This window comes from Pristiophorus japonicus, chromosome 19 (assembly GCF_044704955.1).
Source record: "Pristiophorus japonicus isolate sPriJap1 chromosome 19, sPriJap1.hap1, whole genome shotgun sequence".
NCBI lineage: Eukaryota > Metazoa > Chordata > Chondrichthyes > Pristiophoridae > Pristiophorus > Pristiophorus japonicus.
In genome coordinates, this window is record NC_091995.1 from 69,548,776 (window position 1) to 69,620,864 (window position 72,089).

Sequence of the window (72,089 nt, forward strand, 5' to 3'; positions counted from 1 at the left end):
AAAAGGTATTGGATACATCTGCTGTTACCACTCTTTGAGACATTACATTCCGGAAAAATAATGGGCCAAAAGTTCTGGTTGGAGGCTTCCGATGGGCGGGTGCCTCTGTCCTTAATTTTTTTACGGAATTACCTGATGGAACCGGAGGAACGAACAATTGTACTCCAAGGCCTAGATGCTCAGCACAGTGCAGGGGTCGAGGTATTCCAAAAGCAGCTGCATCCTGGGATCATATGGACCTAGGCCAAAAATCAGACTGTAGTATTCCCATTCATAGTAATGAGAGCTCCGAAGTTCTGTTACCATCTGTGATAAAATCCCTATAATCAGATAAAAAACAAACATAATTTAAAACCATTTCTAAGAAGTACTGCGTTAAATTCTGGGCAAACTGGATATCTGGGCTGTGGAAGTGATGCAGCACAGATTCACCTGAATGATACCAGAGCAAAACGCGTTAAATTATGAGGAGTGAATGCATTGATGAAGCTTTTATTCCACAGATTATCCTAAATTAAGGGGTTATCTAATTGAGGTGTCAAAGATGATCAAAAGAATTGGTATGATAGAAAGATTTAACATATTTCCTTTGGTGGAGTATAGATATGTGAAGAGGAAAAGATTAGTGAAAACACGTAGATCCCTTGCAGTCAGATTCAGGTGAATTTATAATGGGGAACAAAGAAATGGCGGACCAGTTAAACAAATACTTTGGTTCTGTTTTCACGAAGGAAGACACAAATAACATTCCGGAATTAGTAGGTGACCGAGGGTCGACTGAGAAGGAGGAACTGAAGGATATCCTTATAAAGCGGGAAATTGTGTTTGGGAAATTGATGGGATTGAAGCCCGATAAATCCCCGGGGCCTGATTGTCTGCATCCCAGAGTAGTTAAGGAAATGACCATAGAAATAGTGATGCATTGGTGATCATTTTACAACAGTCTACCGACTCTGGATCAGTTCCTATGGACTGGAGGGTAGCTAATGTAAAACAATTGTTTAAAAATGAGGGAGAAAGAAAACGGGTAATTATAGACTAGTTAGCCTGGCATCAGAAGTGGGGAAAATGTTGGAATCAATTATTAAAGATGAAATAGCAGCGCATTTGGAAAGCAGTGACAGGATCGGTCCAAGTCAGCACGGATTTATGAAAGATAAATCATGCTTGACAAACCTTCTGGAATTATTTGAGGATGTAACTAGTAGAGTGGACAAGGGAGAACCAGTGGATATGGTGTATTTGGACTTTCAAAATGCTTTTGACAAGGTCCCACACAAGACACTGTTGTGCAAAATCAAACACATGGTATTGTGGGTAATGTACTGACGTGGATAGAGAATTGGTTGGCAGACAGGAAGCAGAGAGTCGGGATAAACGGGTCCTTTTCAGAATGGCAGACAGTGACTAGTGGCGTGCCGCAGGGCTCAGTGATGGTACCCCAGCTCTTTACAATATACATTAATGATTTAGAAGTAGGAATTGAGTGTAATATCTCCAAGTTTACAGATGACACTAAAGTGGGTGGTGGTAAGAGCTGCGAGGAGGATGCTAAGAGGCTGCAGGGTGACTGGGACAAGTTAGCTGAGTGGGCAAATGCATGGCAGATGCACTATAATGTGGATAAATGTGAGGTTATCCACTTTGGTGGCAAAAACTCGAAGGCAGAATATTATCTGAATAGCGGCAGATTAAGAAAGGGGGAGGTGCAGCGAGATCTGGGTGTCATGGTTCATCAGTCATTGAAAGTTGGCATGCAGGTACAACAGGCGTTGAAGAAGGCAAATAGTATGTTGGCCTTCATAGCTAGGGGATTTGAGTATAGGAGCAGGAAGGTCTTACTGCAATTCTACAGGGCCTTGGTGAGGCCTCACCTGGAATATTGTGTTCTGTTTAATCTCCTAATTTGATTAAGGACGCTCTTGCTATTGAGGGAGCGCAGCGAAGGTTCACCAGATTGATTCCCGGGATGGCGACACTGACATATGAGGAGAGACTGGAGCAACTGCGCCTTTATACATTGGAGTTGAGAAGGATGTGAGGGGATCTCGTAGAAACGTAGATGATTCTGGTGTGACTGTACAGGTTAGATGTGGGAAGAATGTTCCCGATGATGGGGAAGTCCAGAACCATTGGACACAGTCTGAGGACAAGGGGTAGGCCATTTAGGACTGAGATGAGGAGAAACCTCTTCACTCAGAGAGTTGTTAACCTGTGGAATTCTCTACGGCAAAGAGTTGTTGGATGCCAGTTCATTGGATATATTCAAGAGCGAGCTCGATATGGCCCTTATGGCTGAAGAGATCAAGGGGTATGGAGAGAAAGCTGGAAATGGGTACTGAGGGAATAATTAGCCATGATTTTATTGAATGCTGATGCAGGCTCGAGTGGCCGAATGGCCTACTCCTGCACCTATTTTCTATGTTTCCATGTTTCTATGTTTATATCCAGAAAAACTGGGCATTGCCACAACCGCACAACTTGGCTATTCAGTGCTGATGTCAGAAAGGACTTCTTTTCACACCGTGTAGTGGAAATCTGGAACGCTCGCTCTCAAAAAGCTGTTGACACTCAGTCAAATGAAAATTACAAAACTGAGATTGATAGATTTTCTTAGCCAATGGGATTTAGGGTTATGGAACCAAGGCGGATCGGTAGAGTTAGGATACTGCTCAGCCATGATAGAATTGAATGGAGGAATACAATCGAGGGGATGTTTGGTCTTCTCACGGTCCTCTATTCGAATATTTCTATGCCTCTATTTGTAATGCCAATCGTTCTGTATATTTTACTGAATGCATTATAGTCCTGTCCAGTCATCTTCGAAGATTTCTGCATGCATAACCCAATTTGTTTCCTGTTCCTGCAACACTATTAAAATTGAATCACTTAGTATATATTGCATCATGTCACTCTTCCTTTCAAAATGCATCACTTCACCTTCTCTGCATTAAATTTCACCTGCCATGTGTCTGCCCATCTTCCCAGAGTGTCGATGTTCTCCAGAAATCTCCTGCTATCTGCTCACGGTTTACACCTTTTGCGAGTGTCATGTCATCTGCAAACATTGAAGTGATGTCCTGTGTATACATGTCTAGGACATTACTATTAAGCAATCAGAGCAGTGTTTCAACTACCGACCCCGAGGACACCACTGTATTCTTCCCTCCAGTGTGAAAAATATCGGTTTGCAACTATTTTCTGCTTTAGCTAATTTATTATCCACGCTGCCACTGTTCTTTTAATACGATTGGCTTCAATTGTGTTAACCTATCTATTATGAGGTATTTTATCATGTGCTTTCTGACAGTCCATACACGCAACAGCAACTGCACTGCATTTATCAACCTTCTCCTATTTCACAGATTAACTCAATCAAATCAGCCAGACCTGATTTGGCTTTAAAACAAATCAATTGTGCGTGTGGATAATTAACCCAAGTTCATCTAATTGACAATTAAATTGGGTTTGGATTTTTGTCAGGAGAAGTTTCCACAACACCGATGTTACGCCGAGTCGCCTGTAATTATTTGGTTCATCCATCTCCCCTTTTTGAACAGAGAAATAAAATGTGAAAACTTCCAACTCTGGCACCTCTCCCATCATCATCATGGGCAATCCCTCAAAATTGAGGAAGACTTGCTTCCACTCCAAAAGTCAGTTTGCACGTGACTGTACAGTCCAATATGGGAATTACAGTCTCTTTTGGAAATGGGACATACAGTCTTTGAAAGAAAGGGTGTGTAGGGAGTCTGGTTTGCCGCACGCTTCTTCCGCTACCTATGCTGGGTGTATGCATGCTCTCGGCGACGAGACTCGACGTGCTCAGAGCCCGCCCGGATGCTCTTCCTGCACTTCGGGCTGTCTTTGGCAAGAGATTTCCAGATGCCAGTGAGGAAGTTGCACTTTAATAAGGAAGGTTTGATTTTGCACTTGAAATGTTTCCTCTGCGCACCTGAGGTTCGCTTGCCATGTAGGATTTCTGAGTGGAGTGCTTGGGTTGGGATTCTCGTGTTGGGCATGCGAAAAATGTGTCCCGCCCAATGAAGCTGGTCGAGTGTTGCCAGTGCTTCGATGCTTGGGATGTTCGCCTGATGGAGCTTTGTCCAGCGTTTCGGCTGCCCCCAAAAGTTTGTCGCCATCCTCGGCCTTCTCCACGTCGACATGCAAGCAGTGATCATGAATAATGGATCCACCACAGTACCAATCCACATATGGACCGGATTCAAGCAGGGCTGCTTCATTGCGCCAACCCTCTTCTCGATCTTCCTCGCTGCAATTCTCCACCTCAAACTCAACAATCTCCCTGCTGGAGTTGAACTAATCTATAGAACCAGTGGGAACCTATTCAACCTGCGCCCTCTCCAGGCCAGATCCAAGACCATCCCATCTATTGTCGTCGAACTACAGCACGCAAACGATGCTTGTGTCTGCGCATATTCAGAATCTGATTCCAAATCAATGTCAACATCTTCACTGAGGTGTACGTAAACATGGGCCTCAAAGTAAACATCCGTAAGACAAAGGTCCTCCACCAACCTGATTCCACCACACAGCGCTACCCCCCCCCCCCCAGTCATCAAGATCCACGGCACGGCCCTGGACAACGTGGAGCACATTCCATATATCGGGAACCTATTATGAGCAAGGGTAGACATCGACGACGGGCTTCAGCACCGCCTCTAGTGCACCAGCACATCCTTCGGCCGCCAGAGGAAGAGAGTGTTCGAGAACTAGGGCCTCAAATCTGACACCAAGCTTATGGTCTACACAGCTGTAGTGATATCCGCCCCCTTGTATGGCTCAGAGACATGGACCATATCCAGTAGACTCTTCAAATCCCTGGTGAAATACCACCAGTGATGCCTCCGCAAGATTCTGAAAATCCCCTGGGAGTTCAGAAGCACCTCTCCCATATCCAAGCATTGGAAGGTTCTGGCAGAGCGGGTGAGTTTTCCACTTTCAGCGCTGCCAACCGTGTTAGTACATTGTCCTAATCTATTGATATGTTGTCTAATTTTTCTACCACCTCCTCCTTTCCGGTAATATTGGAAGCATTCTCTTCTTTAATAAATATAAATGCAAAATATTAATTAGTAACTCAGCCCTGAATCTGCTTCCACATGATAATTGCATTTTAGGTCCTCCAATGGCCCCACCTTTCCTTGAACTATTTTTACAAACTTTATATGTTTACAAATTAACGTAATGTTCCCTTTTCTGTTACCACTAATCATTTCTCATTCATTCTCCTCGTCCCTCTGTTGTTGCTATTGTGGGTATATTCTACCAATGGCAGTGTTAATGAAAGAGCAAAGTATTGCATTTTACAAAGTCTCAAACTGGTTATAAATTAACTGAACCGCTTTTACATTGCCACATTGGGAAAAGAAAAGGACGCTGACTGATACTTTGACAGGACACAAGTGCGTGGGCACACACACAGCGAGACAAGTTGTAAAACAGCCGTCAAAATTACCACTTGTATGTTCGTGGTGTTTTCTGTGATCCCATAATTAACAGCAGTAGTACTGATGTGGCAGGAGGGACTGGGTATAATGTTTATCAAGACAACACTCTCCTCATTTTATTATTTCCCACTAACCATCTTATTAAAATTATATTTATTACAGAACAACTCAATCTTGGATCACCTGTCACCACCATGCCTGAAGCTCCAACCGGGGGAGAAAATCTAACTTCTTTATAAAGAATTAGAATGGGCACAGGTTGGTTTACAAAATACTTAAAGTGCAATTTCTGTCCTGACAAAGGGACCACATCTCATGCAAGAACGTGGAGCTCACACAGGAAGAGGAGACGGGACAGTGGCTGACTAGAATGAAGGAAGTGAGTGACCATATGGAGGGGCACCGCAGTCACAGGTGGAGGGAATGAGTACTGGAACTGTCGAATAGATGCCTGGTATTGTGGACTCTAACGTAGATAGAGAGAGTGATACAGAGGAGTGCCTTCGTGAGCAACATTGTGACACCAGTGAGAAGGAGGCCACGACGAGTGGTGTGGGAGTCAGAGGCAGGTGGGGCACAGGAATAGGAGAGCAATAGTGGTGGGAGATTCGATAATCCGAGGAATAGGCAGCCTCTTCTGCAGCCCTTAGCAGGTCCCGAATGGTAAATTTCCCGCTTTGTGCCAGAGGGAAGAACATCTTGAAATATGTGTGACCATCTAGGGGAAGGAAAGGAGAGCAGAAAATCGCTCTGGTCCGAACAGTAACAGGGACAGAAATACCTTCATAAAGGGAACATTAAGAATGAGACACGAGACAAAAAAGAAAACAGTGCATCAAGGTGGATATCTCTGGAGTGTTTTGCACTGAACCGTTTATGGAGAAAGATATGAGGCAGGTCAATGTGCGGCTGCAGGCCCGGTACTCTAGGGACGTTTTCAAGTTCTTGGAGCACTAGAATGAGTTCAGGGAGAAGGGAAGGGACGGTCGTGATCTGAACCAATCTACACCAAACATTTTTCAGAATGGATGAATGGAGTACTACAAAGGCTATAACTGTAGGATGGGAAATATGCACAGCTGAAACTAGAGAGCACAATTAATAAGACGATTGAAACACGAATACTTAGGAAAGAATTTCCATGATATTGCCCAGCGATGATGAAGTAAAGGCAATATATGTTCCAAGTCAGTACGGTGTGTGATTGGAGTGGAAATGGGATACGATGGGGTTTCCATCGTATCCCATTCTCCTGGCTGCTGTGGTTTATTTACAATGAGACAGGTCTTGTCTTGAACGGGGATCAGTGCGAAGCGATCTTGATTCTAACATTTTGACGAGAATGGAAACATCGTTGCGCACTCTAGAATTACTGAAGTAGTCCATGTCTGCATTGACTGGGTGTTAACTGGAGTTATGTTATGCGAGAATCTGTAGGCATACTGTTATGAAATAGGAAGAAAAACAGCACATTTATTTCTCGGTGCGTTTTTCAGGCTACACGGAGATGAGAGAGAGTGCAATGCACTGTGTTGTGAGCAAACTCCTGGAATATGTATTTCGGGGTGGAGTTAGTGAACATTTACAGATACAGGGGATGATCAGGTGCGAATGTATCGATAAGCTAAAGACAAGTCGTGTTTGAGAAATTTGCTCACTGGTTATAAGAATTGACTGCATAGATTGATGGAATGTAGAACATGTGGGGTTTTTAGAGGGTTTTTTCTTAAAGTGGTATTTTGTGTTTACAGTTCCGAACTCTACCAGTGCTGGTCTCTTGACAACGTATGACGATTACCAACTGTTCCAGTTGACGAAATTCTATCGGGATAGACTGAAACAGGCGATTGAAGAGGGTGTGGAGGGGATTGGCCTTTTGTTAACAGGCGAGGGCCATTTCAGTGGACAAGAATACCACGTAAGTGGGACAGACACAGAATGACTTTAGGTTATTCAAACATCAAAGAGCTGAGAGAATACCCGAAAATCGCAACAAAGGAATTGACCCATGATTAAGACAGAGGTCTGCATAATTCACGTCTTTATAACCTGACAGTTGCATGCTACAATGATAATAGAGTTGTGGACTAAGCAATCTCTGTCAGTGAGTCTACAACAGCGGACACGATCTGAGGACAGCCCAGTGGTGGAGAGCTTTGGGAACCATAGGTCCAAAATCACCTGTTCGTCCCAAGCACGCTACACTTACCATATGTCACGTCTCCAATTACTCATATACTGCATCCCAAATTGTTATTTTCTGAAATAAATCTGCCCGGTTTGAATTTAAAGAATTAATACTAACTGCTTCACCATCTCCCTAGGGAACCGGTTCCCCAGATTGAGCACTTTCTGCGGGTTAATTTTGAATCAAGCACAGTTATTTTCCTCTGTTTGTAATATACTGGACAAAGTGAAACTGCGGGTATATCACCTCTCAACCTTCTCTTTTCCAGTCAGAACATGCTGAATGTACACAACAGCTTCTCCGAATCCACCCCTTCAATGCTTTCAATCATTTTATTTGCTCTCTGCAATAGCAGCGATAATCTTTTTGTACTAAGACAACGGGGACTGTACACATTGTTATAACTGCGGTCACAGCAATGATTTATAAAGTGGCGGGATTATCTCTCCCTGCCTGCTCAATTTCATCTTTTAGTACAACTCAAAATCTGATTAGCTTTCCTCACGACCAGTAATAATTGTTCCATTATCAAATATTGGAATCGTATAATGTTACAGAATAGAAAAAACAAAATTTCAAAGAAATGGCTAAATCGGCAAATAATATGCATCTGAAACAATGATACGAAGATGTGAAAAAAACCTGCGGATCCGTCAGTATCTGTACAAAGGACAGGGGGATGGTTTGGGTACAACTCTTGCGTGGACTGAAATGAAAGCGAAACGGTTTTAGTGGGACTGGAATGAGGAGTGACCAGAGGCAACAGACGGGGGTTTGAGGGCTTGCAGTGACCAGGAAATACTTGATCGTAAATTCGGGAGCTGTTAAATCAAAGACGAAAATTTCCCGTGGTTTAATAAAAAGACATTAAACAATTAGAAGAGCTATAATTATAAATTCAGTGGGACACAATACCAGACAACAAGCCAAAAAGGCTGCATGGGATGGAAATAACTGACTGTCACCCATCAATACTGTTCAATTGTTTGTATTCTCCTCCCTGGGTCACCTAGTCCAATCCCAACCTCCGTCTCACTATCCATTACCGTTAATATCCCACCAGTCTAATCCCAACCTGCTCACTGCGCATTAACGTTAATATTACACCCAGTCTAATCACAACATCAGTCTCACGACCTATTATCCTTAATATCCCACCAAGTCTAATTCCAACCTCCTGCTCACCACCCATTACCGCTAATATCCCACCCAGTCTAATCCCAACCTGCTGTTCACTGGCCATCGCCGTTAGTATCCCACCTAGTATATTCCCAACCTCCGTTTCACTGCCCATTACCGTTAGTATCCCACCTTGTCTAATCCCAACCCCCTGCTCACTGTTCATTACCATTAATATCCCACCCAGTCTAATCCCAACCTCCTGCTCACTGTCCATTACCATTAATATCCCACCGAGTCGAATCCCAACATCCAGCTCAATGCACATTACCGTTAATATCCCACCATGTCTAATCCCAACTTCCTAATCACTGTCTATTACCGTTAATATCCCACATAGTCTAATCCCAACCTCCACCTCACTGCACATTACCGTTAATATCCCACACCGTCTAATCCCAACCTCCAGCTCACTGCACATTATCGTTAATATTCCAGCAAGCCTAATCCCAACCTCCTCATGGTAATGATACCGTTAAGATCCCACCTTGTGAAATCCCAAGTTCCTGCTCATTCCATTAGCTCTAGCCTTTTTTTCTCTAAAACAATCGAATTATTTTTCATAAGGGTTGATCGACCTGTGTCCGCAGAATTTGCTGGGAGTTAATTATGCATTCTAATCACCGTGTACAGAACTAAATGTAACCACTCAGTTTTAATACTTCGAAATGCCTGCATTTGTGGCCTCTGACCCAAAAGTGGAAACAATCTGTGAAAAATTATTTCAACATAAACTTTCAGAAACTTGACCGTCTCCATCAATTTCTCACATAATGCGCACTATTTACGTAGCATGAGTTCTGAATTATCAATCCCCCTCTATAAGAGTAACTCCAGGGACATCCCAGTGAACCAGCTCAACAGTTTTTCAATTGCTTTTACTTTCTACCTACAAATGAGTTCACAAATCTGCGTAAATTAACTGACACTGTTTTCTTGGTGTGGAACGTTACTCTCCATTATCCTCCAGTTAAACATTGGGAAAACTAATGCCATCGTCTGCAACCCCCAGCACGAAGTCCGTCTCCTTAATTGATTTTATTCCCCTCGCCGCACACTGCCTGATACTAAGCCAGGCTGTCCACGTCCAACCTCGAGCTGAACTCACAATCTCGTGCACTCGCTTTCACACACATCCCTTACTTCAATATCTGTAGCATTGCCCGCCCCTGCCTCAGCCCACCTCCTACTGAAAACTCATCCTTGCCTTTGTTAGATCCACACCCGACTCTTCCAATGCTCTCCTGGCCTGCCTCCTACCTTGCATCTTCTGGAACCTTCAGCTACTCCAAATTCTGTTTCCTGCAACCTAGCCAGGTTTTAAAAGATATCACTCGTGTGCTCACTCACATTTAATAGTTCACGCTCGTCGAATGACTTCAATTTAAAATTCACTCAGAGGATTGTGACCATTTGGAATTCTCTTTTCCAATAAGTTAATGACCTCGACCTTTCCGATCTCTGTAACCTCTTCCAGCTCCACAGGTTCTCGTGTCGCTGAATTTCTTCGTTGCTCTGTAGCTCAACATTTGTACACCCTCTTCCTTCACACAGCCACTGGTGTTTGAGCTCGGTTCTCTTCGGCCCCACGGTCTGGAATTCACTCCATTAACCCCTCCGCCTTTCCACCTCCCTCTCCTCCTCAAATCTTGCCTTTCCTCTAGCTTCTGGCCACCGTTGCTAATTTATTCTGCTTTTTCAAGGATTAATTGTCTGAATCCATCTCTGAGGAACACGCTGGGTCGTTTTGCTACTTTAAAAGTCGTATATAAATACAAGTTATTGATGGAAAACGTGACTATCATTTGCTGTACACGTGCTGCTGTTTACCGAGGGTTCATACCGGCAGTGCGCATGCAAAGAATTGAGTGCCTGACATTTCAAGTATCGAGGACGCAAGGATTTGGGCATGGTGCTGGAGGACTGGAGTACTGTTAATGTCGTACCCTTTTTTACGAAGGGACAAAGGGATGGGCCATGTAATTACAGGCCCATCAGCCTAATTTCACTGGTAGGAAAATTATTGGAAAAAATCTTGAAAGAAAGGATAAATCTAGATTTAGAAAGGTAAGGTTTAATTAGCAACAGTCAACACGAATTTGTTAAGAGAATATCGTGTTTGACTAACCTGATTGAATTTTTCGAGGAAGTAACCACGACAGTCGAAGAGATTAATGCGTACGATGTAGTGTATATGAACTTTAGCAAAGCTTTTGGTAAGATCCCACATGGTCGACTGGTCACAACGGTAAAAGTCCATGGGATCTAGGGCAAAGTGGCAAGTTCGATCCAAAATTGTTTCAACAGCAGGAAGCAAAGTATAATGATTGACGGGTAGAAACATATAAATTTACAGCGCAGATGAACGCCATTTCGGCCCATCGTTTCCGTGCCGGCCGACAAACAGCCACACGGCCCTTGATCAGCTGCCCTAAAGGTTGCAAACAAACCTATGAACAATCGTGGAAAGGCAAAGAGCTCCCAGCCCAACCAGTCCGCCCCACACAACTGTGACACCCCTGAAACTGAAACATTCTACAATCCACCCCAACCGAAGCCATGTGATCTCCGGGGAGAGGCAAAAAAACAGCTCAAAACCCAGGCCAATTTAGGGAGAAAATATGTGGGAAAATTCCTCTGCGACCCATCCAGGAGACAGAAATTAGGCCAGGAGCTCACCCTGGTCGTATCCGATTCCCTGCAGTACTTAGCACTATATCTACGCCGTCCAACAAAAGGTCATCCAGTCTAATCCCAATTACAACCTCTAGGTCCATAATCCTGCAGGTTGCTGCACTTTAAGTGCCCATCCAACCATCTCTTAAAAGTGGTGAGGGTTTCTGCATCCGCCACTCTTCCAGGCAGCGAGTTCCCGATCCCCACAATCCTCTGCGTAAAGAAGACACCTCCGTGCTCAAATCCCCTTTAAGTCTTCCAACAACCACCTTAAAACTATGCCCCCTCTTAATAGACCTTCCACCCATGGCAATAGACCCTTACTCCCAATATGTCCAGTCTCCTCAATAAGTTGTACAACTCAATGACACTCAGCTCAATCTCCTCTGAGAACAAACTGAGCTTATCCAATCTGTCCTCATAACTAAGGTTCTACATTCCCGGCAGCATCCTTGTAAATATCCTCTGCAACCTGTCTAGTGCAATCACGTCCTTCCTATAAAACAGCAACGAGAACTGCACGCAGTACTCCAGCTGTGGCCTAACCAAAGCATTATACAATTTAAGCATAACCTCCCTGCTCTTATATTCTATGCCTCGGCCAATAAAGGCTAGCATTCCGTATACCTTTTTAACCAACTTATCCACCTGGCCTGCGACTTTCAATGATCTGTGGACAAGCACTCCAAGGTCCATTTCTGTACGGCTTAATGTTTATAATCTTTCCTTATTAGCCCTCCCAAAGTGCAGCACCTCACATTTCTCGGAATTAAATTCCATTTGTCGCTGCTCTGCCCACCTGACCAGTGGATTGATATCGTCCTGCAGCCCATGACTTTCCTCTTCATTATCAAGCTCACAGCAAATTTTAGTGTCGTCTGCAAAATTCTTAATGATACTCCCTTTATTCAAATCGAAATTGTTGATATATACCACAAATGCAAGCGACCCAGTACTGAGCTCTGTGGAACCCCACTGGAAACATCCTTCCAGTCACAAAAACATCCATCAATCATTACACTTTGCTTCCTACCTCTAAGCCAATATGAATCCAACTTGCAACTTTGCCCTGTATTGTTGGGCTTGCGAAATACTGAATAAAAAAGTTCTCTTGAATGCTTTACAAGAAGTCGGCACACCCTATACCCTTCACACTAAATTTGTCGCAATCAATATTTGGATAGTTAAATCTCCTACTATTACTAGCCTATGGTTTTTAAACTTCATAGCAATTTGCCTACATATTTGATTCTCTATCTCCCTCACTTTTTTGAGGTCTATAATACACGCCCAGCTGTGTGATCACCCCATTTTATTTTTCATTTCGACCCATATGGCAGCATTTATTGATCTAACTTAAATATCATCCCTCCTCACCGCTGTAATAGTTTATTTAATCAATGCCGCAACCCCCGCCGCTCCCCCCTCCTCTATCCTGTCTAAAAATCCTGTAGCCAGGAATATTGATCTGCCAAACATGCCCTCCTTTAGCCATGTTTCTGTAATGGCTATCATGTCATACTCCCAAGTGTCTACCTGCACTCTTAGCTCATCCACGTTAGTCGCTATACTCATTGCATTAAAATACATACCATTCTGCATAGACAGACCTCCTTGCTTACTACCTACTAAGCTCTGTTTCCTCTGTCTTACAGATTCATTTCTAGATTGTTGCTATCCAATTTCTGCTTTACATCCTTCTCTTTTGAATTCGTTCTCAGGTGCCCATTCCCCTGCCAAACTAGTTTAAACTCTAAACAACAGCACTAGCATAACTCTCCGCAAGTATATTGGTCCCAGCGCTTTTGAGGTGGAACCCGTCCGGTATGTATAGGTCCCATCTGCCCCAGAAGCGGTCCCAATGCATCAAGTATTTAAAGCCCTCCGTCCTGCACCAACTTTCTAGGCAGGATACATCCTCTCTAACCTTCTATGCTTATACTCATTAGCACGTGGTACCGGTGATAACTCGGAGATTACTACCTTTGAGGTCCTACCCTTATATTTCTTCCAAGCTCCCTCATTTCTTCCTGAGGACCATATCCCTCATTTTTCCTATGTTATTGGTCCCGATATGGACCACGACGTCTAGCTGTATACCCACACCCCGAACTCCCAGGATGACCTCCGTCCTTTCTGTGACATCCGTGACCTGGGCACCAGAGAGGCGCAAAACATTCTGCAGTCACGTCTACGGCCGCAGAAACGTCTGTCTGTTCCCCTAACTATAGAATCCTCGATCACGAGGGCTCTTTGGTTCTTCATCACTCCCAATTATGTCGCTGAACCACCTGTGGTGCCTTGGAATTGGCTCTGGCTGCACTGCCCAGAGGCACCATCGTTGTTACCGATAATCAGAAGTGAATATCGATTTGAAACCGAAATGGACTCACGGGGGGACTCCTGCGGTACCGGCCGAGCACACTTACTGTGTATGATGGTCACCCACTTCCCCTTTACCTGCACGCCTTTCAACTGCGGGGTAACCACCTCCTGAAACGTGCTATCTACAAAATTCTCAGCCTCACGGATGCATCGTATTGACTCCATCCGCTGCTCTAACTCCAAAACGCGGAACTCAAGCAGTTGAAGTTGGAGACACCTAGTGCACACATGCTTGTCTAGGCTGCGTGAAGCATCGAGGACTTCCCACATGGCGCAGGATGTGCACTCCACCAGACTGAGCTGCACTGCCATCCCTCTAGTTAGCCTTATAGAGTTTCAAACATACTTAAATAGAAATAGAGAAAAGAGCACTACTTACCAACTCACCTCACCGATCTCTGTGTCCTCCCGAACTCACCGATCTCTTGGGCTCCCGACCTCTCGGCCTCCAAACTCCCAGCCTCACAACTGCAGAGTCGCCGACCTCACAGGGGCTAACTACTCGCCGACCTCACAGGGATTACTAATTCGCCGTCATCACGTGGCCTACCGACTCGACGACCTCACTGGGCCTACAGATTCAGTGACCTCACAGGGCGGACCGACTCGTCGATCTCACAGGGCCGACCGAGTCGCCGACCTTAAAGGGCCTACCAAAGGCCGACCTCACAGGGCCTACTGACTTGCGGACTTCACAGTGCCTACTGACTCACCGACATTTGCAAAGTTTTTGTGACTGGACGGATATTTCCAGTGGGGTTCCGCCGGGCTCAGTACTGGGTCCCTTTCTTGTTGTGGTATATATGAATGATATAGATTGAATATATGTAGTCTGATTAAGAAGTTTGCAGATGACAGTAAAATTAGGAAAGCAAAGAGAGTATTAAAAAGTAAAAAGTATTAAACAATTTTGGAAAGTGAAATCAAAGAAAACCCCAAGATGCTATATGAATACATTAAGAGCAAGTGGAAAACTAAAGAAAGTGCAGGGCCTATTAAAGATCACAAAGAAATGGCAGACCAATTGATTAAATACATTGCTTCTGTCTTCATGAAGGAAGACACAAATAACCTATCGGATATACTCGGGGACCGAGGGTCTAGAGAGAAGGATTAACTGAAGGATATTCTTATTAGGCGGGAAATTATGTTGGGGAAATTGACGTGATTGAAGGCCGATAAATCCCCGAGGCCTGATTGTCTGCATCCCAGATTACTTAAGGAAGTGGGCCTAGAAATAGTGGATGCATTGGTGATCATTTTCCAACAGTCTATCAAATCGTGATCATTTTCCAACAGTCTATCAAATCGTGATCAGTGGAGGGTAGCTAATGTAACACCACTTTTTAAAAAAGGAGGGAGAGAAAAAAGGGGTATTTATCGAGCTGTTAGACTGACATCAGTAGTGGAATCAGTTATTAAGGATGAAGTAGCAGTGCATTTGGAAAGGAGTGGCAGGATCGGTCCAAGTCAGCATGGAATTATGAAGGGGAAATCATTTTGACATATCTTCTGGAATTTTTTGAGGATCTAACTAGTAGAGTGGACAAGGGAGAACCAGTGGATGTGGTGTATTTGGACTTTCAAAAGGCCTATGACAAGGTCCCACATCAGAGATTGGTGTGCAAAATCAAAGCACATTGTGTTGGGGGTAATGTACTGGCGTGGATAGAGAATTGGTTGGCAGACAAGAAACCGAGAGTTGGTATAAATGCGTCCTTTTCGGAATGGGAAGCAGTGACTAGTGGAGTGCCGCAAGTATCATTGCTGGGACCCCAGCTCTTTACAATCTACATTAATGATTTGGATAAAGCAATTGAATGTAATATCTCCAAATTTGCAGATGACACTAAACTGGGTGGCGGTGTGAGCTGTGAGGAGGATGCTAAGAGGCTGCAGGGTGATTTGGACAGGTTAGGTAAGTGGGCAAATGCATGGCAGATGCAGTATAATGTGGATAAATATGAGGTTATCCACTTTTAAGGCAATAACACGAGGGCAGAATATTATCTGAATGGCGGCAGATTGGGAAAAGGGGAGGTGCAACGAGACCTGGGTGTCATGATTCAGCAGTCATTGAAAGTTGGCATGCAGATACAGAAGGCGGTGAAGAAGGCAAGTAGCATGTTGGCCTTCATGGCTAGGGGATTTGAGTATAGGAGAAGGGTCGTCTTACTGCAGTTGTACAGGGCCTTGGTGAGGCCTCACCTGGAATATTGTCTTCAGTTTTGGTTTCTCAATCTGAGGAAGGACGTTCTTGCTATTGAGGGAGTGCAGCGTAGGTGCACCAGACTGATTCCAGGGATGACTGGACTGACGAATGAGGACAGACTGGTTCAACTGGGCCTTTATACACTGGAGTTTAGAAAGATGAGACGGGATCTCATAGAAACATGTAAGATTCTGACTGGACGGGACAGGTTAGATGCGGTAAGGATTTTCCCGATGTTGGGGAAGTCCAGAACCACGGGACACAATCTTAGCATAAGGGGTAGGCCATTTAGGACTGAGATGAGGAGAAACTTCTTCATTCAGAGAGTTGTTAACCTGTGGAATTCCCTGCTGCAGAGAGTTCTTGATGCCAGTTCATTGGATATATTCAAGAGGGAGTTAGATATGGCCCTTATGGCTAAAGGGATCGAGTGGTATGGAGAGAAAGCAATACAGGGGTACTGAGGTAAATGATCAGCCAGGGTCGTATTGAATGGTGGTGCAGGCTCAAAAGGCCGAATGTCCTACTCCTGCACCTATATTCTATGTTTCTATGTTTCTATAAAGGTAACATTTTTGTGGAGGCAGAAGACGTCGGTATGGCTTTAATTTAATACTTTGCATCTGTTTACACAAAAGACATTGCCATCGTGGAGAAAGAGTGTGAATTATTAGATGAAATAAATATAGTGAAAGGGGAAATATTAAGGGGTAAAACTGTTTTCAAAGTCGATAAATCACTAGACCCGGATGAAATGTACCCAGGCTGTCGGGAGGAGCAAAAGAGGAAATAGCAGCGGTTCTGATAATCATTTTGCAATCTTCTCTGGCTACACGTATGTTGCTGGAGGTCTGAAGGATTGCTAGCATGGTACCTTTGTTTAAAAAGGGAGAAAGGGTTGAACGAGTAAATATAAGCTGGTCAGCCTCACCTCGGTGGTGGGCAAATTACTGGAAACATTTCTTAACGAAAGGATAAATGTTCATTTTGAAAGACACGGATTAAAGAAGGTCAGTCAGCATGAATTTGTTATGGGCTGGTCGTGGCTGACTAACTTGATGGCATTTTGAGAGAAGGTAACTCGGAGTCTCGATGAGGGCAGTGCATTTGATGTAGTGTATATGCATTTTAGCAAGGCTTTTGATAAAATTCCACATGGAAGACTGGTCACGAAAGTAAAAGCCCATGTGATCCAGGGCAACGTTGATTCAGAGGCAGGAAGGACCCAGTAATGACTAATGGGTATTTTGTGACTGGAAGGCTGTATCCATTGGTGTTCCACAGGATTCAATGCTTGGTCCCTTGCCTTTTGTGGTATATATCAATGATTTAGACTTGAAATTATGGGGTATGATTACGAAGTTTGCAGATGACACTAAAATAGGCTGTGTGGTTGATAATTGAGAAGAAAGCTGTAGACAGAAGGAAGATATCAATGCACTGGTCAGGTTGGCAGCCCAGTGGCAAATGGAACGTAATCTGGGGATGTGTGAAATAATGCACTTGGGGTGGTCAAACAAGGCGAGGGAATACACATTAAATGATAGGACACTGAGACGTGTTGAGGAACAAAGGGATCTTGGAGTGCAGGTCCACAGATCCCTGAAGGTAGCAGTCCAGGTAGATAAGGTGGTTAAGAAGTCATATGGAAAACTTGCTTTATTAGCCGAGGCATAGAATACAAGGCAGGTTATACTTAAACTGTAGAAAAAGAACACTAGTTAGGCCACAGCTGCCGTACTGCGTGCAGTTCTGGTCACCACGTTACACGAAATATGTGATTGCACTGGAGAGGGTACAGAGCAGATTTAGTTCAATGAGATCATCTCTCATTTTTCTAAACTGCAGAGAGTATGGGCCGATTCTACACCATCTCTCATCATAAGACAGCCCTCTCTTCCAAGGAATCAATCTAAAGAACCTCCGTTGTACTGCCTCCAAGACAAGAATATCCTTCCTTAAGTAATGAGACTGTAGAATTGTAGCAATACTTCCTAACTCTTATACTTAACCCCCTTGCAATAAATGACAACATGCCATTTGCCTTCCTTATTTCTTGCTGGAACAGTCTGCTAGCTTTCTGTGTTACAGGCACAAAGACCCCCAAATCTCTCTGAACGCCAACATTTAAAAGTTTCTCACCATTTAAAAAAATATTCTCTTCTTTTATTCTTCCAACAAAGTGATTAACCACAGATTTCCCACATTATACTCCATGTGCCAGCTTATTGACCACTCACGTAATCTATCTATACCTTTTGCAGACGGTGTTATCCTCACAGCTTACTGTCCCACCTAGATATTCATTGTCAGCAAACTTGGTTTCATTATACTCGCTCCATTCATCTAGGTCATTAATATAGAGATTAAATGCCGGAGGCCCCAGCACTGAACTTTGTGGCACCCTACCAGTCACAGCCTGCCAACCTGAAAAAGACCAGCTTATCCCTACTCTGTTTTCTGTCCGTTAACCAATTCTTTATCCATGCTAATTATAGTATCACCGAAATTAACAGCATGGAAGGAGGCCATTTTGGCCCATTTCGTCCGTGCCGCCCGAACAAGAGCTATCCAGCCTAATCCTACTTTCCAGCTCTTGGTCCGTAGCCCTACAGGTTACAGCACTTTAAGTGCACATTCAAGGACTTCTTAAATGTGGTGAGGGATTCTGCCTCCACCATCATTTCAGGAAATGAGTTCCAGACCCCCACCAGCCTCTGGGTTAAGAAATGTCCTCTCATATCTCCTCTAAAACTTTCCCGATTACTTAAAGTCTATGCACCTTTGTTGTTGACCCCTCTGCCGAGGGAAACAGGTCCATCCTATCCACTCTATTCTGGCCCTTCATAATTTTATACACTTCAATCAGGTCTCTCCTCAGCCGCCTCTGTTCCAAAGAAAACAGACTTTGCTTCTCCAATCTTTACTCACAGCCAAAATCCTCCAGGATAGGCAACATTCTTGTAAATCTGCTCTGCACCCTTTCCAGTGCAATCACATCTTTCCTGTAATGTGGTGATCAGAACTACACACAGTACACCAGTGCGGCCTAAACAGTGTTTTATACAGTTGAAGCATAAACACCTTGCTCTTGCATTCCATGCCTCGACAAATCAAGGCAAGTATTTCGTATGCCTTCTGAACCACCATATCTATCAACCCTGATACCTTCGGGTATCAGTGCACATGGACTCCAATGTCCCTTTTATTCCTCTACACTATTCAGTGTTGTGCCATTTAATGCGTAATCCCTTGCCTTGTTACACCTCTCGAGAAGCATTATCTCACAATTATTGAATTCCATTTGCCGCTGTTGCGCACCTGTTCAGTACATTGATATCGTCCTGTAGTCCGCAGATGTTTTTCATTATTAACCACACACTCTATTTTAATGTCATCTGCAAACTTAATCATATCCCCAACATTCAAGTTCAAGTCACATATATATACCAAAAAAGCAAGCGACCCAGCACTGAGCCCAGTGGATCCCCATTGGATACAGCCATCGATTCACAAAACATCCATCAACTATTACCGTTCGCCTTATGCCTCTGAGCCAATTTTGGATTGAACTTTCCACCATGCCCTGGATCCCATGGGCTATTACATTCGTGAAAATGTGCCATGTGCGACCTCATCAGAAATGTTGCTAAAATCCATATGCACTACATCATAGGCGCTGCCATCTTCATCCCTCCTGTTACATCTTCGAATAATTCAATCAAGTTAGCCAGACACGATCTTCGCTTAACAAAGCCATATTGACTGACATTGATTAATCCATGTCTTTCCAAGTGAATATTTATCCTGCTCCTCAGGATGTTTTCCAGTATTTTTCCCACCACCAAGATTAGTCCGACTGGCCTGTAATTACTCGGTCTATCTCTTTCTCTCTTTTTAAACAAAGGTGCAGCATTAACGGTCCTCTGGCACCAAACTGAGCCTCTGCTATTTCCTCTTGTGATTCTTTTCACAACCTTTGATACATTGGATCCGGGCCTGGGGATTGATCCACTTTCAAAAATGCTAAGCCTCATAATACTTCCTCTCTCTCCATATTTAACTTGTCTAATATTTCACACATCTCCTCCCTCATTGCAAAGTCTGCATCGCCCCTCTCGTTGTGTAAACAAATGCAAAGTATTCATTAAGAATCATATTCACGTCTTCTGCCTCCACACAATGATATATTTTATGGTCTCTAATAGGCCCCACCCTTTTTCTAGTTTTCCTTTTGCTCTCAGGTTTTCCATGATTTCTCTTGCCAACATTATTTCATGCCCTTTCCTTGTTTCTCTGATATATCTTTGTATCCACCCCTGCATTCCTTATATACCTCTGCAGTATTGATTTATTGGTATTTGTCATAAGCTTCGCTTTTTTTCTATATATCCCTGTCTGTCCCAAAACATCCAGGGGGCTCTAGCTTGGTTAGAACCCCCACCTTTTAGTTAATCGAGCATACTTGCTGTGTACATCAGGATCTCCTCCTTGAATGCCTCCCACTGTGCCAACACTGAAATTGACTTTACCCCAATTGAGAACTTAATTTCCTTGTCCTTTACATAACTAACCTAAATTTTACTGAATTATGATCACTGGCACCAGAATTATTTCCCACTGATACCCCTTCCACTTGCCGCTCTTCAGCCCCCCAAACCAAGTCCAGAATTGCCCCCTCCCTTGTTGTGCTTGTTACATGCTGGCTACGGAAGTTCTCCTGAATGCATGTTAGGAATTCTGCACCCTCTGTATCAACTCAGGATTGCAGCCAGTACCACATGCTAGTCAGAGTAGGAATCATAGGATAGCTCAGTTGAATACGTGGCTTGAGGAGTGGTGCAGAAGGGAGGGATTCAAATTCCTGGGACATTGGAATCGGTTCTCGGGGAGGTGAGACCAGTACAAAGCAGACGGTCTGCACCTGGGCAGGACTGGAACCAATGTCCTTGGGGGAGTGTTAGCTGGTGCTGTTGGGGTGGAGTTAAACTAATATGGCAGGCGGAAAGGAACCTATGGAGGTAGACAGAGGGAAGTAGAATTTGGGCAGAAGCAAAAGATTGAAAGAAGAAAAGTAAAAGTGGAGGGCAGAGAAACCCACGGCAAAAAGCAAAAGGGCCACATTACAGCAAAATTCTAAAGGGGCAAAGTGTGCTACAAAGACAAGCCTGAAGGCTCTGTGCCTCAATACGAGGAGTATTCGGAATAAGTTGAATGAATTAACTGCGCAGATAGCAGTTAACGGATATGATGTAATTGGCAGCACGGAGACATGGCTCCAGGGTGACTAAGGCTGGAAACTCAATATCCAGGGGTATTCAACATTTGGGTAGAATAGACAGAAAGGAAAAGGAGGTGGGGTGCCGTTGCTGGTTATGGATTTTCTGGAGTGTATTCGGGATGGTTTTTTCGATCACTATTTCGATGAACCAACTGGGGGACTGGCCATCCTAGATGGGGTGATGTGTAATGAGAAATTACTAATTAACAATCTTGTTGTGCGAGGCCCCTTGGGGAAGAGTGACCATAATATGGTACAATTCTTTATTAAGATGGAGAGTGACACAGTTAATTCAGAGACTAGGGTCCTGAACTTGGGGCAAGGTAACTGCAATGGTATGAGATGTGACTTGACTAGAAAAGACTGGGGAGTGATATTAAAGGATTGACGGTGGATAGGCAATGGCAAACATTTAAAGATCACATGGATGAACATCAACAATTGTACATCCCTGTCTGGAGTAAAAATGAAACGGGGAAGTTGGCTCAACCGTGGCTAACAAGGGAAATTAAGGATAGTGTTAAATCCAAGGAAGAGACATATAAATTGACCAGAAAAAGCAGCAAACCTGAGGACTGGGAGAATTTTATAATACAGCAGAGGGGGACAATGGGTTTAATAGGAAGAGGAAAATAGAGTATGAGAGGAAGCTTGCTGTGAACATAAAAATTGACTGGAAAAACTTCTATAGATATGGGCAGAGAAAATGATTAGTGAAAACAAACGTAGGTGCCTTGCAGTCAGATTCAGGTGAATTTATAATGGGAAACAAAGAAATGGCAGACGAGTTAAACAAATACTTTTGTTCTGTCTTCACGAAGGAAGATACAAATTACCTTCCCATAATACTAGGGAACCGAGGGTCTCGTGAGAAGGAGGAACTGAAGGAAATTATGTTCGGGAAATTGATGGGATTGAAGGCCAATAAACCCCCGGGGCCTGATAGCCTGCATCCCAGAGTATGTACGGAAGTAGCCGTAGAACTAATAGATGTATTGGTGATCAATTTCCAACAGTCTATCGAATCTGGAACTGTTCCTATGGACTGGAAGGTAGCTATTGTAACACCACATTTAAGAAAAGGAGAGAGAGAGAAAACGGGTAATTATAGACCGGTTAGCCTGGCATCTGTAGTGGGGAAAAGGTTGGAATCAATTATTAAAGATGAAATAGCAGCACATTTGGAAAGCAGTGACGGGATCAGCCCAAGTCAGCTTGGATGTATGAAAGGGAAATCCTGCCTGACAAATCTTCTAGAATTTGTTGAGGATGTATCTAGTAGAGTGGGCAAGGGAGAACCAGTGGATCTTGTGTATTTGGACTTTCAAAAGGCTTTTTACAAGGTTCCACACAAGAGATTGGTGTGCAAAATTAAAGCACATGTTATTGGGGGTAATGCACTGATGTGGATAGAGAAATGGTTGGCAAACAGGAAGCAGAGATTCGGGATAAACGGGTCCTTTCAGAATGGCAGGCAGTGACTAGTGGGGTGACGCTGGGCTCTGTGCTAGGACCCCAGTTATGTACAATATACATTAATGATTTGGATGAGGGAATTAAGTTTAATATCTCCAAGTTTGCAGATGACAGTGTGAGCTGTGAGGAGGACGCTAAAAGGATTCAGGGTGACTTGGAACGTTTAGGTGAGAGGGCAAACGCGTGGCAGATACAGTATAATGTGGATGAATGTGAGGGTATCCACTTTGGTGGGAAAAACACGAACCAGAATATTATCTGAATGGCGGCAGATTAGGAAAAGTGGAGGTGCAGCGAGACCTGGGTGTCTTGATACATCATTCATTGAAAGTTGGCATGCAATTTCAGCAGGTTGTAAAGAAGGCAAATGGTATGTTAGCCTCCGTAGCTAGGAGATTTGCGTATAGGAGCAGGGCAGTCTTACTACAGTTGTACAGGGCCTTAGTGAGGCCTCACCTGAAATATTGTGTTCAGTTTTCGTCTGCTAATCTGAGAAAGGACGTTCTTGCTATTGAGGGAATGCAGAGAAGGTTCACCAGACTGATTCCCGAGATGGCAGGATTGACATATGAGACACTGGATCGAATGTGCTTGTATCTACTGGAGTCTAGAAGAATGAGAGAGGATCTCATAGACACATGTAAAATTCTGACGGGAATTGACGTTGGATGCAGCAAGAATGTTCCCGATGTTGGGGATGTCCAGAACCACGGGACATAGTCTAAGGATAAGGGGTAAGCCATTTAGGACTGAGATGAGGAGAAACTTCTTCACTCGGAGAGTTGTTAACCTGTGGAATCCCCTACCGCAGAGAGTTGTTGATGCCAGTTCATTGGATATATTCAAGAGGGAGTTAGATATGGCCCTTATGGCTAAAGGAATCAAGGGGTATGGAGAGAAAGCTGGAAAGGGTTGTTGAGGTGAATGATCAGCCATGATCTTATTGAATGTTGGTGCAGGCTCGAATTGCCGAATTGCCTACTCCTGCACCAATGTTCTATGTTTCTATGTTTCTATGTTTCATACTGCCCTTTTACAATTAATATTGGATAGTTGAAATCCCCTACTATTACAGCTTTATACGTTTTGCACTTCGCAGTAAATGCCCACATATTTGTTATTCTATCTCCTTTTGACTGTGTGGGCGTCTATAGTACATGTCTCATAGTGTGGTCGCCCCATTTTTGTACTTCAAAAACCCATATGATCTCATTTGATTATCACTTTGACATATCATATCCATCCTTACAGATGTAATTTTTTACTTGAATTAAAACGATAGCCACCGTCGATCCCATCTGAAAACCTTGTAACCGGGAATGTTGAGCTGTCATACATGCCCTTCTTTCAGTCGTCTTAGTAATATATATAATGTCCTACTCCCAATGTCTGTCTGTGCTCTCAGCTCTTCTGCCTTATTCCCTATAGCCCTAAAAATGAAGTATATACCATTTAGTTATGCCGAACTCCCCTGTTGTCTATTTTCTAGCCCTTTTTTCCTCTGTCTTCCAAATTAAATGCCTTCCTTTGTGCTGACCAATTCTAGCTTTGCTTCTCTCCCCACTGATTCAATTCTCCAGTTTCTATCCCACTGCCAAGCTACTTTAAACCCTCCCCATCAGCACTAGCAAAACCACCCGTGAGGATTCTGCACCCGGCTCTGTTGAAGTGCAACTTGTACGTGCCCCACCTCCCCCAGAATCGTTTCCAATGCCTCAGGAATCTTAAACCCTCCGACCTGCACTATCTCTCCAGCCACGCATTCTGCTTCTCTGTCCGCTTAAGTCTGTACTAACTAGCACGTCACATTATCAGTAATCCTGAGATTACTACCTTTGAGATCCTGCTTTTTAATCTCTCTCCTATCTCTCTCAAACATGCCTGAAGAACCGCACCCCTCTTTCTACCTCTGTCATTGGTACCGATATCGTCCACGACCTCTGGCTATTCACACTCTATTGCAGGTGATATCCTTGACCCTGGCACCAAGAAGGCAACATACCACCTTAGAGTCAAGTCTGAAGCCGCAGAAAGGCCTGTCTGCTCCCCTGACTATTGAATCCCCTACCATTATAGCTCTTGCATTCTTCTTCCTCCCCACCCTGTGCAGATGAGCCACTCTTGAAGCTGTAGACATGATTCTCGCTGCACTCCCCAGAGGCACCATCACCTTCACCAGTACTCAGAACAGAATATTGGATGGAGAGCGAGATGGACTCGGGGCACTCCTGCACTACCTGCCTCGTCCTCCTGTTCTGTCTGTTGTTCACCCCCTCTATCTCTGCCTACACGCTCTTTAACTGCGGGGTGACCATCTCTAGAAACCTGCAATCCACGAAATTCTCAGTCTCGTGGATGCACCGCAGTGATGCCAGCCGCGCTCAAGCTCCGAAATGCGGATCTCAAGTTGTTGCATTTGGTGATGCGTCCCACATACGTGGTCGTCCAGGCTACACGAAGCATGCAGGAGTTCCCAAATCGCACAGGATGTGCACTCCACGGGAATGAGCTGCCCTGTCATCCCTCTAGTTAATCGACTCGGAACTATCGAGCATAAATTAACTTTATAACATACTCAGCAGCTGTTGACCAATCTGTCCTTAGCCTCTATTTTATACGCTATGAAATATTTAGCAAAAAATAACGTAAAAACTTAAAACAATATATATGTATATTTTATTTCATTAATGAGGTTTTTTAGCTTAGAAGTATGACATCTCTATTTTTAATTTTAAATCACGGCTCTTAATTTACACCAACGCCCAAGGTTTAAAAAAATACATTACTTCCAATCCCAAGAGACCTTATCTTGTGTAATAACGTTTTATGTGGCATCTTATAGAATGCCTTTTCGAAATACAATTATACTACGTCCTGAAAAAACTTCAATAAATGTGTCAAGCACCATTTCCCTTTCATAAAAATATGTTGACTCTGCCCAATCTTGCTAAGTTTATCGAAGTGCCTAGATTCCAGAATTTGCCCGACGACTGAAGTCAGGTTAACTGGTCTGTAGTTCCCTGTTTTCTCTCTCCCTCCTTTCCTGAATATCAGTGATACATTGGTTACCTTCCAATCCACTTGCACATTTCTAGAATCTAGCGAATTGAGAAGGATGAAAACTAATGCATCCACTACCTCTGCAGCCACCTTTTTTTGAGAACCGTAGGATGTAAGCTCCAGGACCGAGGGATGTGTCGGCTTTTAGTCTCATGTTCAGGATGGATCAGCATCTGGGCTAGTGACTGCTTTCTGTTCTCAAAACAACTGGGAGATCCCATCATTGAGCAGATACTTTCTTTCTCATTCTCAGTGTTTGTCTTTCACTCCGCTCCTCAATATATTCATTATTATTCTTTACAGAATGTGACTGAGCTCGCGGAGAAGGGAAACCGGGCGGACAGTTCCGAACTTCTCCTCAATCTGGTCATGGAGAAAGGCTCTAAGGCCCGAAGGGTGATGTGGCAATCCTGCGTGAAAATGTGCCACTCGTTGCCGAAGTTTAACAAAATACTGAAAGAAATACAGGAACTAGGTACAGTAAAATCACACAGAGCAATAAATTTGAGATTCAAACACTGCAGATTTTAATATAATATCACACAGATCTGATTACAGGAATGTTAATTGATTTAAACAGGTCTTGATCCATCTGATTACATGAATTACGGACGAGGTTTATCCGAAGTACCCACTCACCTGGAAGGTAAGTGATGATGTCGAGATTTATTTCACCTGAGCATCCGAAAGTTTGATTCTAGCCATCTGTTTAGACGTTGCCTGCAGGTGGGAATCAGAAGTGCAACGGCTAGGAATCGAGGATTCAACCTCTTATCGATTCGTGATTAATACACTGTGAAACACCATAAACGCCTGGCAGGATCCTAATAAACTGTGAATCCCCATACACACCTGGCAGGATCCTGACACACTGTGAAATCCCATGCACATCTAGCAGGATCCTGATACATTGAGAAACCCCAGACACACCTGGTAGGATCTGATATACTTAAACCTGATACACACCTGGCAGCATCCTGATACACTCTGAAACCCAGTGTACAAGTGACAGGATCCTGATATACTTTGAAAACCCATACACAACTGGCAGGATCCTGATACATTGAAACCCCATACACACCTGGAAGGGTCCTGGTGCAGAGAAACCCCACACACACCGGGCAGGTCATAATACAATGAAACCCAATACATACTTGGCAGCATCCTGATACACTCTGAAACCCCAATACACAACTTGCAGAGTCCTTTACACTGAAAGCCCAGACACAACTGGCAGGATCCTTATACACTAAAACCTCATACATAACTGGCAAGATCCTGATACACTGGGAAACCCCATCGACACCTGGCACGATCCTGATGCACTGTGCAACCCCATGTACAACTGGAAGGATCCTGATACGCTTTGAAACCAAATACACACCTGGCACCATCCTGATACAATGTGAAACCCCATACACAACAGACAGGATCCTGATGCACTTTTAACTATCATACACACCTGGCAGGATCCTGATAAACAGAAACCTCATACACACCTGGTAGGGTCCTGATACAGAGAAACCCCATACACATCGGGCAGATCCTGATAAAATAAAACCCAATGCACAGCTGGCAGCATCCTGATACACTCTGAAACCCCATGCACCTCTGGCAGGGTCCTGATACACTGAAACCCCATACATATCTGGCGGGATCCTGATACACTGTGACACCCTATACACACCTAGCAGGAGCCTGTTACACTGTAAAATCCAACACACACCTGGCAGGATCATTGATACACAGTGAAACCCCATACACATCGGGCAGGTCCTCATAACATTAAACCCAATTCACAGCTGGCAGCATCCTGATACACTCTGAAACCCCATACACCTCTGGCAGGATCCTGATACACTGAAACCCCATACATATCTGGCGGGATCCTGATACACTGTGACACCCTATACACACCTAGCAGGAGCCTGTTACACTGTAAAACCCAACACACACCTGACAGGCTCATGATACACAGTGAAACCCGATACACACTTGGCAGGTTCCTGATACACTCAAACCCCATATACGCCTGGTAGGGTTCTGATACAGAGAAACCCCATAAACACCGGGCATGTCCTGATAAAATGAAACCCAATGCACACCTGGCAGCATCCTGATAAACTCTGAAACCCCATACACAACTGGCAGGATCCTGATACACTGAAACCCCATAGACACCTGACAGGCTCATGATACACTGTGAAATCCCATGCACACTTGGCAGGATCCTGATACACTTTCAAACCGCATACACACCTGTCAGGATGTTGAGATACTGTGAAACCCCGCACACATCTGGCAGAATCTTGATACGCTGTGAAACCCCATGCATACCTGGCAAGATCCTGATACACTATGAAATCCCATAGACACCTGGCAGGATCCTGATACACTGTAAAACCCCATACACACCTGGCAGGTTCCTGATACACTGAAACCCCATACGCACCTGATACGGTCCTGATACAGAGAAACTCAATACACACCTGGCAGATTCTTGATAGACTGTGCAAGCCCATCACACCTGGCAGAATCCTGATACACTGTCAAACCGAATACACACTTGGCAGAATCCTGATAATCTGTGAAACCCCAGACATATCTGGCAGGAGCCCTCTTCCAGGTCATCTATGTATATTGTAAACTGTTGTGGTCCCAGCACCGAATCCTGTGGCACACCAGTAACCACCGATTTTCAACCCGAAAAGGACCCATTTATCCCGACCCTCTGCTTTCTGTTAGCCAGCCAATTCTCGATCCATGCTAATCTATTTCCTCTGACTCCGCGTACCTTTATCTTCTGCAGTAACCTTTTGTGTGGCACCTTATCGAATGCTTTTTGGAAATCTAAATGCACCACATCCATCGGTACACCTCTTTCCACCATGTTCGTTATATTCTCAAAGAATTCCAGTAAATTAGTTAAACATGATTTCCCCTTCATGAATCCATGTTGCATCTGCTTGATTGTACTATTCCTATCGAGATGTCCCGCTATTTCTTCCTTAATGATAGATTCAAGCATTTTCCCCACTACAGATGTTAAACTAACCGGCCTATAGTTTCCTGCCTTTTGTCTGTCCCCTTTTTTAAACAGAGGCGTTACATTAGCTGCTTTCCAATCCGCTGGTACCACCCTAGAGTCCAGAAACCTTTGGTAGATTATGACGAATGCATCTGCTATAACTTCCGCCATCTCTTTTAATACGCTGGAATGCATTTCATAAGGACCGGGGGACTGGTCTACCTTGAGTCCCATTAGCCTCTCCAGCACTACCCCACTAGTGACAGTGATTATCTCAAGGACCTCCCTTCCCACATTCCCGTGACCAGAAATTTTTGGCATGGTTTTTGTGTCTTCCACTGTGAAGACCGAAGCAAAATAATTGTTTAAGGTCTCAGCCATTTCCACATTTCCCATTATTAAATCCCCCTTCTCATCTTCTAAGGGACCAACATTTACTTTAGTCACTCTTTTCCATTTTATGTATCGGTAAAAGCTTTTACTATCTTTTTCTATGTTTTGCGCAAATTTACTTTCATAATCTATCTTTTCTTTCTTTATTGCTTTCTTAGTCATTCTTTGCTGTCGTTTAAACTTTTCCCAATCTTCTAGTTTCCCACTAACCTTGTCCACCTTATAAGCATTGATTTTTAATTTGATACTCTCCTTTATTTCCTTGGTATCAATGGCTGGTTATCCCTTCTCTTACCACCCTTCTTTTTCACTGGAATATATTTTTGTTGAGCTCCTTAAAAGTCCTCTACTGTTCCTCAATTGTGCCACCGTTTAGTCTGTGTTCCCAGTCTACTTTAGCCAACTCTGCCCTCATCCCACTCTAGTCCCCTTTGTTTAAGCATAGTACGCTCACTTGAGACATTACTTCCTCACCCTCAATCTGTATTACAAATTCAACCATACTGTGATCACTCATTCCGAGAGGATGTTTTACTAGGAGATCGTTTATTATTCCTGTCTCATTACACAGGACCAGATCTAAGACAGCTTGCTCCCTTGTAGGTTCTGTAACATATTGTTCTAAGAAACAATCCCGTATGTACTCCAGGAATTCCTCCTCAAGGCTACCCCGTATGATTTGATTTGACCAATCGATATGTAGGTTAAAATCCCCCATGATTACTGCCGTTCCTTTTTCACATGCACCCATTATTCCCTTGATTATTGTCAGCCCCACCGTGAAGTTATTATTTGGGGGCCTATAAACTACGCCCACCAGTGACTTTTTTCCCTTACTATTTCTCATCTCCACCCACAATGTTTCGACATTTTGTTCATTTGAGCCAATATCCTCTCTCACAACTGCCCTGATATCATCCTTTATTAACAGAGCTACCCCACCTCCTTTCCCTTGTTGTCTATCTTTCCGAATTGTATATTTAATTCCCAGTCTTGGCTACCCTGCAACCACATTTCTGTAATGGCCAGTATATCATACCCATTTGTAATGATTTGTGCCGTCAACTCATTTACTTTGTTTCGAATGCTGCGTGCGTTTAGGTAGTGTGTTTTAATACTAGTTTTTCTACCATGATTTTTAGTTTTGACTCCTCCTGCAGCCCCTTTATATTCATGCATATTGTCCCTTCCTATCACATTGTGGTTTACACTTACTACAGTGTTACTCCGCTCTGTTGTCTCCTGCCTGTTGCATTCTTTTTTGGGGTACTGTTCATCTGAGCTCTCACAAACTCTAACGAGCTCAGAGCCCTCTCCTGGGTTCCGAATACTCCTCGCATTGAGGCACCGAGCTTTCAGGCTTGCCTTTTTATTACACTTTGACCGTTTAGAATTTTGCTGTACAGTGGCCCTTTTTGTTTTTTGCCTTGGGTTTCTCTGCCTTCCACTTTTACTCATCTCCTTCCTGTCTTTTCCTGATACAGAGAAAACTGATCCACACCAGGCAGGTCCTGATACAATCAAACCCAATACACACCTGTCAGCATCCTACTTGTCGGGGAAACCCCATACATACCTGGCAGGATTCTGATACACTGAAACCCCATACACACCTGGCAGGGTCCTGATACACTGATACCCCATACACACCTGGCAGGATCCTGTTACAATGTGAATCCCCATGCACACCTGGCAGCATCCTGATACACTGAAATCCGATACACAATGGCAGGATCCTTATACACTGAAACACCTTACACAGCTGGCAGAATCCTGATAAACTGTGAAACCCCATACACACCAGGTAGGATCCTGATACACTGTGAAACCTCATACACAGCAGGCAGGGTCCTGATACACTGTGAAACCACATACACACCTGGCAGGATCCTGATACACTGTGAAACCCTATACACACCTGGTAGGAGCATGATGCACTTAAACCTGATACACACCTGGCAGGATCCTTATACACTCTGAAACCCCATACACAGCTGACGGGATCCTGATACTCTGAAACCCCATACACACCTGGCAGGATCCTGATACATTGAAAGTCCATACAGACCTGCCAGGATCCTGATACACTGTGAAACCCCATACACACCTGGGAGAGTCCTGATACACTGAAACCCCATACACGCCTGGCTGGATCCTGATGCACTACGAAATTCCATATATACTTGGCTGGATCAGGACAAACTGAAACCCCATACACACCTGGCAGGATCCTGATACACTGTGAAACCCAATATACAACTGGCTGGATCCTGATACACTGAAACTCCATACACACCAGGCAGGTTTCTGATATCTGAAACCACATACACAGCAGGTAGGATCCTGATACCCTAAAGACCCATACACTCCTGGCAGGGTCCTGATATTCGGAAACCCTATGCTTAACTGGCAGGATCCTGATAGACTAGGAAACCCCATCTACACCTGGCAGTATCCTGATACACTGTGAAACCCCATGTACACCTGGTAGGACCCTGATACACTTTGAAACCCCATCCACAACAGACAGGATCCTGATACACTGTTGAACCCCATACACACCTGGCAGGATGCTGATAAACTGAAAGCCAACACACAACTGGCAGGGTCCTGATACACTGAAACCACATATACACCCGGCAGGATCCTGATGCACTGTGAAAGCCCATGAACACCTGGCAGGATCCTCATATACTATCAAATGCATACACACATGGCAGATTCCTGATATTCAGTGAAACCCCATACACATCTGGCAGGATCCTGATACACTGTGAAATCCCATACACATCTAGCAGGATCCTGATACACGGTGCAACCCCATACACACCTGGTAGGATCCTGCTGCAATTAAACCTGATACGCAGCTGACAGGATCCTGATACGCTCTGAAATTCCATACACAGCCGAAAGGATCCTGATACTCTGAAACCCCATACACGCCTGGCAGAGTCCTGATACACTGTGGAACCCAATATACACCTGGCTGGATCCTGATATGCTGAAGCCCATACACACCGGGCAGGTCCGAATGAAATGAAAACCAATGCATACATTGCAGCATCCTGATACACTCTGGAACCCCAATACACAACTGCCGGGTCCTGATACACTGACAACACAGACACAACTGGCAAGATCCTGCTACACTGAAACCCCATATATACCTGGCAGAGCCCTGATACACTCTGAAAGTCCATGCACACCTGACAGGATCCTGGCACACTGTGAAACCTCATACATAACAGGCAGGATCCTGATACACTGTTAAACCCCATACACTTGGTAGGATCCTGATACACTGAAATCGCATGCACACCTGGGAGGGTCCTGTTACCGACGAACCCCATACACACAGGGCAGTTCCTGATACGATGAAACCCAATACACACCTGGCAGCATCTTGATACACACTGATACACCATACACATCTGGAAGATTCCTGATACACTGAAAACCCATACACAACTGGCAGGATCCTGATGCACTGAAACCCCATAGATACCTGGCAGGATCCTGATACACTTTGAAAGCCAACGCACACCTGGCAGGATCCTAATATACTGTCTAACCGCATAAACAACTGGCAGAATCATGATAATCTGTGAAATCCTTTACACACCAGGCAGTAAACTTTTACACTGTGAAACCCAATACACAGCTGGAAGGATCCTGATATAATGTGAAACACTAAACACACCTGGCAGGAGACTGATACACTGAAACGCCATACACACCAGGCCGGATGCTGATACACTGAAGCACCAAACACACCTGGCCGGATGCTGATACGCTGAAACCCCATACACACCAGGCAGGATCCTGAAACACTGTGCAACATCATATACACCTGGCTGGATCCTGATACGCTGAAAACACATACACACCAGGCAGGCTCTTGCCACCCTGAAACCCCATATATACCTGGCTGGGTCCAGACGTACTGAAACAAAATACACACCTGGCAGGTTGCTGATACACTGAACTCCGATACACACCTGGCAGGATCCTTATAAACTGAAACCCCATAAACACCTGGCAAGATCCTGATACACTGTGAAACCCCATACACACCTGGCTGAGTCCTGATACACTGAAACCCCATACACACCTGGCCGGATGCTGATACACTGAAACCCCATACACGCCTGGCAGGTTCCTGATACACTGTGAAACACCATATACACCTGGCTAGATCTTGATACGCTGAAACCACATACACACCAGCAGGATCCTGATAAACTGAAACCACATACACACCAGGCAGGCGCCTGGCACCCTGAAACCCCATATACACCTGGCAGAATCCTGACATACTGAAACAAAATACACACCTGGCAGGTTGCTAATACACTGAAATCTGATACACACCTGGCAGGATCCTCACACACTTTGAAACCCCATACACATCTGACAGGTTCCTGATACACTGAAACCCCATAAACAGCTGGCAGGATCCTGATACACTGTGATACCCCATACACACCTGGAAGGTTCCTGATACACGGAAAGCCATTATATATACATGACAGGAATCTGATACACTGTGAAAGCCTATACACACCTGGCAGGAATCAGATACACTTTAAATCAAATGCCTTCAACCAAACGTTAAGTTTTACCTGCATCTCTTGAAATCTGTCTCACTGTAAATTATAGGGAATTAGGAGGTGCAATGCAAACCATTAAAATATCATCATTTCACAGCACGGTACAAGAAGTTAGAAAGTGTTCGATCGGATGGAGAAAGTGTACAGATGTTCATACAGTTGAACATTAATCCGTGGAGGTTTGTGAGGAAAAGGCAGTGTTCAGCGTGACTGGGAATTTATTGGCTAGCTTCCTAACGACAGTGAAATGAAGAACCGCATTCTACTCACAGAATAGTTATTTAATTCAGGAGTCCTTTTTAGACCCAATCTAATGACGAATGGAAACACAGTTGTAATTTCCCAAAGTTTCACCATAGGAATCTAAGACGACAATGAAAGATAGAACGGTTCAAATGAACGGTGCATGTTTTTGCTCTAACATTACATTGAGCGAAGTGGGAGTAGTTCTATTTCTGATTCTAATCGATGATATTTCAGGACTGTTATAAAAACACATTCAATGGGTGTATATGTAAAACTACGAAAAATTGTTCTCAAATTCTGAAACACAAATAGCTGGAGAATGATTATGGACAAGCAAAGGCCATTGGGCCCAAATAACACTTTCCCTGTTAGAAGTGAACTCTCCTACCGCTCCTATCAGTATATTCGCAGAACAATGTTCCATTCTCACTGGACCCCAGTAACATTGTCGCTTTAGTGTCCGTCCCGGGTCCGCCCACACTATAAATCTTTGGGTAGAAGCATTATTCTCACTTCCTTTCTTCTGACTTAAGTTTTTTCCCATTAATTAATTATTTTCCTTATTCTGAGCCTCCTTCCTGCATAAAAGTTGTGAAGTCCATTAAAACGTTTCAGTAGCGAAGTCTCTTGCACAAAGAAAATATATCAAATCCCCTCACCGTTCCCTCAATTTCAACTCCTGATACCTTAAATCATCTTTCTCTTTCCCCTTTGTACATCAGAATGACAGTAACCTTGACGAGTGATCATGTGACTACAGAAGTGCTGGTTCAATCCCAGAAAATCTGCCCCAGTCCTGTATCAGCAGCAATTTATCTCCTGTCTATTCACAATGTGATCCTATCTCAGTGCGCACAATACCACAGATAATCTGCACTAGTCCTGGAACAGTAGCCATTTATCTCCTCTCTCTGTACAGTCTGCCCTTCTCTCAGTGCAGACAATACGCCAGATAATCTGCCCCAGTCTTGAAACAACAGCAAAGTATCTCCTGTCTGTTCACAGTCTGCCCTCCGCTCAGTGCACAAAATACCCCAGAAAATCTGACCCAGTTATGTAACGGCAGCAATTTATGCCCTGTCTCTGTACAGTCTGCTCCTCGCTCAGTGCACACAATACCCCAGATAATCTGCCCCAATTCTGAATCAGCAGCAATGTATCTCCTGTCTATTCACAGTGTGCCCCTCTCTCGTTGCAAACAACAACCCAGATAATCTGTCCGAATCCTGAAACAGCAGCAATTTATCTCCTGTCTATTCACAGTCTGCCCCTCTCTCAGTGCACACAATACCCCAGGTAATCTACCCAGTCCTGAAACAGTAGCACAATGTATCTCCTGTCTATTCACAGTGTGCCCCTCTCTCGTTGCAAACAACAACCCAGATAATCTGTCCGAATCCTGAAACAGCAGCAATTTATCTCCTGTCTATTCACAGTCTGTCCCTCTCTCAGTGCACACAATACCCCAGCAAATCTGCCAATTTCCTGGAACAGCAGCAATTTATCTCCGGTCTATTCACAGTGCACTATCTCTCAGTGCACATAATACCCCAGATAATCTGGCCGAATCCTTGAACAGCAGCAATTTAACTCCTGTCTATTCACAGTCTGTCCCTCTCTCGGTGCACAAAATACCCCAGATAATCGGACCGAATCGTGGAACAATAGCAATTTACCGCCTGTCTATGCACAGTGCGCTCTCTCTCAGTGCACACTGTAACCCAGGTAATCTGCCTCATTCTTGGAACAGCAATATTGTATCTCCTGTCCATGCGCAGTCTGTTCCTATCTCAGTGCACAAAATACCCCAGATAATCTGCCCCAGTCCTGGAACAGGAGCAATTTACCAACTGTCTTTTCATAATCTGCGCCTCTCTCAGTGCTCATAATCTCCCAGATAACCTGCCCCAGTCCTGAAGTAACAGCAATATATCTCGTGTTTATGCACAGTCTGTCCCTCTCTCAGTGCACACCAAACTCTAGATACCGTGCCCAAGTCCTGAAACAGCAGCAATATATCTCCTGTCTATTCACAGCATGATCCTCTCTCGGTGCACACAATACCCCAGATAATTTGCACAGTCCTGGAACAGCAGCAATATATTTCCTGTCTCTTCACAGTGTGCTATCTCTCAGTGCACACAATACCCCAGTTAATCTGCCACAGTCCCGAAACAGTAGCAATTTATCTCCTTTCTACTCACAGTTTGCCCCTCTCTCAGTGCAAACAATACCCCAGATAACCTGCCCCAGTCCTGAAACAGCAGCAATTTACCTCCTGTCTCTGCATAATATGTCCTTCTCTCAGTGCACACAATTACCCAGATAATCTGCCCCAGTCCTGTAATAGCAGCAATTTATCTCCTGTCTCTGCACAGTATTTCACTCTCTCAGTGCACACAATTCCCCAGATAATGTGCCCGAATCCTGGAACACCAGCAATTTACCTCCTGTCTATTCACAGTCTGGCCCTCTCCCAGTGCAGACTATACCCCAAATAATCAACCCCATACGTGGAACAGCAGCAATGTATCTCTCGTCTATTCACAGCGTGAAGCTCTTCCAGTGCACGCAATATCCCAGGTAACCTCCCCAGTCCTGAAAAGCAGCAACTTATCGCCTGTCTATTCACAGTGTGATCCTCTCTCAGTGCAGGTAAACTGCCCAGTCCTGAAAAATCATTAATTTATCTCCCATCTATACACAACGTGATCCTCTCTCAGTGCACGTAAAATCCCAGGTAACCTGCCTAGTCTTGAATGAGCAGCAATTCATCACCTGCCTATTCACAGTGTGATTCTCTTTCAGTGCACACAATTACCCAGATAATCTGTCCTAGTCCTGGAACAGTAGCAATTTATCTTCTGTCTCTGCACAGTCTGCAGCTCTCTCAGTGCACACAATACCCCAGAAAATCTGACCCAATTCTGGAACAGCAGCAATATATCTCGTGTCTATTTACAGTCTGCCCCTCACTCAGTGCATACAGTATCCCAGAAAATCTGACCCAATTCTGGTACAGCAGCAATTTGTCCCGTTTCTCTGCACTCTCTGCTCCTCGCTCAGGACAAACAATATCCCAGATAATCTGCCCTAATTCTGAAACAGCAGCAATTTATCTCCTGTCTATTCACAGTCTGTCCCTCTCTCAGTGCACACAATACCCCAGGTAATCTACCAATTTCCTGAAACAGCATCGATTTATCTCCGGTCTATTTACAGTGCACTCTCTCTCAGTGCAAACAATACCCCAGATAATCTGCCTCAGTCCTGCAACAGCAGCAATGTATCTCCTGTTTATTCAGAGTTTGTCCCTCTCTCAGTGCACACAATACCCCAATAATCTGCCCCAGTCCTGGAACAGCAGCAATGTATCTCCTGTCAATTCACAGTGTGCTCTCTCTCAGTAAGGAGAGGTTTGGGGAGGGACTTCCAGAGCTGAGTGCTGAAGCTGGTGACACGGCCACCAAAGGTCGAATGGTGAAAATCGTGGATGCGCAAGAGGCCAGAATATGAAGGGGCGCAGACATCTCTGTGGTTTCTTGGGCTGGAGGAGGTTACAGAGATAGGGAGTGGTCGAGGCCTTCGAGATTTTGGGACACTAGGCTGAGAATGATTTAATTGTGGCATTACCGGAACGGGAGCTGATATAGGGGTGATGGGTGAACGGGACATGGTGCGCGTCAGGATATGAGCAGCGCAGTTATGTATGAGCTTAATTTTACGGAGTTTGCAGCAGAGTTAAGAATGAGCTCACAATTACGGAGGGTCCAGGGTAGTAGGTCTATCAACAGATCTCACAGATACACTGCTCAAGTCCCAATACTGTAACAGTGGATATTCTGTACATTCACAGTCTGCCCCGCACCAAGTGCACACACTAATCCAGATACCCTGCTGAATCCAAATATAATAACAATGGGTATTATGTATATTGACAACTGTCCATCTCTCTGAACACGATACACAAGATCCGCTGCTCAAGGCTTGGTCTAATAGTGAGACCTCTGACCATTCAGTGTGTCCCACATCCAGAGCACACTACCGCAAATAACCTGTCCAAGGCCTGATATAATAAGGTATTCTATTAATTCACAGTGCCTCTCTATTCCGGTGTGCACATTAACCCAGATAACCTGCCCAAGGCCTGAGCTGATAACAGTGGGCTCCTGACCATTCGCAGTCTATCTCTCATCCAGTGCACACACTAGCCCAGATAACAAACCAAGGTCTGATCTGGAAACAGTAGCACTCCTGACCATTCACAGGCTGTTCATCTACAACTGATATCCAATGTCATATTTCCTATTTCTGCAGCAGATAAGCAGCACGAATGGTTTCAAAGATTGACCCACTAGAACCTCAACTACCGTATAACCAGGATCATGTGTGGATTATAATGTGATGTCTATAATACCGGGCAGACAGAATAGTATTACCCACCAGAAGGAAAATATCACCTTCATAGAAATCTGCATGTTAAGTGAATATTTCTCGGGCATTTTTTACTTTCTAGTGAGGTTTCCATTAACTGAGATATAATTTTAACACACACGTCTATTCAAGCTGTGAATTAAATCTTGCAAGATTCTAGTGAATACTAATGTGATCTAAACAATATGTTTTCAAATCAATATAACGCATATTGAAACCACTTCCTGCCTGTTCTATTTGAAGATGTTCAACAGAAACACAGGAAAACACTCCTGGTACAAACTGAAACACTGAGCGTGAATACTATCTTAATAAAGGAGAAGGTTAGGGGTTTCCAGCTGGTTAATCGATATGCTGAGCTAACGGTCATTTCTACTGTGCGAGATCGGACATTTGTGGAACATGAACTGCTGGCAAGAGGCCGAGACCATGAAGAATGGACAAAGAAACATCTCCGGAGAGAACTGGAGAAAATCCGAACTGATCAACTGTTCCAGAGCAGTTTTTCCCGTAACAAATCTAATTCTGGGAGTTCAGCAGCAGTGAGCGGAGTCGCGGGGATTGGAAAGACAACACTGGTACAAAAGATTGTTCATGACTGGGCAACTGGGAAAATATACCAACACATTCAATTTGTTTTCAGCTTTAAATTCCGCGATTTAAACGCTATTAACTGTAGAATAAACCTGAGGAATCTGATACTGGATCAGTATCCTTACTTTGGGAATATTCTAAGAGAGCTCTGGAGGAACCCAGAGGGATTGCTGTTTATATTCGATGGTTTGGATGAATTCAAGGACACGATCGATTTTGCTGACAATCGAAGAAATACAGAACCTCAGTACAGGTGCGCAGATCCTGAAGACTGGTGTGAAGTGTCTGACATTGTGTACAATTTAATACAGCACAAGCTGCTCCCAGGATGTTCAGTGCTAATGACCAGTCGCCCCACTGCATTATATTTATTGGAAAAGGCTGAGATCAGTGTCTGGGCTGAAATCTTGGGATTTGTTGGTGAAGAACGGAAGGAATATTTCAACAAGTTTTTTGAAGATCAGGCGGTGGCAGCAGCTGTTTTCAAACACGTGGAGGAGAACGAGATTCTATACACAATGTGCTACAACCCTTCATACTGCTTTATCCTCAGTCTGTCACTGGGTCCCTTCTTTACACAAAGAGACAGGAAACATCAGCGAGCTCCCAAGACCATCACCCAACTATATTCCTACTATATCTATAACATTCTGAAAAACCACGGGCGAGAGATTGAAAGCCCCCGTGATGTGTTACTGAAGCTCGGTGAGATGGCCTTCAGAGGAGTCTCCGAGAAGAAGATTGTGTTCAGAAATGGAGATTTGATCCAGTACAATCTGCAACCTTCCCCGTTCCTGTCTGGATTCATGATGGAACTTTTGGAGAGAGTGGATTCTGCCCGGAGCGTGGTGTACACTTTCCCGCACCTTACCATCCAAGAGTTTGTAGCCGCACTCACACAATTCCTCACTCCCGATCCCGGGGACATCCTTAAACTCCTCCGTGCAGCCCACAGCAAGGAAGATGGGCGATTTGAGATATTTCTCCGTTTTGTTGCTGGTCTCTCCACCCCACATACAGCTGCACCCCTGGAGGAGTTTCTGGGTAAATTTCTTCATCAAACGATCTGCCGAGTGATTGACTGGGTGAAGGAAAAGGTTCAAGAACAGATTGGGAACATACAGAGTGAAACTGGTCAAAGGAACCTCCTGAACACTTTCCACTATTTGTTTGAGTCACAGAATACAACACTGGCTCAGCTCACAGTTGGATCTGTGGAAACACTTACATTTAGTAGAATAACATTGACCCCGATTGACTGTGCAGTCCTGTCTCATGTTGTTGCACTCTGTGATACATTTAAACACTTCGATGTAGACTACTGCAACATTCAGTATGAAGGACTCCAGAGGCTTGGACCCATACTGCACAAATGCCAGGTGTTGAGGTAACTGTTTATTTGTCTCTAACTGTTAGGTGAATTGTCGAACAGTCACGATTATGTTGTTGCTCATTAACGAAGGTAAAGAAACAGTTCAGTTAAACCAGAGAGAAGCAGATTCAACACAAACATTACCAATAATTAGAAGATCGGTTAGTAATTCCCTAAGGGCTGGAGAATCCAGAACGTTTCCTTGTGGACAAGAAGAGATTTTACAGACTTATCGGATCAGCAAATACAGGTCAATGAGTATCTGACAATCTAATTAAAATAAATAATATGTATTACAACTGGACAGCGCAATGTAAACATAATATAATCCGGCATTAAAGATAAAATTAATTTAATGTTTTCCAGGACCAGCGTTTCAACTGGAAAACGGAACTAAACGCTAGTTTAAATCACTAACTGAGATATTTGCTCCAATGCCGCGCAAAGTCTGACTTCTGGAGGGGGACGTTTCCTGGATTAGGAATATTGGGGAATCGAGAATTCTTGCATCTGTAAAACGTAGAATTATTTACAGTCCTGAACATTAGGACAAGAATTCTATTAATGTTCTTCAACCTGCCGGTAAAAGGGTTCCAATCTAGCGTGGTGTGGGGTATTATCCCCGGGGTACAGACACACACATGCCCAATCTAGCGTGGTGTGGGGTATTATCCCCAGGGTACAGACACACACATGGCCAATCTAGCGTGGCATCGGGTATTATCCCCACGGTACAGACATACACATGGCCAATCTAGCGTGATGTGGGGTATTATCCCCGGGGTACAGACACACACCGGCCAATCTAGCGTGGTGTGTGTTATTATCCCCAGGGTACAGACACACACATGGCCAATCTAGCGTGGCGTTGGGGATTATCCCCAGGGTGCAGACACGCACATGCCCAATCGAGCGTGATGTGGGGTATTATCCCCGGGGTACAGACACACACCGCCCAATCTGGCGTGGTGTGGGCTATTATCACGGGTTACAAAGACACATTGACCAATCTAGTGTGGTGTGGGGTATTATCCCCGGTGTACAGACACAGACCGGCCAATCTAGCGTGGTGTGGGGTAATATTCCCGGAGTACAGACGCACACCGGTCAATCTAGAGTGGTGTGGGGTATTAGCCTCGGGGTACAGATACACTGGCCAATCTATCGTGGTATGGGATATTTTCCCCGTGGTACAGACACATACGGGCCAGCGGTGGGGTCTCGCACACAGCGGGCAGCTCCAGGTTAAACCGGGGGAAATGTACCCTCGAATTCCCCATTGTGTGAGGCCCCGCTCGGGGAGAGAACTTCCGAAAATTCCCCAAAAACATTCGAGCCAGTTAAACCTGGAATACATGTGAAGCCAGTTTATTAGGGAATAGAGTGAGCGAGACCCGTCTTCTATTAACTTCGAGTACAGTGAATTTTAAACCTTGTAACGGGACAGCCTAAACTCTCCTGGAACATAAAATCCTGGGGCTGGATTATACAGCAACAGTTTGCGCCATTTCACAATATAACTCACCCCGAGATATTATACTGATTAATATAATGCACAGAGTATAAAGCACACGGAATCATCACTTTATCATTTAATTCTGGGAAAATCGCCCCATTCCTATAAAACTTATTTAAGGAGCTTTACAAATGAAACAAACTTTCCCAAACTTGATGGGTCCGGTAACTGAGTTCCAGGAGGGAAATTCTGATCATCAGGGAATGAGACTGGAGTGAGGGACATTGTAAGGCTTCACACCGACAGCACTTTGTTTAATTAATACATTTAATAACAGCCCTTGAATTCATAGAGAGTTGGAGAGAGTGAGATTCATGGTCAGTGATAGGAAACCCGGATTATTAAATTCCTGAAGTACATTCAGTGATTGCTGCAATATCTGAGATAAAAAATTTCTCAAATCCGGGGTTTGGTTCAGTTTGTTTCTCACTGTCTGTGTGTGTTTAGACTGAGTGGCAATGAACTGGGCGATTCAGGAGTTAAACTGCTGTCTGCGCCTCTGAGGGACCCTGACTGTAAAATACAGGAACTGCGGTAAGTACCAGACTGCGTGAGATTGTGTTTATAATAACTGGATGTCTGCCATGGAACATTATTACAGTTGAACGTCCCAAATCCGGCAACCTCGAGACCGAGTCCGAGCCTGGTTTCGTGTTTTTCCGGACTTCGGAACGTGTTCCTGATGTCCAAAATCCGGAAACACCCGAGTCCATGTTCGGGTATTTCCAGACTTCGGAAGGTCAGAAAGTGGTGGACGGCGAGAGGGTGGAGAGCTGCTCTCCAAGGAACTGTTCGTGTCGCCAGTCCGTCCAGGTTTGGCCAGGCAGGACCCCGCCGCCGTGGAGCTGTTTCGGCGAGCCGGTGAGGAGGGACCGAGGTAAGGGCCGCGGCGGGGCCCCAGGTTCGGCGGGTCCGGTTTCCTGAACATTTTACCGATTCGGGACGACCCTGCCACCAACCGGGTTCTGGAAAATTCTGTTTCACGGAAATCCCGATTTTCGACGCTCAACCTCAGTAATAGTTTTACTAATAATAATGTTCAGTGTTTATTAATATCAGTAATAGTGTTATTGATAAACATTGAACATTATTATTAGTATCAGTAATAGTGTTATTAATAAACACTGAATATTATTGTTAGTATAAGTAATAGTCTTATTAATAAAGACTGAACTTTATTATTAGTCTCAGTAATAGTCTTATTAATAAACACTGAACATTGTTATTAGTGTCAGTAATAGTCTTATTAGTAAAGACAACTGAATTATTCGTATCAGTAATAGTGTTATTAATAAACACTGGGGATTTACTCCGATTCCTGCTATTACTCTCTCTGATTCCCAGGCTGTTTGCTGTGGGTCTCACAGATTCTTGCGCCAAAGATCTCGCCTCCGCTCTCAGTATAAACCGCTCACTAACGGTTCTGGACCTGAGTTTCAATAAACTGGGAGATTCAGGAGTGAAACATCTGTCTGCGGCTCTGAGTGACCCGGACTGTAAAATACAGGAACTGCGGTAAGTAACAGACTGTCTGAGATTGTGTTAATAAACACTGGATGTCTGACACTGAACATTATTATTGTATCAGTAATAGTGTTGTTAATAAAATGTATGATTACTCTGATTCCAGTTATTTCTCTCTCTGATCCCCAGGCTGCAGGCTGTTGGTCTCACAGGTTCTGGTGCCGAGGATCTCGCCTCCGCTCTCAGTCCAAGCCGCTCACTGACGGTTCTGGACCTCGGTAATAATGAATTGGGAGATTCAGGAGTGAAACTGCTGTCTGTGGCTATGAGGGATCCGGACTGTAAAATAGAGAAACTTGTGTAAGTACCAGATTTAAATCTGATCGAGCAGCTCAAAACTGGGCATCCATGAGGTAAACAGCAGCAGGAATGCATTCCACCAGAATCAGTACCCGCATGTCTCGGCCCATCCCTCACTGCCGTTAACATCAAGCCAGTGGACCAATGCTGGTTCAATGAGGAGTGCGGAAGTGCATCCCAGAAGCAGCATCAGGCACACCTAAAATGAGGTGCCTACCTGGGGAAGCTGCAACACAGGACTACATGCATGCAAAGCAGCGAATGCAGCATGCTATGGACAGAGTAAAGAAATCCCACGATCAACTCATGAGATCAATGCTGTGAGGTCCTGGCACTTCCAATCGTGAATGGGGGAAGACAATTCAACAATAAACGGGAGGTAGAGGCTCCGTGAATATCCCATCCTCAAAATGGCAGGGCCCTGCACGTGGGTGCAAAAGACAAGGCTGAAGCTTTTGTAACAACCTTCAGCAAGTAATACCATGTGAATGACTCATATCGTCCTCCTCCTTAGGTCCCCACCATCGCAGAAACCAGTCTTCAACCAATTCGATTCACTCTCTATGTGATGAAGAAAAAGCAGGGCACACTGGATACAGCAACATCGTGGATTTTGATGACTGGGGAGCAGTGGTGTGTGGAGAGGAGCTTTGCCTTTCGAATGTATAGTGTAAAGCACATGCTCTCGTACGCCTCCCTGAAAGTATTAAAGAAGGCTTAGAGTTCGGCCTCCGAGTGTGCACAGAAGCAAGCGTCACCTGCGTACTGTACTTCAATGACAGAGGATGGGACAACTTTGGGTCTGGACTGGAGGCGGCCAAATTTGAACAGATTCCCGTTTGTTCTGTAAATTATCTCCACTCTAGCAGGGAACTTGCTGTGGGTAAGAGGAAGCATTGCAGGAAGGAAGATCGAGAAGAGTGTTGGTGCGATGACACAGCCTTGCTTCACCCCAGTCCGAACGTGAATTGGGTCTGTGGTGGATCCACTGTTTAGGATCACGGCTTGCATGTCATCGTGGAGCAGGCGGAGGATGATAAACTTTTCAGGGCAGCCGAAATGGAGGAAGACGTTCCAAAATCTCTAAGGGTTGACAGTGTCGAAGGCATTTGTGAGGTCAAAGAAGGCCGTGTACAATGGTTAGTGCTGTTCCTTGCATTTCTCTTGTAATTGCCAAGCAATGAAGATCATGTCCATTATTACCCTTATTTGGCAGGATCCGCATTGCGACACTGAGAGGGGCTCTTCAGCCACGGGGAGAAAACGATTGAGGAGGATTCTTGCAATGAAATTCCCTGCAGGGCAATTTTTCTACACTTTTAGGAGTCGGACTTGTCGCCATTCTTAAAGATGGTCACGATAACGGCGGTTCTCAGATCTCCTGGCATGCTGTCACCTTTCCAGATAAGGGAAATTAGGTCATGTATTCATGCCAATGGCGCCTCTCCGCCCATGTTTTAATGCTTCGGCGGGAATTCCATCTGCTCCTGGTGCCTTATTGTTCTTCAGCTGCCGGATGGCCTTTTCTTCCTCACGGAGGACTGGGGTTGTGCTGAGATGTTGGCGGGTAGCATGCTGCGGGAATGGGTCGAGGGCATTCCTGTCGAAGACAAAGTCTCGGTAAAGGAGATCTTCGAAGTGCTCCTTCCAGTGGGCACTGACTGCCTTTCAGTTCCTGATGAGTACCTCCCCGTTCTTGACCAGCAGTGGGATGGTGCCCCGTGTCCTTGGGCCGTAGGTGGTCTTGACTATGCTAACGAATCTTCGCACATCGTGGTTGTCAACCAGCTGCTGGATCTCCTGTGCTTTCTCCACCCACAAGCTGTTCTTTAGGTCGCAGGTTTTTTCATGGACCTCGGACTGCAGAACTGCTTTCTTGCTCTCGAGTTGGGTTGCTGTTTCAAGTTCAGAAATACCTTGCGCTTGCAGCTTATTATCGCTTGGACCTCCTGGTACTGTTTATTAATACAACTATTACTGATAATAAAGTGTTTATTTTTTTTATTCGTCCCGGGATGTGGGAGCGACTGGCAAGGCCAGCATTTATGGCCTATCCCTAATTGCCCTTGAGAAATGATTCTGAGCCACCGCCTTGAACCACTGGAATGGCAATATATTTCCAAGTCAGGATTGTGTGTAACTTACATAGAAACATAGAAACATAGAAAATAGGTGCAGGAGTAGGCCATTCGGCCCTTCTAGCCTGCACCGCCATTCAATGAGTTCATGGCTGAACATTCAACTTCAGTACCCCATTCCTGCTTTCTCGCCATACCCCTTGATCCCCCTAGTAATAAGGACCTCATCTAACTCCTGTTTGAATATATTTAGTGAATTGGCCTCAACAACTTTCTGTGGTAGAGAATTCCACAGGTTCACCACTCTCTGGGTGAAGAAGTTCCTCCGCATCTCGGTCCTAAATGGCTTACCCCTTATCCTTAGACTGTGACCTCAAGTTCTGGACTTCCCCAACATTGGGAACATTCTTCCTGCATCTAACCTGCCTAACCCCGTCAGAATTTTAAACGTTTCTATGAGGTCCCCTTGGAGGGGAACGTGGAGGTGATGGTGTTCCTCTGCGTCTGTTGCCCTTGTCCTTCTAGGTGGGAGAGTTCACGGGTTTCGGAGGTATTGCCAAAGGATTTGTGGCGATGGTAGATGGGACCCAGTGCAGCTACGGTACATTGGTGATGGAAGGAGTGAACGTTTAAGCTGTGGTGGCGATCAAGCGGGCTGCTTTGTCCTGGATGGTGTCGAGCTCCTTGAGTGTTGTTGGAGATGTACTCATCCAGGCGAATAAAGAGCATTCCATCATACTGCCCTGTACTGCCTTGTAGATGATGGAAAGGCTTTGGGGAGTAGGAGCTGACACACTCGCTGCAGAATCCCCAGACTCTGACCCGCTGTTGTCGTCAGAGTATTTATGTAGATTGTCCAGTAATGGTTCCATTCAATGGTGACCCCCAGGATGTTAATGGGGGATTTTACGATATTAAAGTCGTTGAATATTAAGGCGAATTCGCTAGACTCTTGCTTGGGAGAGATGGTAATTGTCTGGTAATTGTGTGCTAAGAATGTTACTTACCACTTCTCTTCCCAAGCCTGAATGTCATTAAGGTCTTGCTGTATCCGGGCCTGGAATGTTCCATTATCTGAGCAGTTGAGAATGGAATTGAACACTGTGCAATCAACAAAGTACATCCCCACTGTTGACATTATGAACGAGGCAAGGTCATTGATGAGGCAACTGATCCGTGTTGGGCCTCCGACACAGCCCTGAGGCAATGTACTGGAGCTGTGACGATTGAACTCCAATGACAACAATCATCTTCCTTTGTGCTAGGAATGAATCCAGCCAAAGGACAGTTTCCCCTTATTCCCATTGTTTTACTCGGGCTCCTTGATGCCACACTCGGTCAAATGCTGCCTTGATGTCGAGGGCAGTTACTATCAACTCAACTCCAGAATTCTGCACTCTTGTCCATGTTACGACCAAGGCTGTACTGAGGTCTGGAGCTGAGTGGTTCTGGTGGAACCTAAACTGAGCATCAGTCAGCAGGTTATTGGTGAGTAAATGCCGGTTGACAGCACAGGCGATAAAGCCTTCCATTACTTTGCAGATGATTGATAGTAGGCTGATAGGGCAGCAATTGATCGGATTTGACTTTTCCTGCCTTTTGTGGACAAGACATACCTTGGCGGTTTTCCACATTGCCTGGGCAGATGCCAGCGTTGTAGCTGTAATGGAACAGCTTGGCTGGAGGTGCGGCTAGTTCAGGTGCACCTGTCTTCAGCAGAACAGCCGGGATATACACTGATGTCTGTTATTTCACTCCCTGATCCGCAGGCTGTGTGCTGTCGGTCTCACAGATTCCAGTGCCGAGGATCTCGCCTCCGCTCTCAGTACAAGCCACTCACATACGGTTCTGGACCTGGATCACAATAAACTGGGAGATTCAGGAGTGAAACTGTTGTCTGTGGCTCTGAGGGACCCACACTGTGAAATACAGGAACTGCGGTAAGTACCAGATTGTGTGACATTGTCTTTATATTCACTGGATGTATGGCACTGAACATTATTATTAGTGTCAGTAATGGTGTTATTAATAAACACTGATTATTATTAGTGTCAGTAATAGTGTCACTAATAATAATGCTCAGTGTTTATTAATATCAGTAATATTGTTATGAATAAACCCTAAATATTATTATTAGTATCAGTAATAGTGTTATTAATACACACTGAGGATTTACTCTGATTCCTGTTATTTATCTCTCTGATCCCCAGGCTATGGGCTGTCGGTCTCACGGATTCTTGTGCCGAGGATCTCGCCTCCGCTCTCAGTACAAACCGCTCACTGACGGTTCTGGACCTGGGTAATAATGAACTGGGAGATTCAGGAGTGAAACTGCTGTCTGCGGCTCTGAGTGACCCGGCCTGTAAAATACAGCAACTGCGGTGAGTACCAGACTGCGTGAGATTGTGTTAATAGTTTTCGGATGCCTGACACTGAAAATTATTATTAGTGTCAGTAATAGTATTATTAATAAACACAGAGCACTCTAATTTGTATATGTGGTAGTGTTACTAATAATAATGTTCAGTGTTTATTAATATCATTAATAAACACTGGGGATTTACTGATTCCAGTTATTTCACTCTCTGATCCCTAGGCTGCAGGCTGTCGGTCTCACAGATTCTTGTGCCGAGGATCTCGCCTCAGCTCTCAGTACAATCCCCTCACTGACGGTTCTGAACCTGGGATTGAACTCCTTCACAGACCGATCTGTCCCCGCTCTCCGCCGTCTCATACTGACCTGTCGGAGTCTGGAGTGGATCGCGTGAGTGTTTGTGTTAATGGTGAATATAATAAGTAAATATAAATGGGATTCAGTCTCTTTTAGAGAAATATGGGTCTAATTATTATTGAAATATTAACCACTGTTATTTACACGGCTAATCAATCTGTTTATCACTGTTTAATCGTTAATCTGTTTCAGGCTCGGGATGAATCGGTTCAGTTCAGTCGGAAAGAGACCCCTGGAGTCGCTGCGGGGATACAGGCCCGGATTGAGTGTGTATGTGTGACCATTTCACTGCATGACCTGCACTGCTCAGATTGTGTGAAAATTTAACTGTATGACCATCACTGCTCCCATTGTGTGAACATTTCACTGTATTAACATAACTGCTCTCATTGTCTGAACATTTCACTGTATGGCTATCATTGCTCTCATTGTATGATCATGTCACTGTATGACCATCACTGCCCTCAATGTGTGAACATTTCAATGTATGATATTCACTGCTGTCATTGTGTGATCATTTCACTGCATGACCATCACTGCTATCATTGTGTGAACGCTTCACTGTATGACCATCATTGCTCTCATTGTGTTAATATTTCACTGTATGATCATCACTGCTCTCAATGTATGAACATTTCAATGTATGACCATCACTGCTGTCATTGTGTGATCATTTCACTGTTTGACCATTATTGTTCTTATTCTGTGAACATTTCACCCGATGTCAATCACTGCTCTCATGGTGTGAACATTTCACAGTATGACCATCATTGCTCTCATTGTATGAACATTCCACTGTATGACCATTTCTGCTCTCCGTGTGTGAACATTTCACTGTATGACCATCTCTGCTCTCATTGTGTGAACATTTCACTGGGTGACCATCACTGCTCTCATTGTCTGAACATTTCACTGTATGACCATCACTGCTCTCATTGTGTGAACATTTCCCTGTATAACCAACACTGCTCTCATTGTGCGGACATTTCACTGTATGGCCATCTCTGTTCTCATTGTGTGAACATTTCACTGTGTGACCATCACTGCTCTCATTGTGTGAACATTTCACTTTATGACCATCACTGCTCGTATTATATGAATATTTCCCTGTATGACCATCTCTGCTTTTATTGTGTGAACATTTCACTGTGACCATCACTGCTCCCATTGTGTGAACATTTCACTGTATGACCATCACTGCTCTCATTGTATGATCATGTCACTGTATGACCATCACTGCCCTCAATGTGTGAACATTTCAATGTATGACCATCACTGCTGTCATTGTGTGATCATTTCACTGCATGACCATCACTGCTGTCATTGTGTGAACGTTTCACTGTGTGACCATCACTGCTCTCATTGTGTGAACATTTCACTGTATGACCATCATTGCTCTCATTGTGTTAATATTTCACTGTATGATCATCACTGCTCTCAATGTATGAACATTTCAATGTATGACCATCACTGCTGTCATTGTGTGATCATTTCACTGTTTGACCATTATTGTTCTTATTCTGTGAACATTTCACCCGATGTCAATCACTGCTCTCATGGTGTGAACATTTCACAGTATGACCATCGTTGCTCTCATTGTATGAACATTCCACTGTATGACCATCTCTGCTCTCCGTGTGTGAACATTTCACTGTATGACCATCTCTGCTCTCATTGTGCGAACATTTCACTGGGTGACCATCACTGCTCTCATTGTCTGAACATTTCACTGTATGACCATCACTGCTCTCATTGTGTGAACATTTCCCTGTATAACCATCACTGCTCTCATTGTGCGAACATTTCCCTGTATGACCATCACTGCTGTCATTGCGTGACGATTTCACTGTATGGCCATCTCTGCTCTCAATGTGTGAACATTTCACTGTGTGACCATCACTGCTCTCTTTGTGTGAACATTTCACTGTGTGACCATCACTGCTCTCATTGTGTGAACATTTCACTGTATGACAATCACTGCTCCCATTGTATGATCATTTCACTGTATGACCATCATTGCGCTTATTGTATGAACATTTCACCCTATGACCATCTCTGCTCTCATTGTGTAAACATTTCACTGTATGACCATCACTGCTCTCATTATGTGAATATTTCCCTGTATGACCATTTCTGCTCTTATTGTGTTAACATTTCACCCTATGACGATCTCTGCTCTCATTGTGTGAACATTTCATTGTATGACCATCACTGCTCCCATTGTGTGAACATTTCACTGTATGGCCATCACTGCTCTAATTGTGTGAACATTTCACTGTATGACCATCTCTGCACCCATTATGTGATCATTTCATTGTATGACCATCACTGCTCCCATTGTGTGAACATTTCGCTGTATGATCACCACTCCTCTCATTGTGTGAATATTTCACTGTATGACCATCACTTCTCTCAATGTGTGAATATTTCAATGTATGACCATCACTGCTGTCATTGTGTGATCATTTCACTGTTTGACCATCACAGCTCTCATTGTGTTAAAATATCACTGTTTGACCATCACTGCTCTCATTGTGTGATCATTTCACTGTATGACCATCACTGCTCCCATTTTGTGAACATTTCACTGTATGATCATCACTGCTCTCATTGTGTTAATATATCACTGTATGATCATCACTGCTCTGAATGTGTGAACATTTCAATGTATGACCATCACTGCTGTCATTGTGTGATCATTTCACTGTATGACAATTATTCTTCTTATTCTGTGAACATTTCACAGTATGACCATCATTGCTCTCATTGTGTGAACATTTCACTGTATGGCCATCTCTGCTCTCATGGTGTGAACATTTCACAGTATGACCATCATTGCTCTCATTGTGTGAACATTCCACTGTCTGACCATCTCTGCTCTCCTTGTGTGAACATTTCACTGGTTGACCATCACTGCTCTCATTGTGTGAACATTTCTCTGTATGATCAATGCTGCTCTCATTGTGTGAATATTTCACTGAATGACCATCACTGCTCTCAATGTGTGAACATTTCAATGTATGGCCATCATTGCTCTCATTGTCTGAACATTTCACTGTATGACCATCACTGCTCTCATTGTGTGAACATTTCACTGTATGATCATCTCTGCTCTCATTGTGTGAACATTTCACTGTGTGACCATCACTGCTCTCAATGTGTGAACATTTCACTGTATGACCATCACTGCTCTTATTGTGTGAACATTTTACTGTATGACCATCACTGCTCTTATTGTATGATCATGTCACTGTATGACCATCACTGCTCTCAATGTGTGAACATTTCAATGTATAACCATCACTGCTCCCATTGTGTGAACATTTCACTGTGTGACCATCATTGCTCTCATTGTCTGAACATTTCACCCTATGACCATCTCTGCTCTCATTGTGTGAAAATTTCACTGCATGACCATCTCTGCTCTTATTGTGTGAACATTTGACTGTGTGACCATCACTGTTCCCATTGTGTGAACATTTCACTGCATGACCATCACTGTTCTCATTGTGTGAATATTTCGCTGTATGACCATCACTGCTCCCATTGTGTGAACATTTCACTGTATGATCATCACTGCTCTCATTGTGTTAATATTTCACTGTATGACCATCATTGCTCTCCTTGTGTGAACATTTCACTCTCTGACCATCTCTGCTCTCATTGTGTGAACATTTCACTGTGCGACCAACACTGCTCTCATTGTCTGAGCATTTCACTGTTTGACCATCACTGCTCTCATTCTGTGAACATTTCCCTGCATAACCATCACTGCTCTCATTGTGCGAACATTTCACTGTATGACCATCACTGCTGTCATTGCGTGACCATTTCAATGTATGGCCATCTCTGCTCTCACTGTGTGATCATTTCACTGTATGACCATCTCTGTTCCCATTGTTTGAACATTTCACGCGATCACCATCACTGTTCCTATTGTGTGATCTTTTCACTCTGTGACATCATTGCTCTTATTGTGTGAATATTTCACCCTATGACCATCTCTGCTCTCATTGTGTGAACATTTCACTGTATGACCATCACTGCTCCCATTGTGTGAACATTTTAGAGTATGACCGTCACTACTCTCATTGTGTGAACATTTCACTGTATGACCATCACTGCTCCCATTGTGTGATCATTTCACTGTATGACCATCACTGCTCCCATTGTTTGAACATTTCACTGTATGATCATCACTGCTCTCAATGTGTGAACATTTCAATGTATGACCATTATTGGTCTTATTCTGTGAACATTTCACCCGATGACAATCACTGCTCTCATTGTGTGAACATTTCACTGTGTGACCATCACTGCTCCCATTGTGCGAACATTTCACTGTATGACCTTCACTGCTCTTATTGTGTGAACATTTCACCCTATGACCATCTCTGCTCTCATTGTTTGAACATTTCATTGTATGACCATCACTTCTGCCATTGTGTGATCATTTTATTGTATGACCATCACTGCTCCCACTGTGTGAACATTTCACTGTATGATCATCACTGCTCTCATTATGTGATCATTTAACTGTATGACCATCACTGCTCCCATTGTGTGAATATTTCACTGTGTGACCATCACTGCTCTCATTGTGTGAACATTTCACTGACTGACCATCACTGCTCTCATTGTGTGAACATTTCACTGTATATCCATCACTGCTCCCATTATGTGAACATTTCACTGTATGACCATCACTGCTGTCATTGTGTGAACATTTCACTGTCTGACCATCACTGCTCTCATTGTGTGAACATTTCACTGTATGACCATTATTGTTCTTATTCTGTGAACATTTCACCCGATGACAATCACTGCTCTCATCGTGTCAACATTTCACTGTATGACCATCAATGCTCCCATTGTGTGATCATTTCACTGTATGACCATCATTGCTCTTCTTGTGTGAACATTGCACCCTATGACCTACTCTGCTCTCATTGTGTGAACATTTCACTGTCTGACCATCTCTGCCCTCATTGTGTGAACATTTCACTGTGTGACCATCACTGTTCCCATTGTATGAACATTTCACTGTATGACCATCACTGCTCTCAATGTGTGAATATTTCACTGTCTGACCATCTCTGCTCTCGGTGTGTGAATATTTAACTGTGTGACCATCACTGCTCTCATTGTGTGAGCATTTCACTGGATGACCATCACTGCTCCCATTGTGTGAACATTTCACTGTATGACCATATCTGCTCTCATTGTGTGAACATTTCACTGTATGACCATCACTGCTCCCATTGTGTGAACATTTTACTGTATGACCGTCACTGCTCTCGTGTGAACATTTCACTTTATGACCATCACTGCTCTCATTGTGTGAACATTTCACTGTATGACCATCACTGCTCTGATTGTGTGAACATTTCACCCTATGACCATCTCTGCTCTCATTGTGTGAACATTTCCCTGTATGACCATCACTGCACGCATTTTGTGAACATTTCACTGTATGATCATCACTGCTCTCATTGTGTGAATATTTCACTGTATGACCATCACTGCTCCCATTGAGTGAACATTTCACTGAATGACCATCACTGCTCCCATTGTGTGATCATTTCACTGTATGACATAATTGCTCTTATTGTGTGACAAATTCACCCTCTGACCACCTCTGCTCTCATTGTGTGAACATTTCACTGTATGACCATCACTACTCCCATGGTGTGAACACGTTACTGTCTGACCATCACTGCTCCCATTGTGTGATCATTTCATTGTATGACTATCATTGCTTTCATTGTGTGAACATTGCTCCTCACTGTATGAACATCACTGCTCTCATGGTGTGAACATTTCACTGTATGACCATCACTGCTCTCATTGTGTGAACATTTCACTGTATGACCATCACTGCTCCCATTGTGTGAATATTTCACTGTATGATCATCACTGCTCTCATTGTGTTAATATTTTACTGTGTGATCATCATTGCTCTCAATGTGTGAACATTTCAATATATGACCATCACTGCTATCATTGTGTGATAATTTCACTGTATGACCATTATTGTTCTTAATCTGTGAACATTTCACTCGATGATAATCACTGCTCTCATTGTCTGAACAATTCACTGTGTGACCATCTCTGCTCTCATTGTGTGAACATTTCACTGTGTGAACATCACTGCTCTCATTGTGTGAACATTTCACTGTATGACCATCACTGCTCCCATTGAGTGAACATTTCACTGAATGACCATCACTGCTCCCATTGTGTGATCATTTCACTGTATGACATAATTGCTCTTATTGTGTGACAAATTCACCCTCTGACCACCTCTGCTCTCATTGTGTGAACATTTCACTGTGTGACCATCTCTGGTCCAATTGTGTGAACATTTCACTGTATGACCATCACTGCTCCCATTGTGTGAACATTTTACTGTATGACCGTCACTGCTCTCATTGTGTGAACATTTCACTTTATGACCATCACTGCTCTCATTGTGTGAACATTTCACTGTATGACCCTCACTGCTCTTATTGTGTGAACATTTCACCCTATGACCATCTCTGCTCTCATTGTGTGAACATTTCACTGTATGACCATCTCTGCTCTCATTGTGTGAACATTTAAATGTGTGACCATCACTGCTCTCATTGTGTGAGCATTTCACTGGATGACAATCACTGCTCCCATTGTGTGAACATTTCATTGTATGACCAACACTGCTCCCATTGTGTGATCATTTCACTGTATGACTTCATTGCTCTTATTGTGTGAACATTTCACTGTATGACCATCACTGCTCCCATTGTGTGATCATTTCATTGTATGACCATCACTGCTCCCACTGTGTGAACATTTCACTGTATGATCATCACTGCTCTCATTGTGTGATCATTTCACTCTAGGACCATCACTGCTCTCATTGTGTGAATATTTCACTGTGTGACCATCACTTCTCTCATTGTGTGAATATTTCACTGTATGACCATCACTGCTCTCATTGTGTGAACATTTCACTGCATGACCATCATTGCACGCATTTTGTGAACATTTCACTGTATGACCATCACTGCTCCCATTCTGTGATCATTTCATTGTATGACCATCACTGCTCCCACTGTGTGAACATTTCACTGTATGATCATCACTGCTCTCATTGTGTGAACATTTCACTGCATGACCATCACTGCTCTCATTGTGTGAATATTTCACTGTGTGACCATCACTGCTCTCATTGTGTTAATATTTCACTGCATGATCATCACTGCTCTCAATGTGTGAACATTTCAATGTATGACCATCACTGCTGTCAGTGTGTAATCATTTCACTGTATGACCATTATTGTTCTTATTCTGTGAACATTTCACCCGATGACAATCACTGCTCTCATCGTGTGAACATTTCAACCAATGACCATCTCTGCTCTCATTGTGTGAACATTTCACTGTATGGCCATCTCTGCTCTCATTGTGTGAACATTTCACTGTGTGAACATCACTGCTCTCATTGTGTGAATATTTCACTGTATGACTATCTCTGCTCTCATTGTGTGAACATTTAACTGTGTGACCATCACTGCTCTCATTGTGTGAGCATTTCAACCTATGACCATCTCTACTCTCATTGTGTGAACATTTCACTGTATGACCATCACTGCTCCCATTGTGTGAACATTTTACTGTCTGACCGTCACTGCTCTCATTGTGTGAACATTTCACTGTATGACCATCACTGCTCTTATTGTGTGAACATTTCTCCCTATGACCATCTCTGCTCTCATTGTGTGAACATTTCAATGTATGACCATCACTGCTCCCATTGTGTGATCATTTCATTGTATGACCATCACAGCTCCCATTGTGTGAACATTTCACTGTATGACCATCACTGCTCTCGTTGTGTGAATATTTCACTGCGTGACCATCATGTGCAAATAGATGTTAACAAATATGATGTGATTGGGATTACGGAGACGTGGCTCCAGGATGATCAGGGCTGGGAACTCAACATCCAGGGGTATTCAACATTCAGGAAGGATAGAATAAAAGGAAAAGGAGGTGGAGTAGCATTGCTGGTTAAAGAGGAGATTAATGCAATAGTTAGGAAAGACATTAGCTTGGATGATGTGGAATCTATATGGGTAGAGCTGCAGAACACTAAAGGGCAAAAATCGTTAGTGGGAGTTGTGTACAGACCTCCAAACAGTAGTAGTGATGTTGGGGAGGGCATCAAACAGGAAATTAGGAGTGCATGCAATAAAGGTGCAGCAGTTATAATGGGTGACTTTAATATGCACATAGATTGGGCTAGCCAAACTGGAAGCAATACGGTGGAGGAGGATTTCCTGGAATGCATAAGGGATGGTTTTCTAGACCAATATGTCGAGGAACCAACTAGGGGGGAGGCCATCTTAGACTGGGTGTTGTGTAATGAGAGAGGATTAATTAGCAATCTCATTGTGCGAGGCCCCTTGGGGAAGAGTGACCATAATATGGTGGAATTCTGCATTAGGATGGAGAATGAAACAGTTAATTCAGAGACCATGGTCCAGAACTTAAAGAAGGGTAACTTTGAAGGTATGAGGCATGAATTGGCTAAGATAGATTGGCTAATGATACTTAAGGGATTGACTGTGGATGGGCAATGGCAGACATTTATAGACCGCATCGATGAATTACAACAATTGTACATTCCTGTCTGGCGTAAAAATAAAAAAGGGAAGGTGGCTCAACCGTGGCTATCTCGGGAAATCAGGGATAGTATTAAAGCCAAGGAAATGACATACAAATTGGCCAGAAATAGCAGCGAACCTGGGGACTGGGAGAAATTTAGAACTCAGCAGAGGAGGACAAAGGGTTTGATTAGGGCAGGGAAAATGGAGTACGAGAAGAATCTTGCAAGGAACATTAAGGCGGATTGCAAAAGTTTCTATAGGTATGTAAAGAGAAAAAGGTTAGTAAAGACAAACGTAGTCAGAATCAGGGGAAGTCATAACGGGGAACAAAGAAATGGCAGACCAATTGAACAAGTACTTTGGTTCAGTATTCACTAAGGAGGACACAAACAACCTTCCGGATATAAAAGTGGTCAGAGGGTCTATTAAGGAGGAGGAACTGAGGGAAATCTTTATTAGTCGGGAAATTGTGTTGGGGAAATTGATGGGATTGAAGGCCGATAAATCCCCAGGGCCTAATGGACTGCATCCCAGAGTACTTATGGAGGTGGCCTTGGAAATAGCGGATGCATTGACAGTCATTTTCCAACATTCCATTGATTCTGGATCAGTTCCTATCGAGTGGAGGGTAGCCAATGTAACCCCACTTTTTAAAAAAGGAGGGAGAGAGAAAGCAGGGAATTATAGACCGGTCAGCCTGACCTCAGTAGTGGGTAAAATGATGGAATCAATTATTAAGGATGTCATAGCAGCGCATTTGGAAAATGGTGACATGATAGGTCCAAGTCAGCATGGATTTGTGAAAGGGAGATCATGCTTGACAAATCTTCTGGAATTTTTTGAGGATGTTTCCAATAAAGTGGACAAAGGGGTACCAGTTGATGTGGTATATTTGGACTTTCAGAAGGCTTTCAACAAGGTCCCACACAGGAGATTAATGTTCAAAGTTAAAGCACATGGGATTGGGGGTAGTGTGCTGACGTGGATTGAGAACTGGTTGTCAGACAGGAAGCAAAGAGTAGGAGTAAATGGGTACTTTTCGGAATGGCAGGGAGTGACTAGTGGGGTACCGCAGGGTTCTGTGCTGGGGCCCCAGCTGTTTACATTGCACATTAATGATTTAGACGAGGGGATTAAATGTAGTATCTCCAAATTTGCGGATGACACTAAGTTGGGTGGCAGTGTGAGCTGCGAGGAGGAGGCTATGAGGCTACAGAGTGACTTGGATAGGTTAGGTGAGTGGGCAAATGCGTGGCAGATGAAGTGTAATGTGGATAAATGGTGGTAAAAACAGAGAGACAGACTATTATCTGAATGGTGACAGATTAGGAAAAGGGAAGGTGCAACGAGACCTGGGTGTCATGGTACATCAGTCATTGAAGGTTGGCATGCAGGTACAGCAGGCGGTTAAGAAAGCAAATGGCATGTTGGCCTTCATAGCGAGGGGATTTGAGTACAGGGGCAGGGAGGTGTTGCTACAGTTGTACAGGGCCTTGGTGAGGCCACACCTGGAGTATTGTGTACAGTTTTGGTCTCCTAACTTGAGGAAGGACATTCTTGCTATTGAGGGAGTGCAGCGAAGATTCACCAGACTGATTCCCGGGATGGTGGGACTGACCTATCAAGAAAGACTGGATCAACTGGGCTTGTATTCACTGGAGTTCAGAAGAGTGAGAGGGGACCTCATAGAAACGTTTAAAATTCTGACGGGTTTGGACAGGTTGGATGCAGGAAGAATGTTCCCAATGTTGGGGAAGTCCAGAACCAGGGGTCACAGTCTAAGGATAAGGGGTAAGCCATTTAGGACAGAGATAAGGAGAAACTTCTTCACCCAGAGAGTGGTGAACCTGTGGAATTCTCTACCACAGGAAGTAGTTGAGGCCAATTCACTAAATATATTCAAAAGGGAGTTAGATGAAGTCCTTGCTACTCGGGGGATCAAGGGGTATGGCGTGAAAGCAGGAAGTGGGTGCTGAAGTTTCATATTCAGCCATGAACTCGTTGAATGGCGGTGCAGGCTGGAAGGGCTGAATGGCCTGCTCCCGCAACTATTTTCTATGTTTCTATATTTCTATGTTTCTATCACTGCTCTGATTGTGTGAACACTTCACTGTATGACCATCACTGCTCTTATTGTGTGAACATTCCATCCTATGACCATCTCTGCTCTCATTGTGTGAACATTTCACTGTATGACCATCTCTGTTCTCATTGTGTGAACATTTCACTGTGTGACCATCACTGTTCCCATTGTATGAACATTTCACTGTATGACCATCACTGCTCTCATTGTGTGAATATTTTACTGTAGGCCCATCTCTGCTCTCATTGTGTGAACATTTAACTGTGTGACCATCACTGCTCTCATTGTGTGAGCATTTCACTGGATGACCATCACTGCTCCCATTGTGTGAACTATTCACTGTATGACCATCACTGCTCCCATTGTGTGATCATTTCACTGTGTGACATCATTGCTCTTATTGTGTGACCATTTCACCCTATGACCATCTCTGTGCTCATTGTGTGAACATTTCACTGTATGACCGTCACTGCTCTCATTATGTGAACATTTCACTTTATGACCATCAATGCTCCCATTGTGTGATCATTTCATTGTATGACCATCACTGCTCCCACTATGTGAACATTTCACTGTATGATCATCACTGCTCTCATTGTGTGATCATTTCACGACATGACCATCTCTGCTCTCATTGTGTGAACATCTCACTGTATGACCATCACTGCTCTCATTGTGTGAACATTTCACTGTGTGAACATCACAGCTCCCATTGTGTGAATATTTCACTCTATGACCATCTCTGCTCTCATTGTGTGACCATTTGACTGTATGACCATCTCTGTGCGCATTGTGTGAACATTTCACTGTGTGACCATCACTGCTCTCATTGTGTGAACATTTCATTGTATGACCATCACTGTTCCCATTATGTGCCCATTTCACTGTATGACCTTCACTGCTCTCGTTGTGTGAACATTCCACGGCATGAACATCTCTGCTTTCATTGTGTGAACATTTGACTGTATGACCATCTCTGTTCTCATTGTGTGAACATTTCACTGTGTGACCATCACTGCTCTCATTGTGTGAACATTTCACTGTATGATCATCACTGTTCCCATTGTGTGAACATTTCACTGTTTGACCATCGCTGCTCTCATTGTGTGAATATTTCACTGTTGACCATCACTGCTCTCATTGTGCGAACATTTTACTGTATGACCATCACTGCTTTCATTGCTTGAGCTTTTCACTGTATGGTCATCTCTGCTCTCATTGTGTGATCATTTCACTGTATGGCCATCTCTTCTCTCCTTGTGTGAACATTTCACTGTGTGAACATCACTACTCGCATTGTGTGAACATTTCACTCTATGACCATCGCTGCTCTCATTGTGTGAACATTTCACTCTATGACCATCACTGTTCCCATTATGTGACCATTTCACTGTATGACTTTCACTTCTCTCATTGTGTGAACATTCCACTGTAGGAACATCTCTGTTCCCATTGTGTGAACATTGCACTGTATGACCATCTCTGTTCTCATTGTTTGAACATTTCACTGTGTGACCATCACTGCTCTCATTGTGTGAACGTTTCACTGTATGATCATCACTGTTCCAATTGTGTGAACATTTCATTTTATGACCATCGCTGCTCCCATTGTGTGATCATTTCAGTGCATGACATCATTACACTTATTGTGTGAACATTTCAACCTATGACCATCTCTGCTCTCATTGTGTGGACATTTCAGTGTATGACCATCACTGCTCCCATTGTGTGAACATTTTACTATATGACTGTCACTGCTCTCATTGTGTGAACATTTCACTGTATGACCATCTCTGCTCTCATTGTGCGAACATTTCACTGTATGACCTTCTCTGCTCTCATTGTGTGAACATTTCACTGTGTGACCATCACTGCTCTCTTTGTGTGAACATTTCACTGTGTGACCGTCACTGCTCCCATTGTGTGAATATTTCACTACATGACCATCACTCCTCCCATTGTGTGAACATTGCACTGTATGACCATCACTGCTCTTATTGTGTGAACATTTCACCCTATGACCATCTCTGCTCTCATTGTGTGAACATTTCACTGTATGACCATCACTGCTCCCATTGTGTGATCATTTCATTGTATGACCATTACTGCTCCCACTATGTGAACATTTCACTGTATGATCATCACTGCTCTCATTGTGTGATCATTTCACGATATGACCATCACTGCTCCCATTGTGTGAATATTTCACTGTGTGACCATCACTGGTCTCATTGTGTGAACATTTCACTGTATGACCGTCACTGCTCTCATTGTGTGAACATTTCACTTTATGACCATCACTGCTCTCATTGTGTAATCATTTCACTGTATGACCATTATTGTTCTTATTCTGTGAACATTTCACCCGATGACAATCAATGCTCTCATCGTGTGAACATTTTACTGTATGACCATCACTGCTCTCAGTGTGTGATCATTTCACTGTATGACCATCATTGCTCTTATTGTGTGAACATTTCACCCTATGACCATCTCTGCTCTCATTGTGTGAACATTTCACTGTATGACCATCTCTGCTCTCATTGTGTTATCATTTCATTGTATGATCTTCACTGCTCCCACTGAGTGAACATTTCACTGTGTGACCATCACTGCTCTCATTGTGTGAATATTTCACTGTATGACCATCTCTGCTCTCATTCTGTGAACATTTAACTGTGTAACCATCACTGCCCTCCTTGTGTGAGCATTTCAACCTGTGACCATCTCTACTCTCATTGTGTGAACATTTCACTGTATGACCATCACTGATCCCATTGTGTGATCATTTCATTGTATGACCATCACTGCCCCCACTATGTGAACATTTCACTGTATGATCATCACTGCTCTCATTGTGTGATCATTTCACGATATGACCATCACTGCTCTCATTGTGTGAATATTTCACTGTGTGACCATCACTGGTCTCATTGTGTGAACATTTCACTGCATGACCGTCACTGCTCTCATTGTGTGAACATTTCACTTTATGACCATCACTGCTCTCGTTTTGTAATCATTTCACTGTATGACTATTATTGTTCTTATTCTGTGAACATTTCACCCGATGACAATCAATGCTCTCATCGTGTGAACATTTCACTGTATGACCATCACTGCTCTCAGTGTGTGATCATTTCACTGTATGACCATCATTGCTCCTATTGTGTGAACATTTCACCCTATGACCATCTCTGCTCTCATTGTGTGAACATTTCACTGTATGACCATCTCTGCTCTCATTGTGTTATCATTTCATTGTATGACCATCACTGATCCCACTGTGTGAACATTTCACTGTATGATCATCACTGCTCTCATTGTGTGAACAATTCACTGCATGACCATTACTGCACGCATTTTGTGAATATTTCACAATATGATCATCACTGCTCTCATTGTGTTAATATTTCACTGCATGATCATCACTTCTCCCAATGTGTGAACATTTCAATGTATGACCATCAATGCTGTCATTGTGTAATCATTTCACTGTATGACCATTATTGTTCTTATTCTGTGAACATTTCACCCGATGACAATCACTGCTCTCATTGTGTGAACATTTCACTGTATGACCATCTCTGCTGTCATTGTGTGAACATTTCACTGAATGACGCTCACTGCTCTCCTTGTGTGAACATTGCACTGTATGACCATCACTGCGCTCATTGTGTGGATATTTCACTGTGTGACCATCACTGCTCTCATTGTGTGAACGTTTCACTGTATGAGCATCACTGCTTTCATTGTGTGAACATTTCACTGTATGGCCATCACTGCTCTCATTGTCTGAACATTTCACTGTATGACCATCACTGCTCTCATTGTGTGAACATTCCACTGTATGACCATCTCTGCTCTCCTTGTGTGAACATTTCACTTTTGACCATCACTGTTCCCATTATGTGTCCATTTCACTGTATGACCTTCACTGCTCTCGTTGTGTGAACATTCCACTGCATGAACATCTCTGCTTTCATTGTGTGAACATTTGACTGTATGACCATCTCTGTTCTCATTGTGTGAACATTTCACTGTGTGACCATCACTGCTCTCATTGTGTGAACATTTCACTGTATGATCATCACTGTTCCCATTGTGTGAACATTTCACTGTTTGACCATCGCTGCTCTCATTGTGTGAATATTTCACTGTTGACCATCACTGCTCTCATTGTGCGAACATTTTACTGTGTGACCATCACTGCTCTCATTGCTTGAGCTTTTCACTGTATGGTCATCTCTGCTCTCATTGTGTGAACATTTCACTGTATGGCCATCTCTTCTCTCCTTGTGTGAACATTTCACTGTGTGAACATCACTGCTCCCATTGTGTGAAAATTTCACTCTATGACCATCGCTGCTCTCATTGTGTGAACATTTCACTCTATGACCATCACTGTTCCCATTATGTGACCATTTCACTGTATGACTTTCACTGCTCTCATTGTGTGGACATTCCACTGCAGGAACATCTCTGTTCCCATTGTGTGAACATTGCACTGTATGACCATCTCTGTTCTCATTGTGTGAACATTTCACTGTGTGACCATCACTGCTATCATTGTGTGAACGTTTCACTGTATGATCATCACTGTTCCAATTGTGTGAACATTTCATTTTATGACCATCGCTGCTCCCATTGTGTGATCATTTCAGTGCATGACATCATTACTCTTATTGTGTGAACATTTCAACCTTTGACCATCTCTGCTCTCATTGTGTGGACATTTCAGTGTATGACCATCACTGCTCCCATTGTGTGAACATTTTACTATATGACTGTCACTGCTCTCATTGTGTGAACATTTCACTGTATGACCATCTCTGCTCTCATTGTGCGAACATTTCACTGTATGACCTTCTCTGCTCTCATTGTGTGAACATTTCACTGTGTGACCATCACTGCTCTCTTTGTGTGAACATTTCACTGTGTGACCATCACTGCTCCCATTGTGTGATCATTTCACTACATGACCATCACTCCTCCCATTGTGTGATCATTTCACTGTATGACCATCATTGCTCTTATTGAGTGAATATTTCATCCTATGACCATCTCTACTCTCATTGTGTGAACATTTCACTGCATGACCATCACTCCTCCCATTTTGTGCACATTTTACTGTCTGACCGTCACTGCTCCCATTGTGCGATCATTTCATTGTATGACCATCATTGCTTTTATTGTGTGAACATTTCTCCTCACCCTTTGAAAATCACTGCTCTCATGGTGTGAACATTTCACTGTTTGACCATAACTGCTCTCATTGTGAGAACATTTCACTTTATGACCATCACTGCTTCCATTGTGTGAACATTTCACTATATGACCATCATTGCTCTCATTGTGTGTACATCTCACTGTATAACCATCACTGCTCTCATTGTGTGAACATTTCACTGAGTGAACATCACTGCTCCCATTGTGTGAATATTTCACTCTATGACCATCACTGTTCCCATTGTGTGACCATTACACTGCATGACCATCTCTGCTCTCATTGTGTGAACTTTTGACTGTATGATCATCTCTGTGCGCATTGTGTGAACATTTCACTGTGTGACCATCACTGCTCTCATTGTGTGAACATTTCACTGTTTGACCATCACTGTTCCCATTATGTGCCCATTTCACTGTATGACCTTCACTGCTCTCGTTGTATGAACATTCCACTGCATGGACATCTCTGCTTTCATTGTGTGAACATTTGACTGTATGACCATCTCTGTTCTCATTGTGTGAACATTTCACTGTGTGACCATCACTGCTCTCATTGTGTGAACATTTTACTGTATGATTATCACTGTTCCCAATGTGTGAACATTTCACTGTTTGACCATCGCTGCTCTCATTGTGTGAATATTTCACTGTTGACCATCACTGCTCTCATTGTGCGAACATTTTACTGTCTGACCATCACTGCTCTCATTGCGTGAGCTTTTCACTGTATGGTCATCTCTGCTCTCATTGTGTGAACATTTCACTGTATGGCCATCTCTTCTCTCTTTGTGTGAACATTTCACTGTGTGAACATCACTGCTCCCATTGTGTGAACATTTCACTCTATGACCATCGCTGTTCTCATTGTGTGAACATTTCACTCTATGACCATCACTGTTCCCATTATGTGACCATTTCACTGTATGACCTTCACTGCTCTCATTGTGTGAACATTCCACTGCAGGAACATCTCTGCTCTCATTGTGTGAACATTTGACTGTATGACCATCTCTGTTCTCATTGTGTGAACATTTCACTGTGTGACCATCACTGCTCTCATTGTGTGAACATTTCACTGTATGATCATCACTGTTCCCATTGTGTGAACATTTCACTGTATGACCATCTCTGTTCTCATTGTGTGAAGATTTCACTGTGTGACCATCACTGCTCTCATTGTGTGAACGTTTCAGTGTATGATCATCACTGTTTCCATTGTGTCAACATTTAATTTTATGACCATCGCTGCTCCCATTGTGTGATCATTTCAGTGCATGACATCATTACTCTTATTGTGTCAACATTTCAACCTATGACCATCTCTGCTCTCATTGTGTGGACTATTCAGTGTATGACCATCACTGCTTCCATTGTGTGAACATTTTACTATATGACTGTCACTGCCCTCATTGTGTGAACATTTCACTGTATGATCATCTCTGCTCTCATTGTGCGAACATTTCACTGTATGACCTTCTCTGCTCTCATTGTGTGAACATTTCACTGTGTGACCATCACTGCTCTCTTTGTGTGAACATTTCACTGTATGACCATCACTGTTCCCATTGTGTGATCATTTCACTGTGTGACCATCATTGCTCTTATTGTGTGAACATTTCACCGTTTGACCATCACTGCTCCCATTGTGTGAGCATTTCACTGTATGACATTCACTGCTCCCACTGTGTGATCATTTCACTGGATGATCATCATTGCTTTTATTGTGTGAATATTTAATCCTGTGACCATCTCTGCTCTCATTGTGTCAACATTTCACTGCATGACCATCACTGCTCCCATTATGCGATCGTTTCATTGTATGACAATCATTGCTTTTATTGTGTGAACATTTCTCCTCACCCTTTGAAAATCACTGCTCCCATGGTGTGAACATTTCACTGTTTGACCATAACTGCTCTCATTGTGTGAACATTTCACTTTTTGACCATCACTGCTCCCATTGTGTGAACATTTCACTATATGACCATCATTGCTCTTATTGTGTGAATATTTCATCCAATGACCATCTCTTCTCTCATTGTGTGAACATTTCACTGTATGAGCATCACTGCTTTCATTATGTGAACATTTCACTGTATAGCCATCACTGCTCTCATTGTCTGAAAATTTCACTGTATGACCATCACTGCTCTCATTGTGTGAACATTCCACTGTATGACCATCTCTGCTCTCCTTGTGTGAACATTTCACTTTTGACCATCACTGCTCTGATTGCGTGAACATTTCACTGTATGAACATCTCTGCTCTCATTGCGTGAACATTTCACTGTATGACCATCTCTGCTCTCATTGTGTGAACATCTCACTGTATAACCATCACTGTGCGCATTGTGTGAACATTTCACTGTGTGACTATCACTGTTCCCATTGTGTGAACATTTCATTGCATGACCATCGCTGCTCCCATTGTGTGATCATTTCACTGTATGACCTTCACTGCTCTCATTGTCTGAACATTTGACTGTATGACCATCTGTGTTCGCATTGTGTGAACATTTCACTGTGTGACCATCTCTGCTCTCATTGTGTGAACATTTGACTGTATGACCATCTCTGTTCTCATTGTGTGACCATTTCACTGTATGACCTTCACTGCTCACATTGAGTGATCATTTCACTGTATGACCATCAGTGGTTTTATTGTGTGAACATTTCACCCTATGACAATCACTGCTCTCATGGTGTGAACATTTCACTGTATGACTATCACTCTCTCATTGTCTGAACATTTCACTGTATGACCATCTCTGCTCTCATTGTGTGAATATTTTACTGTTGACTATCACTGCTCTCATTGTGCGAACATTTCACTGTATGACCATCAATGCTCTCATTGCGTGAGCTTTTCACTGTATGGTCATCTCTGCTCTCATTGTGTGAGCATTTAACTGTATGGCCATCTCTGCTTTCTTTGTGTGAACATTTCACTGTGTGACCATCACTGTTCCCATTGTGTGAACATTTCATTGTATGACCATCGCTGCTCCCATTGTGTGAACATTTCACTGTATGACCATCACTGTTCCCATTGTGTGAACATTTCATTGTCTGACCATCGCTGCTCCCATTGTGTGATCATTGCACTGTATGACCTTCACTGCTCTCATTGTGTGATCATTCCACTGCATGACCATCTCTGCTCTCATTGTGTGAACATTTGCCTGTATGACGATCTCTGTTCGCATTGTGTGAACATTTCACTGTGTGACCATCATTGCTTTTATTGTGTGAACATTTCTCCTCACCCTTTGAAAATCACTGCTCTCATTGTGTGAACATTTCACTGTATGACCATAACTGCTCTCATTGTGTGAACATTTCACTTTATGACCATCACTGCTCCCATTGTGTGAACATTTCACTGTATGACCATCACTCGTCCCATTGTGTGATCGTTTCATTGTGTGACCATCATTGCTTTTATTGTGTGAACATTTCTCCTCACCCTTTGAAAATCACTGCTCTCATTGTGTGAACATTTCACTGTATGACCATCACTGCTCTCATTGTGTGAACAATTCACTGCATGCCCATCACTGCTGTCATTGTGTGAACTTTTCACTGAATGACCTTCACTGCTCTCCTTGTGTGAACATTGCACTCTATGACCATCACTGCACTCTTTGTGTGAACATTTCACTGTGTGACCATCACTGCTCTCATTGTGTGAACGTTTCACTGTATGAGCATCTCTGCTTTCATTGTGTGAAAATTTCACTGTATGGCCATCTCTGCTCTCCTTGTGTGAACATTTCACTGTTGACCATCACTGCTCTGATTGCGTGAACTTTTCACTGTATGACCATCTCTGCTCTCATTGCGTGAACATTTCACTGTATGACCATCTCTACTCTCATTGTGTGAACATTTCACTGTATAACCATCACTGCTCTCATTGTGCGAACATTTCACTATATGACATCACTGCTCCCATTGTGTGACCATTTCACTGTATGACCTTCACAGCTCACATTGAGTGATCATTTCACTGTATGACCATCAGTGGTTTTATCAGTGGTTAGGAGGCAGTGGTCAGAGAAGAACACCGGCGTGACGTCGGTGGATCTGACCTTGAGCGTGTGGGACACAAACAGGAAGTCAATTCTGGAACGGACGGACCCGTCTGGCTCGACCAGGTGTATCTGCGCGGTGCTCCGTCTGCAGGTTTGCTGAAGACGTCGCACAGCTTGGCATCTTTTACCGCATCCATCAGGAGTTTGGACGTGGCGTCCAGTTTGCTGTCGGCTCTGCTGGATCGTCCAGCCGCATCGATGATGCAGTTGAAGTCACCACCCAGAATGACCGGTCTGGACGTTGCCAGTAACAGTGGGAGCTGCTGGAAGAGGGCCAGCCTCTCGTTCTTCACAGCTGGAGCGTAAACATTAATTAACCTGAGAGGGGAGTTTTTGTACATTACATCTGCTACGAGGAGGCGGCCGCCCACCAACTCCTTAACTTCGGTGATGGTGAAGTGGCCTCCCCGCAGCATAATGCCCAAGCCGGAAGCTCGGCTGTCGTTGCCCCCTGACCAAATGGATGGTCCATGGTTCCACCATCGTGACCACTGCCGGTAACTGCTGAAGTGCGGCAGGCCGCACTCCTGCAAGAACAGCAGGTCCGCTTTGACCTTGGCGAGGTACCCCAAGGTGGAAACACATCGCGTAGTCGATTTCACGCTACGCACGTTAATACTAGCAATTTTTAAATCCATTTTTACGCTATGTTTTACATTTACATACATTGCAGTTCAGATACATCGTCTTCAATTTCAGGTGAACCGTTTTCAGTTCCCCCATATTCCACAATGGCGATTTCCAGCATGTCTAAGTTATTACTATTTACATCAAATTCCACATTTACTGCACCTGGGGTGGCGTGGTCATCATCGTCCTCTGCTGTGGGGATGTTTTGACCAGGGGACTGCCGCAGTTCTGCGATTAAGTCCTCAATGTTCTCTGCAGTGTCCTCGCCTGGTGTTGGTGGTTCCCCTTTTTCGTCAGTCGCGGTGGTGTCGAGCTGGTGTGCGTCGACCGCTGCGTCGCTCCCGGTGTTCCGGAGGTGGGGTGTGCTGGGCACTTCGCTGCTCCCGTTATCCCGGGGCTGGTCTGCGTTGGTTGCTCCTTCGCTCCCGGTTTCCCGGAGCTCGTGTGCGCTGGGACCTTTGTTGCTCTCTGGTTCCTGGGGCAGGGCTGTGTTGGTCGCTTTCCTGCTCCTGTTTTTCCTTGGCCGTGGGATGGCGCATTGCCTCTTCTTCAGGCGGTGGCACTTTTCCTCATCAGACAAGCTGCCGTCGCTGGTTTCTGCCGAGCTTGGTGGTCGCCTCTTGGCCTTGCGCCTTTTCCCGACTATCTGCCATTCCGCTTCCTCGTCTGATGTCAGCTCGTCTCTGGGTTCGGTGCTCTGGGGGCGAGGTTCGCTGCTGGCTGCTGGTGGCTCGCAGCTCACGGTAGCAGTCTTCTCTTCCTCGCCGTCTTGTCCCGAGTTCATGGTCGGGGGGAGGGTGTGGCTCTCCTCCGGAGCGTTGTGTTCGTCAGCTTCCTCCTCCTCTGGTGCAAAGTTCTTTGCTGCCTGCGCATAGCTGCGATTGCGTTTGGGGCAGTTTTTGTAAAGGTGCCCCGCCAGACCACAGAGGTTGCAGCACTTGGTCTCCTTGCAGTCTTTTGCCTGGTGGCCCTCGTTCTTGCAGTTTCGGCAGATGACCGTCTTGCAGCTTGCCGCCACATGGCCTGCCTTCCCGCAGGTGCGGCACACGTTGGGTTGGCCAGCGTACACCATGTAGCCCCGGCTTCCTCCGATGGAAAAGCAGGAGGGTGGTTGCAGGATGGTTCCGCTGGCGTCCACCCTCAAGGTGGCCTGGATCTGGCGCTTGCTGGTCCATATTCCGTACCCGTCTTTCACGTCTTTCACGTCACTGCTGCTTCCTGCCCCATCGACAAACCTGATGAGGAAAGTCAGCACATCGATGACGGGGATGTGGGGGTCGAACATTTGCACTGTGATAGTGCGTCTTCGCTGCGACGGGAGGGTGAACAGCGGCTCCCAAGTTATCACTGAGCGCACCGGTTCACTCGCCTCCTTCAAACCCTTCAGGAACTTCAGGCAGAGGGTGACGGTTCTGAAGGTCACATCGAAGTAACCTCTCTTCGGGAGGTCCTGCAAGGCGAAGACGTCGGCGAGTTTCATGCCACATGTTCCCAGCAGGAGTTTCTTCACGAAAAGTTCCCGGTTGATCATTGTCTGTCCTTCCACTTTCTTTACCGTCACTCGGATGGTGTTTCGGACTCCCTGGTTCGCCGCTCGGTTGGCCGCCATCCGGGTTGCAGGTTCCTCCTTTCGCTGTGAGTTTTGGCCGAAGCCTTCATTCTCTCGGTGCCCCGGCGGGCGGACCTCCGTGTCCGCCCCCTGACAGGCCCAAGGGCCCGTCGAATCGTTAGTCGACATGCAGATTTTGTCTCCTCTCTCCAATTGGCGCCTGGCTCAAGCCAAAGGCCAGAGCCAGCAAAACTGGAAAAACGAGTTTCTGCAGTCAGTCGATTTGCATATGAATGCCCAATCAACAGGTTACATTTCTCGTTTTTCTGTTCAACTGCGATTCAGTACAATAAACAGGGTACATTGTGGTACATTTACACAAATTACATTTCATGTGTTACATTACAGAGCCCGGAAAGGGTGATGGTACATTTACATTTTTTCTTTTCAAACTTGCATTTCATAACACACCTTACATTGTACATGGCACTACATTGATGTTTACAGGTTTGGTGCTCTATGTACACAAAGTGTAAATTTCAAATACAAATACAGCCCGAGGGAGTTTGCTGCTGATTTCTGCCCCCGGGTTTTCCGTGGCGGAAGGGTTTTAGACTGTGGCCCTACCCCACCGTGCCTTTGCGGCGACTGCACCAATTTTCAGTGCGTCCCTCAGCACGTATTCCTGCATCTTGGATTGCGCCAGTCTGCAACATGCGGACATGGTCATCTCCTTGTTCTGGAAGACCAGCAAGTTTCGGCAAGACCAAAGGGCGTCTTTGACCGAGTTGATGGCCCTCCAGTAGCAGGTGATGTCTGTCTCGGTGTGTGTCCCTGGGAACAGCCCGTAGAGCACAGAGTCCTGTGTTACGGAGCTGCTTGGGATGAACCTCGACAGCAACCACTGCATCTCTTTCCAGACCTGCGTCGCAAAGGCGCAATCCTGAAGGAGATGGGTGACAGTCTCGTCCGCCCCGCAGCCGGCCCGGGGGCACCGTGCCGTGCTGCTGAGGCGTCGGCTGTGCATGAACACTCTGACGGGTAGGGCCCCCCTCACCGCCAACCAAGCTACGTCTTGGTGCTTGTGTGTAAGCTTTGG

At 44.2% G+C, this 72,089-nt stretch overlaps 1 protein-coding gene across 1 annotated transcript; it reads left to right on the plus strand.

Moving 5' to 3' along the window:
• Positions 1-7,230: 7,230 nt before the first annotated feature.
• On the plus strand, positions 7,231-49,034 carry LOC139230480 (NACHT, LRR and PYD domains-containing protein 3-like). Its single transcript, XM_070862302.1, has 11 exons — positions 7,231-7,389; positions 26,232-26,403; positions 26,509-26,574; positions 38,883-40,620; positions 42,569-42,655; positions 43,466-43,636; positions 43,775-43,945; positions 47,793-47,963; positions 48,234-48,404; positions 48,620-48,787; positions 48,947-49,034. The coding sequence occupies exons 2-11, from the start codon at positions 26,298-26,300 to the stop codon at positions 49,032-49,034; spliced, it is 2,937 nt and encodes a 978-aa protein (XP_070718403.1). The 5' UTR covers positions 7,231-7,389; positions 26,232-26,297.
• Positions 49,035-72,089: the final 23,055 nt, after the last annotated feature.

Bases quoted from the DNA above. Each gene is read 5' to 3' on its own strand.
- LOC139230480 (XM_070862302.1), top strand. From the start codon at position 26,298: ATGGAGAAAGGCTCTAAGGCCCGAAGGGTGATGTGGCAATCCTGCGTG. The intron at 26,404-26,508 runs GTACAGTAAAAT...TGATTTAAACAG, and splicing joins GAAAGAAATACAGGAACTAG to GTCTTGATCCATCTGATTAC. The intron at 43,637-43,774 runs GTAAGTAACAGA...TCTGATCCCCAG, and splicing joins TGTAAAATACAGGAACTGCG to GCTGCAGGCTGTTGGTCTCA.